A 58,430-nucleotide genomic window follows, 5' to 3' on the forward strand; every position below is an offset into this window, starting at 1 on the left:
TTCTGTGGCTTTCACTGGCATGCTAACCTTAATCATCTGATCATGGTAGTAACTGCATTGTTTTATTAACTTTTTGTACCATATAACACATTCCTGGACTACACAGCTACCATTTTTAAGTGAATGCTAAACATTCCTTTAATTCCCTGCTGTAACTTTCTGAAATTCTTCTCTTGCTCTTACATGTGGGATATCTTACTAATGATTATTCTTCCTTTACATTCAACACATTGTCCCTCTGTGGCGAACTCTATTCACCATCGTACAATATTTAGATTACTCTATCATGACATTCAGGAGACATCAATCGGTTAACACCATGGCAATTTTGCTCATAAAAAGAAGTTAAGGAGTGTTATTAGCTGTGGGAGATACAGTGGTAGCCCCAAATATTTTGTCCACTCCCCTGCATCTGTCAGACCCCTACGATTAGGAGCAGTTATGCAATAAATTCTGGCTGACTGTCCTTGGATGGAAGCGCCACAGAATACTTCCTCAGAAGCACTGCAGAGCATTCAAGTTCTTATCAACTGCTGCTACACCTGACCACGTGCAGATGAGATGGTGGACTCCCATCACCTTGACTTCCTGGGTGACCGTGTAGAGCACAGTCCCACCAGCTCTCAAGTGTGAGGCATGTGTTATGAGAAAGAAATCAACTGTTGCTGTGTTAAGCCATGCAGATTTTGTTAAGTTATATTATCATGAAAACAAAACCAGTTTTGAATAATAAAAGATCCCCCAAAAGCTGGAAGTTTTTCAGGTTCTCTTCGAAGCCACCAACAGCCTATATACTACCTGTTTGATAATATGGAAACCTTGAAGATCCTTGTATTTGAGAATTGAGATATCCTGTAGTAATGTTAACTAAGTGGTATCCCTTAGAACACTAATTCTGGAATATAATAATACATACTATATGGGAAAATTTGGTCCCCTGGGGAAATATTTGGGAAATATGGCAAACTAAATAGCCCTCTTGGAGAGTCACTAAACATATAAGCATGATATATGTTCCAAGACACGAATATTCCTTTAATCCAATTTTCTAAACATAAGAATGGAACACAGTTTTTTCCATTAAATATATGGGGTAGTAACTTACAGAATTCCAATGTGGGAAAGCCAACATAAATAAATGTTTAGTACTTCTTTTCAATAGGACTGCTAAGTGATGGAGGGATTATGTATATTTTATATAGTTCAAGAGCTCCAGATAAATGGGTGCAATATAGGGAAGATAAAGAAGACATATGTTAGCTCAAAAAAGAAGCCTCTTTACTCCTAAGAAAGTGCTTGGATGGAAATAAATGAGGACAACCCTCAACTTCAGCGGGCGGCAGTCAAGCTCCAAATGCAAATAGATTATTTGTGTGGGTCCCTAAAGTACCCGAACCTTAACTTCTCAGTCATGACAAAAATTTCCTGTTACATATAAAATTTTGAAGCAGATAAACAAAGGGAAGTACAAGAGGCACACATACACACAAACATACATGTGCGTGCACACATGTGCATATGTGAGTGCGTGTATATATATGTGTGTATATACACATATATCGTGCATATAGATAAGAACATAAAAATGATTTTTTCCCCTCTCCTTAGAGAGTTGAGTCAGCTTTGCAAACAAGGCAAGTAAAACTTAGGTCTGCCAAGATTTTTAGGAGGCCTTTGACATTTACATATTGATCTAGCCCTGCTCACATGAGAACTACCCACATATACAGAGGCGCTCTCAATTTAACCTGTCTTTTATACACAGTTCCTACCACGGCTTCTATGAAACATATGTGTAAGTTTATTTTATATCTTTGATGCAGTAGGTTTACTTTCATCCTGTGCTTTCGTTAATTAGACAACATGGCTTAAGTCTAAACTTTAATGACGTTGATATTCTACATTTTATCTTTAATGATGTCCTTGAAAATTTCTTTTAAAAGTGATATTAAAACCTCAGTTTTAATCTCTCAAACTTTCACTGGCATTGCTGTATACTGTTATGTCTTGTGCATTTAATATTCTCTTTTTAAACTATGTATGTGTATATTTATTCCTGCATGTGAAGCCCCTCCTCACTATATAAAGCAGATAGAACCTGCCTTTGGTTTACTACTTCTGTAAATGAACAAGGCACCGATTGAAAAAATAGATGTTTGTTTATGTATATATATATACACAAACACAAGCATGTGTGTTATGCATGTGCACAAATATGTGTGTGTAAATTTCCATGATTAGTTATCCCAAGGATTAAAGTGATAAGATGAATTTTACCTTATCGTTTTGCAGTGGTAACTAATGTTTTGAGGTACTTTACAGTGTATGTGTTACAGGTCTTTAGAATGAGTTTTATTTAATCTCAAAATAATTCTATTATTTGCCACATACAGAATATGTTCATTGTCATTCCTTGTTTGTTGAATTTAGATATAATTTTCTAACATAGCATTATTTAAAATTGTTATTCTGTTTATACAAATGTCTTAAAAAGAATATGGAAAGTTAGGTATTGATCAAAAACTCATTTATGTATATTTTTTTCTTTCGGGAAAGAGTATAGGCTCTTCAGTCAGTCTATCAGGGTTTTAATCCTTGTTTTGGCACATGTTAGCTGTGTGACCTCAACTAGTTGTCTAAAGAACATAGTAAGGTGGTGTGGTGGGTCAACGAGATAACCTATGTGAAACACTTATTTCAACAACTGGCAGACAGTAGCCCCCAGTACATGCTAACTCTGTTACCTTATCATCATCATAATTTATAGGTTTTGATTGCCCATACAATCTAGAATTGCAAAGCATATGACACTAAAATTCTTTTCATTTGTTAGACTGCAAAAAAAAAATGAATGAAACATTTTCGTCTACTATATAGAATCTGCATACACCTGTACATTTTAAATTTAAATCTACCATATAATGATCTTCAGCTTGAGGCTGTAGGTAGGCTCTGTAGTTATTCTCTTTGACAAGAAAGGAAATCAGGAATATGATGACTGTGTGCTGCCCAGTTCACAAAACCTATTATTATTAAAAGAGCTGTGGTCAGGACTTGGGCTGTGTGATTCCTCTTCTAGAACTCTTATTATGCATCCATTGTCTGCTTCTCACATATGTTGTAATATTTACAATTACTCAATGTACTTTACTCTTCCTCTTTTACTTCACAAGTGATAAAGTCCATGAATGTTTATTTAGAAATACTGTTCTAAAGGATTTTTTGAAAACATACAAATGCTAGAAGAAAGTCTCTCTGTTATTTTTTATATTCTTGGAGAAAACCTTTCAAAGCATGACACAATATTTAAAAGTGAAAGTTAATGGCATAAAAATTGAAATTTTCAGTAATTTAAAAATACAATAAAAATAAAGTTTAACATAGTCAAAAAAATTTTTAAGTGTCAAATGTAAGAAGAGAGGCTATTTCATTATTAGTTAATAAGGAAAGGACAAACAAACCCACTAGAAAAAAAAAAGATGAGCAAGTATATTCTCAGAAATATTTTTAAATATACATGTCAATATACTTAATAGGTTAAAACTTCACTCAATTAAATATTTACCAATAAAATAAGCACTTGTTAAAAATTTAAATTTCAGTATAAACCAGTGTGTGTGATGTATGGAAACAGGCATTTTCACACATTGCTGTGTACATGTAGGAACAGAAATTAGATAAAACTCTTCCTACCAAAAAAATAAGTACGAATTTTTGACCCAGAAATTTCACTTTCTCTGTTTACTAGTGCCCAAGCACATAAACAAAACTATACAGACATGAATTTTTAGCATCATTTTTGTAAGATCGGAGAACTAGAAGGCACCTGATATTAAAAGAGGCAAGTCGCAGAAAGTATGATTCAGTGTATGTACTAGTCCATATACATATGTATATAAGTTTAAAATCTTAAATTAATGGAGGGTATGAGGACACACCTGACATTGGTCACTTCTGAGGAATAGAACTGGTGGGTGAACGAGACTTCTCATTTTATACCCCTCTATAATTTTCAATATTTTTTACTTGTCCATATTACTTTAATGAATTTCCTAACATAAAAATTTGCCAATGATCACATAACAATTATTTATTCAACAAATACTGTATGTCAGGGTCTGTGCTAAGTCCTTCATATTACCACTCTCGATCTTTACAACAATGCTGAGAGGGAGCTATTTCCACTATGACTAAGAGAGGTAAGGTAGTTAGCAACAAGTCACACACTGTAGGAAGGGAAGAATTCCAAATCCCACTTAGGTCCATTCACTTCCATAGCAGATGCCCTTCACCTCAAAGCCCTGCCTATTTGTGTTACAAACTAGCAATATAATAACCTCTAATTTCTGGTCATTCTCACTCCTTTCAAAATATTATTGTGGTTGTGATAATCATATGTGTGTCCATTCATTCAACTGATTACCAGCTATGAGGCTGCTCTGTGCTCTGGGGATTCAGCAGTGCACTAAACAGATAAAACTGTCTCCCCTCCCATGAAGCCAACATTCTAGTAGATGCAGAGACAGGACCAAAAAATAGGTCAAATGTAGGTCTGATGAAAATATGTAATCTCCAGGAAGCAGCAGAGAAGGGAGAAAAGGGGCAGGGGCCCGATGGGAAGGGAAGCATTTTGTTGCCTCATAATCAGGTACCTGTCAAGTGTTGCACACAACTCGCCTTAGTTAGTTCTTATTGTGATGCTCTGATTTATTTTCCTCCATTTTTTGATTAAGAAAATAAGAATGAGTTGTTAGTTAACTCCTAATCCCCAGTCAATATAGCTAGGGCCTGGTAACATCTGATTCCAAACCCTAAGTGGTCTTTCAGAGAAAAAGAGTTCCGAAAGCACTGTGCCTAAGGTGACTTTAGCATGTGGACAATTTTAGCTTTCATTTTGTCTAGAGCTCTAGTGGATTTATATAAGGCGAGGTATACCCTCATAAAGAATATCCCTTCAAAATACTGCACATGCATAATCTTTTTAACGTGGAAACACCAACATACGTTAGAAATGGGTATATTTTTCTGCCTTATTGCTCAAGCAGAATATTTTGCTCGAAATATAAAAATACAGTTGCAGATTTTACATAGCTCTACATTTTCAGAGTCTTGTGTGCTAAGCTACTCAGGAACTGTTGTCTATGGGACTGAACACTTAACAGCTGCCTCTGAGAATGTAAATTTGATTCTCTGGTTTGCTCATGGGAGGGTGTGACATTTTCCTCTCCAGAAACAGAGGATTTGGATGGCATTAAGCTACTGATTAAATAGTGATCCAAGTAAGTCCAGTGTCAACTTAGGCATCTATTTTACATGTATTTTTTCTGAAATATCTTTCTCTAACAGTGTTCATATTTTAATTATAATTTAACTATCCTTTCAATACATTTAAGATATGCTGTATAAAATACCATCTGAACTCCTGTGTTAGTAGGCTATTTCTGAATTGTTACACAGGAGGGTGTGCATATTTGTGAGAATTAAGACTGAGAAGGAAATGTATCAAAGCAGTTTAACTACAAGAAAATACATATTCTTAATTAAAATATTTATTAAATTAGCCTTTATACTACCTTTTTACTAATACAACAAAGAAAAAGGTCACAGGTATAAGGGAACCATCTCCTTAAATTACCTGAAATCCCTGTAAGTTATTCTTTCTACATGAAAAGCATAAATCATAATGAGATTACACAAGCCCGTTTCTACTTTATCATAATTAAGTGATCTGACATTTGAAAAAGCCCCAATATACCTAAAGAATTTTATAACTTATTAATTGTTAAATAAGTGTGTCAGTCAAAAAACCCTGGAGAAAGAAAGCAATGCTCGAGGAAAAAGAGTGCTTTGGTACACGGGCCTCTCACTGTTGCGGCCTCTCCCGTTGCGGAGCACAGGCTCCAGACGCGCAGGCTCAGCAGCCATGGCTCACGGGCCTAGCTGCTCCGCGGCATGTGGGATCTTCCCAGACTGGGGCACGAACCCGTGTCCCCTGCATCGGCAGGCGGACTCTCAACCACTGCGCCACCAGGGAAGCCCTAAAAATGTATTTTTAATATTGAGGGTCTTTTTTATCCTCCCGAAGTGCAAGATTTGGTTAGATTTTAAAATAATGACTTTCTTTTAAACTAACTTATGATTATGCTTTTTTATATTAAAGGGTCATCATAAATAGAATTATTTAAATGTTATCTAACAGTTGTCTTTTTATCTGAAGAGATAAGAGAAATTTAATTTTTTTGGTTTTCATAGAAGGATTTTGTTGTGCTCATGAAACTTCTGTACAACTAACAGAAAATGATAGTGAAGAACTCCCAGTTAGAAAAATAGCCTATTTCCTTTTTAAAGTCTGTTTGTCACCCTTGTTGACTGACAGTCTCCAGTCATTTTCACAATTATTAGCCTCAATACCCTTTAGATTAATGCTGTATAGAAAAGTACGCTTTATTTAAATATCATGAAATGAGTTTTTCAAGCTCAATCATGCAGGAAAATGAGACTGATAATTCTCTTTAATTATTCACTTTAATTCCTCAGACCCAGTTTATCATCTGGAGTAATGACTGTGTAGTAAAACAGAGTATATTAGAGGCTACTCAGCAAGTTAGTTCCTTTTGTCTCTCTGGCATCTGATATACTTAGATAGAAAATGGCCAAAAAAAAAAAAAAAGTGCTGCAGAGGATCTCAGATATAGGTAATGGGTCCTTACCAGAACATAAAAATATACCCGGGCTTCCCTGGTGGCGCAGTCGTTGAGAGTCCGCCTGCCGATGCAGGGGACGCGGGTTCGTGCCCCGGTCCGGGAGGATCCCACATGCCGCGGAGCGGCTGGGCCCGTGAGCCATGGCCGCTGGGCCTGCGCGTCCGGAGCCTGTGCTCTGCAACGGGAGAGGCCACAGCAGTGAGAGGCCGCGTACCACACACACAAAAAATATATATACCCATAGGAGTCATATCAGTGGTGGGATGTGTGTGGGTTTTGTTTTTTTTTAATTCCTCTTGTACCAAACCAGTCACTGGGATCTGACGTCTTCATTTTTTTTCCTGAAAGCATATTTAAACTCTCACACATTATGTAATGAGGATTTCAGTGTAGGGTTTTTCTGCAGAATACCATTTGGTCCTACTAAGAATTGACTGTTCAGATGTTGGAGCATTTGACTGAAAAATCCTTCTTAGCCTTTTTAAAAGTGAATCATAATGGGTTTTTTTAATAAAAAGATTTCTATTTCCCAAATTAATAGGAGATGACACTACTATATAAACACTCTTAAGAAGTTATAGAACAACAACAGCAAGCAGGAATTGTTTTCTTGAAGTTATTAGGCTTTTTTAAAAAATTAGGTTTCTGTTGTTTTCCAAGTTAGTAATCTTCTTACCTTTTATGTTTAAAAAAATATTAAAACCTTGTCCACTAGTCTATGGCATTTTGCTTCTTGATGTTTAAAATCTTATGTTTATCTGTACATATTTATCAATATTTAAAACGAGGTACTATCCAATTTGATTACTGCAGAACTTTCATTGTCTACTTAGGCTATTTATACATAATTTCTAATTTAAATTATGAATAAAAGTCAACATTAATAAAAATTAGTATAGTGGAATTAGTTCTTATAAATGATTTGACACTCTTATGCCAACATGCTTCCTAATATGCAATTATTAACTAATTATTTTAGAGAGTTATTAGTTTAACTTTCTATCTGAATTTCACAACTTTTGGTGAAACTTTGTCTACATGGCTAAATGCACTGTCTTCTTTGGATATGTTCTTTTTAAGTGAACAAAGATACTGTAGTTGCTACTGGGAATGGTAAATTATATTAATTCCAAATAAGGATTCTAGATTTAATAATTTTGTATAAATTATATAAAATTCGGTAGCAGAATAAAAACAACCCAGAATTAATGATTTTGGCTATTTAGGAAGCTTATTACAAATATCAGTGAATTATTTTCCTGAATGATGATACCAAGTTTAGATAACAAAAATAATTCTGAAGAAATTTAAAGTTTTAATTTAATTAGTAAGTGAATTCATACATAAATGTAAATGGCATAAATTTTCTATATCTCAGTTTCTGGAATTATCAAGTTACATATTGAAAGATGTTTTCTAAAATCTTTTGCATGCACTTTTCAGTCCTTTCTTTACTATGTAGTTTTAAATTAGTACAAGAAACATTGTTTTTAATATTCGTTCAAAAAATAATCCAAAAAATTTACAAAAATTGTTATGTAGATAGTCCAGTGGTTGACTGGATTTTATGAGAGAAAAAAATACATAGAATTTTTTTTTCATTTATCAGAATCATTAAGAGACTGGAAAAATAAATCCAATACACAATCATCAGATAGCAGGTTAACCTGGGAAGAATCTCAAAATTACAATTGGAAAGGTACTTGGACAGAGTATACTGAAAACTTTGAAATTTACCTTGAAACTTATAGTTGCTACCCATATTTTTTACGAAAATATTTGGTGAAGTTTACTCAAACATATTTGAATCTTGTGGATTTTTTGGTCCTGAAGGAACTGATTCTGTAACTATTATCTGATTTAACCACAAGGTGTTTTAGTTCAAGTGGGTGTTTTAGGCTCAAGTCATAGCTGAAAATTTCAAGGAGCACTGTTCTAAGCCAGAAGCTTCCTTTTTATTTGCATTATAGTCTTAGTTCCTGTATACATAAATAACAAATCATCTCATCAGATTTTATGGTAATCTAAGTGTTTTGCAAATAATCATTCCTACTTGTATAAACTATATATATTTATTAGATTTTTAAAAAATAATACTTGGCCAGTATGCGATAATATTTTACTGTTATGATTGTTCAAAATAACACATCATAATAACATTTGAAATAAAAATAACATGTGCTATGATAGGAATCTTTATTCACTATCTCATTTAATTTGATCTGACATTTGCAATCTTATATGATGTATCCTATCTCCAGTTAGAGAAAATTGAGCCACAGAGAAATTATAATATTAAGACCCAGAATTGACCTAAATTACTTAACTTCAAAGGCCAGAATCATAACTGTTGAAAATTGTATAGTATCTTATTATTTACAGTAAAACTTGAGTTAGAAAAAAAACAGAGAATAGCATTTCTGTCTTGGATTCATGAAGAATGGCTCTAGATAATCCTATTTGAACCAACATGACACTAAGAGAATAATTTCAAACTTATAGTAATCCCTGTAAATCAAGTACTGCAAAAAGTACTCTAAAAGATAGGCTTATTTCTAGAAGAATCCTTAGTATAACAATATAACAATAAATATAGTATTTATTGTTTTAATTTTTTAAGACTGTGACCAAAACAAGTTGTAAGTTGTAATATTTGAGAGGCATAATTTAGTGAAGTGTATTACTTTATATTATAGATGTCTATAAATGTTTTTCTATTATATATTTTTAGCTCCACATATTCTGATAGGATGGAAATGCAGAAGTAAATTAGAAGGATTATGGTAACTTCAATAAGAAAAGGTGTTGGAGATCTCCTAATCTAATTATTTAAATATTTTCTACAGAGCCCTTGGGTTCTGTGGGGATGACTCAGAGCCCAAATGAGATGTGACTGGAAAGGGCAAGGGCCACAGTTCTTGCTAACTTTGACCAGAATAGCTGTTCTTTTAACTATCTTTATGTATTGAAATTGCAGGTAAAATAAGTACTAGTCTAATGACCTTTTGTTTCCACATAATGAAACACAACCAGATTTAAATGATTGATTTAACTAGCTTGAATGTGAATCTGCATATTACTCATGTCTGGGGAATCATGGCTTTGTAAACACACCTAGATATCGTGTAAAGTAAGAGTGTGAAAAGGAACTTAATTTTAAAAGTTAACTTTCATCATTCATATTCTACCTGTTGTTGCATTAATCATAACCAAAACTCTAAAACTGGGTTTTGTGGGTAGGTACTGTATTTATCAGGTGAGGAAGACTGTGTATCAAAAGAATCACAGCATGTGTCTAGTGGAAAACAGACGTGTGTGATCTGGCTTCCTATTCCAAGGAAAAGTGGAAGGAAGGTTTATGGATAGAATAGGAAATGTGAGATACTCACTCATGAGTACAAAAATGTCATACAGGTCCTGGCATTCATTTGTGGTACAAGTATGTACTCTTGTCATCTGAAACTGTTTTAAAGTTTTGTAGTTCACATCCCAGGAAATTTTACCTCTGGCCAAGCCTTTCCTTCAGGGGGGTTTCCCAGGGAACACTCTATCCACACATCTGAATAATTACAGATTCTCTGGGAAAGTTCTCTGATTTTCTGACCTATTTACTGGACATACATCTTATAGCTCAGTCTCAGTTCCTACCACCAGGTTTCCAACATAGTGGAAAGGCATAACGCTCATAAGTTCATCCTAGAAACACTCCGTAGATATGACAGCAAAAAAAGAAACAGAAAAATTCTATTTCCTCTTTCAAAGATAGCCCACATGTAGATATACTCATGAGTTCTACAAATGAGAATAATCTATGAGCTGACACAGCTAATCTCCCTATAGACTCAAGAAAGATATGCAATTAGTGGTATCTTAAAACATGCTTTCTTATTTTCTCTTCTTGACCTAAGTTCCAATAATTAGTTTTCTTTCCTGTACCTGTGATTATTCTTTGTTTTCTAAATTTAAGTACTTTAAGCAAGCAGTAAATTACTACAGATATCAATGTCTTATCTATTTTTTATGATGAAGAAATAACAATAAAAAATAAAATTTAATCTAATTAGTAGGTAAAATCGATTTTAATATGTAAAAGCTACTATTAAGAAAACCAAGCATGCAAGGCAAAAATTTTATATACTCTAAATAGCTGCATTTGAGAGAAGAGTGGGGACAAACAACACTGGTTTCCAAAGATAAACATAAGTGGAAAAGCTAAGTAAAACATACTGAGTAACCTGAACTTTTCTCTTATGTACTCAGTGCATGTCTTACATAATGTGTTTGTCCCTCTTTTGCTTCAGGTGAATAAAACTACAGTTGACCCTTGAACAAAACAGTTTTGAACTTTGTGAGTCCACTTTTACACAGAATTTTTTTCAATAAGTACTACAGTACTACCTGATCCACAATGTGTAGTTGGTTGGATCCATGGATGCAGAATCACAGATAAGGAGGACTTACTGTATAGTTAGTTATATATGGTTCTTCCACTGTGCACAGTGTCCATGCCTGTAATCCCTCTGTGTTGTTCAAGGGTCAAATGTATTTGGAATTTTGTAGTGTGAAGCATAAGGTTAAAGCACGATTATAATAGCAATACTTAATCATGCTGACAAGACACTGAAGCATAATTAATGGACTCACAGTCCCCCCTTATCCACAGCTGTTAGGGGATACCTTTTAAGACCCTCAGCATGTGCCTGAAACCATGGATAGCAGGATAGCACCAAACCCTAAGTAGTCCCCCCTTATACATGATTTTGCTTTCTACATGTTCAGTTACCCTCAGTTGGCCTTGTTTGACCATGGGTAAGTAAAACTATAGAAAGCAAAGCTGCTGATAAAGCAGGACTACACTCATGTGAAATATCTTGCCTGTTCTTACAGGAAAACGTGGAAATTTACATCAAGGTAATGAAAGTGAGTCAGGCAGTTCAAAATTTGAAAAAGGAGGTAAAGTCAATCTTTTTCTGTTGAAAATATCAGTACACATATGCAGGAATGTTAGAGTAACTCTTGTATCTTTGCTTATGCATCATCCAGACAGTGTTAGACTAAGAACTGTCTAACCATGCAATTCAACACAATAAATTATTGACACTTCTGTTTTCTGATGAGCTTGACTCAACAGCAGTGGGCTGTGTAAACTATCTCACTTCAGTTTTAAGTTCAAAGCAGACAGAGCCTAGGCAGTACCCAGGTCTGCCCATAACTTGACACCTTTGGACTCAGGGTCCTTGCAAGTCATAATAATGAGTTTTAAGGTTTAGAGAGTAAAGCACTGAAGAATATGTTGCCCCCTGGGTTTTCTAATGTACTTTCTTGGGACTCTTTGCCCTTTGGGACCCTTCCCTGTAGTCCATGGGGCTGCCTGAATAAAGGAGAATGATTCTGGGAAAGGTCAGGTAAATTCTAAACTTAGTGATGGCACAGAATCTGAAAAATGGCAGATATACACACATATATCCATTTTAGAAACAGTAGTTCTGTAAATTTTAGAACAATTTGGTACAGTCTCCCAAGACTGAACTAGGAAGAAATAGAAAACATGAACAGACCAAGCACTGAAATTGAAACTGTAATTTTAAAACTCCCAACAAACAAAAGTCCAGGACCTGATGGCTTCACAGGAAAATTCTATCAAACATTTAGAGAAGAGCTAACATCTATCCTTCTGAAACTATTCCAAAAAATTGCAGAGTAAGGAAAACTCCCAAACTCATTCTATGACGCCACCATTACCTTGATACCAAAACCAGACAAAGATACCACAAAAAAAGAAAATTACAGGCCAATATCACTGATGAACATAGATGCAAAAATCCTCAACAAAATACTAGCAATACGAATCCAACAATACATTAAACGAATTATACACCATGATCAAGTGGGATATACCCCAGGGATGCAAGGATTTTTCAATATCCACAAATCAATTGGTGTGATATACCACATCAACAAATTTAAGAATAAAAACCATATGATCATCTCAATAGATGCAGAAAAAGCTTTTGACAAAATTCAGCACTCATTTATGATAAAAACTCTCCAGAAAGGGGGCACAGAGGGAACCTACCTCAACATAATAAAGGCCATATATGACAAAGCCACAGTGAACGTCATAATGGTGAAAAGCTGAAAGCATTTCCTCTACGATCAGGAGCAAGACAAGGATGTCCACTCTTGCCACTTTTATTCAACATAGTTTTGGAAGTCCTAGCTACGGCAATCAGAAAAGAAAAAGAAATAAAATGAATCCAAATTGGAAAAGAAGTTAAACTGTCACTGTTTGCAGGTGACATGGTACTATACATAGAAAATCCTAAAGATGCTACCAGAAAACTACTAAGCTCATCAATGAATTTGGTAAAGTTGAAGGTTACGAAATTAATACACAAAAATCTGTTGCATTTCTATACATTAACAATGAAAGCTCAGAAAGAGAAATTCAAGAAATAATCCCACCTACCATCGCATCAAAAAGAATAAAATAGCTATGAATAAACCTACCTAAGGAGACAAAAGACCTGTACTCAGAAAACTATAAGGTGCTGATGAAAGAAATCAAAGATGACACAAACAGATGGAAACATATACCATGTTCCTGGATTGGATGAATCAATATTGTCAAAATGACTATACTACCCACGGCAATCTACAGATTCAGTGGAATCCCTATCAAATTATCAATGCACAAAACCAGCACAGAACCAGCACAGAACCAGCACAAAAAAAATCTTAAAATTTGTATGGAGAAACAAAAGACCCTGAATAGCCATGGCAATCTTGAGAAAGAAAAAAGGAGCTGGAGGAATCAGGCTCCCTGACTTCAGACTATACTACAAAGGTATAGTTATCAAAACAGTATGGTACTGGCACAAAAATAGAAATATAGATCAATGGAACAGGATTGAAAGTCCAGAGATAAACTCACACACCTATGCTCAATTAATCTATGGCAAAGGAGGCAAGACTGTACAATGGAGAAAAGACAGTCTCTTCAATAAATGGTGCTGGAAAACTGGACAGCTACATGTAGAAAAATAAAATTAGATCATTCTTTAACACCGTATAAAAAAAATAAGTTCAAAATGGATTAAAGACCTTAATGTGAGACTGAACACTATAAAACTCCTAGAGGAAAACACAGGCAGAACACTCTCTGACATAAATTGCAGCAATATCTTTTTCAATCCATCTCCCACAGTAATGGAGATAAGAACAAAAATAAACAAATGGTACCTAGTTAAAATCAAAAGCTTTTGCACAGCAAAGGAAACCATAAACAAAATGAATAGAACAATTTTTATTCCACCTGTCAGAATTGCAAAGGACATTGATATTGAATAATTTTTAGTGGTGCTTATACAGAAAATAAAATATCTTTCCAAAAGAGATGACTTTATCTTTGAGTTATATTTTTTTTTGTTATGTAAACAAAACTGGAATTTGACCCTGGGGATTTTCTGTCCCAACTTTTTAATGAGTTGGAACCATAGGTTTCTACAGAGATTCTCCTTTAGTTTCCTAAAGATGGGACAGGATAGTGTTAGCTAGGAGGTGGGAGATCAAGTTAGGAATTGGGGTCAGGGTTCCCACCACTGTTGTAATCATAGTCACTCTGCCTGGTCTTCCATGTAAGAAACTGAGTGAAAAACTGGTTCAGCTGCTTAAAATAAAAACTGCTTAAATTAAAAAATGCAGACCTCATCTTAGCATCTTTTTTTATACATGAGGAAATTGAGGAAAAGTGTGATTAAGGGGCTTGCCCATGGTCACCTGGCAAGAGAGTGGCAAGACTTTGGTTTAATCTCCAGTCTACCAGACTCAATTACACCAGGTTGGATCCCTGTATTCTGATAACCTACAGGTGAGAATTGGGGAATGGTCTATGACAGCGGTCCCCAACCTTTTGGCACCAGGGACCAGTTTCGTGGAAGACAATTTTTCCATGGGTCGGGGAGGGGGGATGGTTTTGGGATGATTCAAGGGCATTACATTTATTGTGCACTTTATTTCTATTATTACATTGTAATATATAATGAAATAATTATACAACTAACCATAATGCAGAATCAGTGGGAGCCCTGAGCTTGTTTTCACTTGCCACTCACTGAGATATGAGTTTTGATATGAGTCTGCAAGCAGTTGATTTATTATGGTCTCTCTGCAGTCAAACCTCTCTGCCAATGATAATCTGTATTTGCAGCCACTCCCTAGTGCTAGCATCACCACCTTAGCTACACCTCAGATCATCAGGCATTAGATTCTCATAAGGAGCACGCAATCTAGATCCCTTGCATGTGCAGTTCATGAACAGTAGGGTTCGTGCTCCTATGAGAATCTAATGCCGCCACTGATCTGACAGGAGGTGGAGCTCAGGCAGTAATGCGAGCGATAGGGAGCGGCTATAAATACAGATGAAGCTTCGCTTGCTTACCCGCCACTCACCTCTTGCTGTGAAGCCCAGTTCATAAGAGGCCATGGACCAGTACTTGTCCATGGCCTGGCGGTTGGGGACCTCTGGCCTATGAAATGGGCAGTCAGTAAAATATTACTTAATCAGCTCACCTGAATAAGATCACTTGTATATACTACAGAACACCTGGATGATAGTTTCTACTTAGCAATTACAATGATCGTTTAACAGATGATGTTTCACAAAATTTTTAAGGGGCTGTGCAATTATCCTTTGCATAGGAGATCCTACTTGAGACTATCTAGTCATTACTATCAGGTTTAAATAACTTGTTCCATTGCATTATGACAACCTTGGTCAAAGCCATAGGAGGTAGTATGTTATTTTTCACCCTCCATCCCCAAGCAATTAATAAAAATCCTATCCTACCTGCTCAGGGACATATAAAATTCCATAGGAAAAGTAAATCACTTGTTTAGGCTTCTGATTTCTCCAATATAAACATTTTGTTTACATTGGGAAATCATGTGACACTAATGACTATACAAGTTACCTCGCCACCAAGACCTCAGTGTGAATCAGTTTGTTCATCCTGATTTACAGTGGAAGTATCCTAGGTATTAGGCATAGGTAAAGGGAAATCCTAAAGGATATAAAACAAATAAACTGCCATGAAAGGAGGAACCAAGATGGCAGAGTAGAAGGACAGGCTCTCACTCCCTCCTGCGAGAACACCAGAATCATGACTAGCTTCTGGACAATCATCAATAGGAAGACACGGGAACTCACCAAAAAAGATACCCAACATCCAAAGACAAAGGAGAAGCCACAATGAGATGGTAGGAGGGGTGCAATCACAATAAAATCAAATACCTCAACTGCTAGGTGGGTGACTCACAGACTGGAGAACACTTATACCACAGAACTCCACTCACTGAAGTGAAAGTTCTGAGCCCCACGTCAGGCTCCCCAACCTGGGGGTCCAGCAACGGGAGGAGGAATTCCTAGCGAATCAGACTTTGAGGCGTACTGGGAGTTGATTGCAGGACTTTGACAGGACTGGGGGAAACAAAGACTCCACTCTTAGAGGGCACACACAAAGTAGTGTGCGCATCGGGACCCACGGTAAGGAGCAGTGACCCCAGGGGAGACTGAACCAGACCTACCTGTTAGTGTTGTAGGGTCTCCTGCAGAGGCAGGGTGTGGCTGTGGCTCACCGTGGGGACAAGGACACTGGCAGTAGAAGTTCTGGCAAGTACTCCTTGGCATGAGCCCTCCCAGAGTCTGTCATTAGAGGCAACAAAGAGCCCAGGTAGGCTACAGTGTTGGGTTGCCTCTGGCCAAGAAACCAACAGGGAAGGAACCCAGCCCCATTCATCAACAGTCAAGTGGATTAAAGTTTAACTGAGCTCTGCCCACCAGAGCAACAGTCAGCTCTACCCACCACCAGTTCCTCCAATCAGGAAACTTACACAAACCTCTTAGATAGACTCATCCACCAGAGAGCAGACAGCAGAAGCAAGAAGAACTATAATCCTGCAGCCTCTGGAACAAAAACCACATTCACAGAGACATAGACAATATGAAAAGGCAGAGGGCTATGTACCAGATGAAGGAACAAGGTAAAACCCCAGAAAAACAACAAAATGAAGTGGAGATAGTCAACCTTCCAGAAAAAGAATTCAGAATAATGATAGTGAAGATGATCCAGGACCTCAGAAAAAGAATGGAGGCAAAGATTGAGAAGATGCAAAGAATGTTTAACAACGACCTAGAAGAATTAAAGAACAAACAAACAGAGATGTAGAATACAATAACTGAAATGAAAACTATACTAGAAGGAATCAATAGCAGAATACCTGAGGCAGAAGAACGGATAAGTGACCTGGAAGACAGAATGGTGGAACTCACTGCTGCAGAACAGAATAAAGGAAAAAGCATGAAAAGAAGTGGAGACAGCCTAAGAGACCTCTGGGACAACATTAAAAGCAACAAAATTCGCATTATAGGGGTCCCAGAAGGAGAAGAGACAGAGAAAGGACCAGAGAAAATATTTGAAGAGATTACAGTCAAAAACTTCCCTAACATGGGAAAGGAAATAGCCACCCAAGTCCAGGAAGTGCAGTGAGGGCCATACAGGATAAACCCAAGTAGAAACATGCTGAGACACATAGTAATCAAATTGGCAAAAGTTAAAGACAAAGAAAAATTATTGAAAGCAGCACGGGAAAAATGACAAATAACATGCAAGGGAACTCCCATAAGGTTAACAGCTGATTTGTCAGCAGAAATGCTACAAGCCAGAAGGGAGTGACATGATACACTTAAAGTGATGAAAGGGAAGAACTACAACCAAGAGTACTCTACCCAGCAAGGATCTCATTCAGATTCGATGGAGAAACCAAAAGCTTTACAGACAAGCAAAACCTAAGAGAATTCAGCACCACAAAACCAGCTCTACAACAAACGCTAAAGAAATTTCTCTAAGTGGGAAACACAAGAGAAGAAAAGGACCTAGAAAAACAAACCCAAAACAATTAAGAAAATTGTCATAGGAACATACATATCGATAATTACCTTAAACATGAATGGATTAAATGCTCCACACAAAAGACACAGGCTTGCTGAATGGATACAAAAACAAGACACATATATATGCTGGCTACAAGAGACCCACTTCAGACCTAGGGACACATACAGGCTGAAAGTGAGGGGATGGAAAAAGATATTCCATGCAAATGGAAATCAAAAGAAAGCTGGAGTAGCTATACTCATATCAGATAAAATAGACTTTAAAATAAAGAATGTTACAAGAGACAAGGAAGGACACTACATAATGATCAAGGGATCAATCCAAGAAGAAGATATAATAATTATAAATACATACACACCCAACATAGGAGCACCTCAATACATAAGGCAACTGCTAACAGCTATAAAAGAGGAAATAGACAGTAACACAATAATAGTGGAGGACTTTAACACCTCACTTACACCAATGGACAGATCATTCAAAATGAAAATAAATAAGGAAACAGAAGCTTTAAATGACACAACAGACCAGATAGATTTAATTGATATTTATAGGACATTGCATCCAAAAACAACAGATTACACTTCCTTCTCAAGTGTGCAGAGAATGTTCTCCAGGATAGATCGCATCTTGGGTCACAAATCAAGTCTCAGTTAATTTAAGAAAATGGAAATCACATCAAGCATCTTTTCTGACCACAATGCTATGGGATTAGAAATTAAATACAGGGAAAAACACATAAAAAACACAAACAAATGGAGGCTAAACAATACGTTACTAAATAACCAAGAGGTCACTGAAGAAATCAAAGAGGAAATAAAAGAAATACTTAGAGACAAATGACAATGAAAACACGATGATTCAAAACCTATAGGATACAAAAAAGCAGTTCTAAGAGGGAAGTTTATAGCTATACAAGCCTATCTCAAGAAACAAGAAATATCTGAAATAAAAAATCTAACCTTACACCTAAAGGAACTAGAGAAAGAAGAACAAACAAAACCTAAAGTTAGCAGAAGGAAAGAAATCATAATGATCAAGCAGAAATAAATGAAATAGAAACAAAGAAAACAAGAGCAAAGATCAATAAAACTAAAAGCTGGTTCTTTGAGAAGATAAACAAAATTGATAAACCATTAGCCAGATCATCAAGAAAAAGAGGGAGAGGACTCAAATCAATAAAATTTGAAATGAAAAAGGAGAAGTTACAACAGACACCACAGAAATACAAAGCATCCTAAGAGACTACTACAAGCAACTCTATGCCAATAAAATGGACAACCTGGAAGAAATGGACAAATTTTTAGAAAGGGATAACCTTCCAAGACTGAACCAGGAAGAAATAGAAAATATGAACAGACCAATCACAAGTAATGAAATTGAAACCATGATTAAAAATCTTCCAACAAACAAAAATGCAGAATCAGATGGCTTCACAGGTGAATTCTACCAAACATTTAGAGAAGAGCTAACACCCATCCTTCTCAAACTCTTCCAAAAAATTGTGTAGGAAGGAACACTCCCAACCTCATTCTATGAGGCCACCATCACCCTGATACCAAAACCAGACAAAGATACTACAAAAAAAGAAAATTACAGACCAGTATCACTGATGAATATAGATGCAAAAATCCTCAACAAAATACTAGCAAACAGAATGCAACAACACATTAAAAGGATTATACACCATGATCAAGTGGGATTTATCCCAGGGATGCAAGAATTCTTCAATATATGCAAATCAATCAATCTGATATACCACATTAACAAATTGAAGAATGAAAACCATATGGTCATCTCAATAGATGCAGAAAAACCTTTTGACAGAATTCAACACCCATTTATGATAAAAACTCTCCAGAAAGTGGGCATAGAGGGAGCCTACCTCAACATAATAAAAGCCATATATGACAAACCCACAGCCAACATCATTCTCAGTGGTGAAAAACTGAAAGCATTTCCTCTAAGATCAGGAACAAGACAAGGATATCCACTCTCACCACTATTATTCATCATAGTCTTGGAAGTCCTAGCCACGGCAATCAGAGGAGAAAAAGAAATAAAAGGAATACAAATTGCAAAAGAAGAAGTAAGACTGTCTCTGTTTGCAGATGACATGATACTATACATAGAGAATCCTATAAATGCCACCAGAAAACTACTAGAGATAATCAATAAATTTGGTAAAGTTGCAGGATACAAAATTAATGCACAGAAATCCCTTGCAATCCTATACACTAATGATGAAAAATCTGAAAGATAAATTAAGGAAACACTCCCATTTACCATTGCAAAAAAAAGAATAAAATACCTAGGAATAAACCTACCTAGGGAGACAAAAGACCTGAAAGCAGAAAACTATAAGACACTGATGAAAGAAATTAAATATGATACCAACAAGTGGAGAGATATACCATGTTCTTGGATTGGAAGAATCAATATTGTGAAAATGACTATACTACCCAAAGCACTGTACAGATTCAATGCAATCCCTATCAAATTACCAATGGCATTTTTTATGGAACTAGAACAAATAATCTTAAAATTTGTATGGAGACACAAAAGACCCCCCATAGCCAAAGTAGTCTTGAGGGAAATAAATGGCGCTGGAGGAATCAGACTCCCTGACTTCAGACTATACTACAAAGCAACAGTAATCAAGACAATATGGTACTGGCACAAAAACAGAAACATTGATCAATGGAACAAGATAGAAAGCCCAGAGATAAACCCACGCACCTATGGTCAACTAATCTATGACAAAGGAGGCAAAGATATACAATGGAGAAAAGACAGTCTCTTCAATAAGTGGTGCTGGGAAAACTGGAGAGGTACATGTAAAAGAATGAAATTAGAACACTCCCTAACACCATACACAAAAATAAACTCAAAATGAATTAGAGACCTAAATGTAAGAGCAGACACTATAAATCTCTTAGAGAAAACATAGGAAGAACACTCTTTGACATAAATCACAGCAAGATCTTTTTGATCCACCTCCTAGAGTACTGGAAATAAAGACAAAAATAAACAAATGGGACCTAATGAAACTTCAAAGTTTTTGCACAGCAAAGTAAACCATAAACAAGATGAAAAGACAACCCTCAGAATGGCAGAAAATATTTGCAAACGAATCAACAGACAAAGGATTAATCTCCAAAATATATAAACAGGTCATGCAGCTCAATATTAAAGAAACAAACAACCCAATCCAAAAATGGGCAAAAGAACTAAATAGACATTTCTCCAAAGAAGACATACAGATGGCCAAGAAGCACATGAAAAGCTGCTCAACATTACTGATAATTAGAGAAATGCAAATCAAAACAACAATGAGGTATCACCTCACACCAGTTAGAATGGGCATCAGCAGAAAATCTACAAACAACAAATGCTGGAGAGGGTGTGGAGAAAAGGGAACCCTCTTGCACGGTTGGTGGGAATATAAATTTATACAGCCACTGTGGAGAACAGAATGGAGGTTCTTTAAAAAACTAAAAATAGATTTACCATATGATCCAGCAATCCCACTACTGGGCATATTCCAGAGAAAACCATAATTCAAAAAGACACATGCACCCCAATGCTCATTGCAGCATTGTTTACAATAGCCAGGTCATGGAAGCAACCTAAATGCCCATTGACAGATGAATGGTAAAGAAGTTGTGGTACATATATACAATGGATTATTACTCAGCCATAAAAAGGAACAAAATTGAGTCATTTGTTGAGACGTGGATGGATCTAGAGACTGTCATACAGAGTGAAGTATGTCAGAAGAAGAAAAACAAATATCGTATATTAACGCATGTATGTGGAACCTAGAAAAATGGTATAGATGAACTGGTTTTCAGGGCAGAAGTTGAGACACAGATGTAGAGAACAAACGTATGGACACCAAGGGAGGAAAGCCGCAGTGGGGTGGGGATGGTGGTGTGCTGAATTGGGCGATTGGGATTGACATGTATACACTGATGTGTATAAAATTGATGACTAATAAGAACCTGGTGTATAAAAAAAATGCCATGAAAAATGGTTATAATTTTGTTATACATTTGGGGGAAAACCTAACTTTCCTTATTTTCTTAAAGAATTAATTAATATCAAGACTTTAAAAGAATTAAATGGTTCCTCAAGTGAAGAGAAATACTAATAAAATCATCAGAGCGGTATTTCTACCACTACAAAGCTAGGGAGGGAAAAACTGAGACCATAACAAAATATAAGTTTTATTATTATAGTCATGAGGATGACAAAAATACTGTTTGTGTGTCTTTTCTGTCTATAGCCTCCATTCTGTTGGCATTTTTGTTTTCCTTTGCCAGGGGCATTTTGAAGCAGGGAATAATTTTTTATAAATACAAAGCACATTCCATTTATCAATGTCAGGTCAACCCCATTTTAAAAAATGCTGTTGCAAACAAAATATCTCAAATGAACAGGTTTTTGAACACTAGAATAGCAAATTCTTACTAACTTTGTTACAGAAGGATCTACCAATTCCACTAAGAGTTTTCTTTCGATCTTTATGAAAGGAGCATATATTATATGAAGATACCAAAGATAAGACTGACTAGGTGAAATACATACTGACACAATCTACATATTTTAACAGAATTGGCATGAGTCAGCTGTCCATGACAAAATAAACAATATTGCATTTGAATATGTTAAAAAATTCATTTGAGACTAGTAAGAAACCAATGCTGTGACAGAAACTATGTATCCTCTACCTTACATATTTTCTTCAAATCTTTTTTACCTCACAACTATCTAAAAGTCAGTTACTAAAAATTAAATTGAAAATACTCTTCTTTAAAATATTTCAATGTTTTCAACACTGTGCATAAGAAAGAATTCAGGCATGAACTCAATATTCCTGACAGTGGAATTTTCTTTTAATGGTGCTTATAATTTTGATGATATTAGAGACTATTCTAGTATTATTTTCCCAACTTACCCATGCTTTTCTGTTTTAACAGATAGCTTATAAATGATTAGAAAAAATGATTTCTTCACAGACTCATCAGATCATTTCCTATAAAATCCCTATCTTTCTATTTGTGAAAAAGGAATAGTAAAGAAAACATCTGTCACTGTACTTGCTTAGGATTTGGATGGAAAAGACATCAGTCCACCCACATTCAGTTTGCAGGAGAACTCCAGGTAGGGTGCAGACAGATGGTTGTGTTTGAGTGGAGAAGTCAGATAGAGGATAAAGATGCCCGTAAGTGTCCCAAGCTGATGGAAGGTAGGCAGGGTGTGAGAGTACAGTAAGCATATTCTCCTTAGTTAATATTTCAGTGTGTTAATCATCCATAGAAAGAAAATTTAAGAGGAGAAATTTAAAGAAATGCTCTATGTGGCAATATGTATTACTTCTACCAGTGGTAGGTAGTTCAAATTAAGAAAGGACAAAACCTAGAAAGTTTGTATATTAAAAAAAGCATCTGTTTATTTATAACTGGCAAAATGATCTGTTTCAGTTGCATGTTTACTTTGATCTTTTTCTACTGGTATTTAAGTTTCTGCTTTATGATCTCCTTCCAATGATAGAACCAGACCTCCTGGAAACCACGTTCATCAGACCTGGGAGTTTGAAAGAAGCAGGCGCTGAACCTTAGTTTTTTCCCAGAACAAGAAAAATGGGCTGCGATCGAAACTGTGGGCTCATCGCTGGTGCTGTCACTGGTGCACTCATGGCTGTGTTTGGAGGTATTCTAATGCCAGTTGGAGACATACTTATTGAGAAGACAGTTAAAAAGGTACAAGTATTATCAAGACTGTTTCTTGTCATCCTGATTCATTCTATCTTCCATCCCTTTTTGGCTTAGGGTGCCTGTTTTATATTTCATTGTAACTGGCAATTCTGTGTCTTCGAGACAAAGGTGATAATGAACAATTGAAACTCTACATGATAGAGAAATGGTCAAAGCATGATGTGTATTCTATATGAATGCACTGTCATCTTAAGTCTAAATATCCAAATTTTGATAAAAAACTATATTAGGTATGCATATTAAAAGAAATAATTGCTTTTAATTATGTCCAAGAGTATGTTGATATGCTTTTTTTGCATAAATATATACCATTTTTTATTGAAAGAAATATTCTTTAAATTTATTGGCACACAGTTGTTCACAGCAGTCTCATGATTTTTTGCATTTCTGTGGTGTTGGTTGTAACTTCTTTTTCATTTCTGATTTTATTGGTTTGGGCCATTTCTCTTTTTTTTCTGATGAGTCTGGCTAAAGGTTTATCAATTTTATTTATCTTTTCCAAGAACTAGTTTTTAGTTTTGTTGATGTTTATTTTTTGTATCTATTTCATTTATTTCTACTCTTATCTTTATGATCTCTTTCCTTCTACTAACTTTGGATTTCTTTTTGTTCTTCTTTCTCTAGTTCCTTTAGGTGTGAGGTTAGGTTGTTTAACTGAGATTTTTCTTGTTTCCTGAGGTAAACTTGTATAGCTATAAATTATCGTGTTAGAACTACTTTTGCTGCATCCCATAGGTTTTGGATCATCATGTTTTCATTTTCATTTGTCTCTAGGTAATTTTTGATTTCCTCTTTGATTTCTTCAGAGATCCATTGGCTGTTTAGAAGTACGTTATATAGCCTCCACGTGTTTTCTTTTTCCAGCTTTTTTTTCGTGTCGTTTAAGACTCCCTTTTAATAAGATTATTGCACAGTCTGCACATAATAAAAGGCACTCTGGTCTAGTGTGGTGGAGTACATATAACTGATGGGTGATGGGATACAATGAAATAAAAGGACTAAATAGGGAGAGGAGTGAAAGTTGCAAACTGTAAGATAACCAGTTGAGTTATTGAAGGAGATGTATTCCTTAGAAGAATAAAAAACAGAGGTTTTAGAAGTGATTTGATATGAACATCAGATGTATTTCAAAGGTCAGTGCTCAGAGAGATTTGATCATTACTATAGAGATTACAGATAAAACTAAGCAATAGGTTCACTTTCTAGAGAGTCTGAATGTAGAGACAAAAAGACAGAGAAACTGGCCAACAGTAGGAGTCACATCTCTGAATTATGTGTAAACCCAGTGAGCCAAGTGTCTTACCCCTACCTCAAGAGCACTTAAGCTAATGTTGTTATTTCACAAATATATACAAGTTTTAGTACTGGTCAGTTTTTGTTTACCATTGAAATCACTGCAGATTACTTGCTTCATTTAATGGACTACTACCAAATTGGGAACGTTATTACCTGCATACAAACACTATTTAAAAAAAAAAAGAAGAATTAAAGTGCTTAATTTTAACAGATGAGAAAATCATCTCATGATGTTATCTAATTTTTAAAGTATAGATTTGGTACTCTACGATACCTTTCAATTCTAAAAGATGGTCCCCAGACTCCAGCATTTGAAATGGCCTAAAATAGTCCATACAGTTTACTTCATATATATATATATATATATATATATATATATTCATATTTCTTTACTGTTTATTTCCAAGGGATTTTTTTTTTCTTTTTGCGGCACACGGGCCTCTCACCGCTGTGGCCTCTCCCGCCGCGGAGCACAGGCTCCGGACGCGCAGGCCCAGCGGCCACGGCTCACGGGCCCAGCTGCTCCGTGGCATGTGGGATCCTCCCGGACCGGGCCACGAACCCGCATCCCCTGCATCGGCAGGCGGACTCCCAACCACTGCGCCCCACCAGGGAAGCCCCAGGGATGTTTTTTAAGGACTTCATGATTTTTATGCGTTATAGCTGAAAACTATTTTTTTTTTTTTTTTACCAGTAATTTAGACTATGATTCCTGGTAGATTTGTCTGGGCCAGCAGGTTTATGCAATCTTGCTAGACAGACTAAAAGTCAATGGCATGAGCTGCCATGTATGTGGAGAGTAGAAACTACCAAAGGACTTCAGAAAAAGGACAAAGTTTTGCCACTATTTACAAAGGATAATTTGTCACCTTGACATTCTTCATATCACTTGATAAATGCTTAGTGAATACTGTATAACATAGGTAATTTAAAATAAATTTTAATTTAATTTCCCTATGATATTAACTGCAGAACACCAAGAAGCAAATTAAAGATTTCTTTCTCTCAGCCTGTACACACATGCATGTGCATAATGCATACACATATTAGAAAAATTTTTGGACGTGGAAACTGCTTGTAATTGGTCCCAAATAGAACAGATTTTGGTAGTGAGTGGAGAAGATGAAAACTATTTTCAGTATGTTTCTGCTTTTTAAGGAAGTTTTGATTTCACTGGATGGAGAATAAATATATAAATAATTAAATAGCAGAAAAGGAAGTGCTACAGGATTTTACATGTTATTGCCACATAACTGGTTTAGACAGTAATGCTAAGAGCAAAGTAGTTAAAGCAAGATGGGAAGCGAGTGAGATGAGAGTTCTCCTTCTAAGGGGTGGATAGGATTTGTATAACAGTAGCCAACGTTTATTGAATGCCTGCTATGTGCTAACACTGTTCTAAATGCTCACATTTAATAAATCCTATAACAACCCATGAGGATAAATATTTAATTACACCATGTTCTACTTATTTTGACTTTGAAAAATACTAATTTCGTAGAGTTCAACTTAATATTATTATTACCCCATTTTACAGATAAGGAAACTGAGGTACAAAAAAATTAAATAACCTGCCCAAGTTTAAATGGTTAGCACATGACCAAACTGGGGATCAAACTCATAGCATCTTGTTTCATTGTTAACCACTTCACTCTAGGCTTTGAGTAAAGAAGCCAATGGACTTGGTCAGGCTGGAAGTAGGGTAAGGAAATCAACTCATAGATTAAAATATGCTACACATGATACTGTCTCCTGTACACTATAAGAGCCTTGAGAAATGGGACAATATATTTTTGACATATGTGCTCTACATACTTCATGCATAGGAAGATATCAAGGACATTTTAATAGTTATACTGAAGTTGCCAGTCATGTGGATGAGTACTGTTTTCCTGTAACAGCAATAATCAAATGACCATGTGACTAGATAAAAACTATTACTCTTCCCAACGTCTGCTTTCAAATTAGCAAATGTAGCAAAATAGAAGTTTCAAGGTAAACAAAATGTAGCAAATGTAGAAGTTTCAAGGTAAATGTCTCAACCCAGCTGGAGACCAAGCCATGTGAGAGTCATCAGGCTGGAATCCAGTCATTACTAGGGCTGAATCAGCCAAGTGCGAGGAGCTTAAATTATATTACTTTTTCTATACACATAATTAACACCTTTGTACTTCAAATTTAGCAAAAGATTTGCAAAATAGACAGATAGTCCAAAGTCAATTTAAAATCAAGGCCTCTTAAATTCACAAAGGACATAAAAACTTTTGCTCCCTTTAAAATTAGAGGAACTGATGATAAAATAATCTTAGTAGTCAATGAGGTCTATACAATTTTCTAGTACATATAGTAGTGTTAGGATCAGAAGAAATGCATTCCTATTCTGTTTCAGTATTTTTTTCTTTGTGAACAAATCGTGGTGTTATGCAAACCACACAAAATTGTAGTAAAAGACCTGATTCTCCATTATCTACTACTAAACTGTCATACAGTATTGAATCAGACATCTGTTTTCTGTAGGACCTAATTCTACCCCTAAAAAATGGATGGAATTAGATGACCCTAACTCTAATAGCTGATAATTCAATGCATTCATTTCAACTCTTTGCGTTTCAGCTTTCCCAGTTGAAAAAATATCTCCAGATGAACAAATAAGGCAAAGTGATTCATGGCTTTTAGAAAAAAGACATGATATGCTTACAATGCCTTTTGATATTAAATGCATAACCATTAGAATGAGGAAGTTTTCTGTCCTGCCAAGTACATTCTGTCACAGTCCCTTTTCAATTCTTTAAGTACTTATAGAGTTCCTTTCATTAAGAACTGAAATAAAATATGTGCCTTGAGAGGTACATGGTAAACAATTGATATTATATTAGTCCTTAAGATTCTTTTATCACTAGTGTGAGAGTAATAATGTGTAGGTTCGTGTGTTTTCTTGAAATGGGTAAATTAACACAGATTTCAACTTCAGTATAATTTCAGCTTCAACACCCTCATAAACACCTTTACATTTAGAGCAACAGCCGTAATACTTTATCTATGTGCAATATTGTCTTAATTTTCAGCTTACTATGGAAATAAGATTTTTAGGAGCACTAAAGCATTTTTTAAGGATAATTGGTTGTAAAAAAGTAAGATCTAACATCACTTTAGCAGCTCCAATGTACCCAGTGTAAAAGGATGGCAACAGCACAGGGTTTTGTAAAGGCATTAATACCGGATGCCCTGTTCTTCTCTAAGGAATTCCCTTATTTCTCCACTAAGTAATAAGTAAAGTTTCCTGAAGATATGAAACTTAACTTGACTTCTACCAACTAAGTGCAGAGGTGACAGGAACAAAAAATAGTAAAAACACGGTGTAAAAGAGGACCAGCCTAAGGGTCAGAGACTAGGATCCTCGTCATGATTCTACTTCTAGGTATTTGCCTCGGTTACCCTTGGGCCAGACACCCGGTTTCTCAGAGCCTCAGCACGCTCTCCTAGAAAATGTACTAATGTCCAATGTCCTTTCCTGATCCATCATTCTATGAAAGCAGGTGAAGGAAACAAACAGGTCAGACTGTCCCTGTATTCATGGGTCTTGTTAGGCTCATTTTGTGTGAAATACTTTTCTCCCTCTTCCTCTAGCACTAAGGTAAGTTGGAGCTTTACACCTGGGCATTCCTCGCAAGGTGCTTACTTGGAAACACTGCCTGCTACAAAGTCACCTTTGTCTGCGCTAGCTACTAGAGCTTCAGAGGCTTGCTGCTCAGAGAGTGAAAGCCTTGGAAGGAAACCACGAGACCATCTATAATTCCCTCGTTTTACAGATACTGAAATTGACCCAAGGAATCTGGTGACTTTCTACTCAGTCCCAGCTCCTAAAGCACAGGAGCCAATTTCTAATGTTGGGCTTTCTGATTCTGTCATTGGTATTTTTTCTGTATCTGTCTTTACTACAAGGAGCATCAAAGATTTTTAATGGATTTCACAAAAGAATAATAGGACATGTCCTTTTTTCATTCTTTTATCTAAAATGTAGTAACCTAATAGTAACGAATCAGACTGTTGTAATTTTTGGAAACACGTACTAATAGATTTCTGCAGATGTACTGAGAGTTAGGAAAGCCTCATTGAGCAGGGTTTGGAAGGGGAGAAGCGAAATTTGTGTTTTTCTTAGTCTGACAAATGTTAAGTGATAATCTTCCCTGGAACTGTCCAAGATTTGAAGAAAATGAAAAAGCTTCCAATACCACTACATTTTTCTCTCAGTTTTTCTGTTTTGCCTCCTCAGTCTACCTCACTGAAGGCAGAGGAGAGGTTAATGTTTGACCTGATAAGAATTTTTTGGAAAAAGTTTAATAAAATTTGCTTAATAAATTGTGTTACGAACTGTCGCAATATTGCCAAAGGGTCACTCCAAAGCTTGCCAGTGGCTGGCCTTACAATCGACAGACATGTCTACAATATTACACACTGATTCTCTTTGTAAAAGGTTAACTAAAAGAGATTGCTATCGTAACGTGTTGAAAATATTTCTGTTCCAAGCGTGTGGCAGGCTGCAAAGGTTCTCATGAGCAATGTACTTGAGCTTATTGCTTTCGGTGACTAACTAAAGGTTTTCAGCTCCCACAAGTGCCCATATTGACTACAAGTAAATAACCCAAACTTGTTTTCTTTTTCATAGGAAGCTGTCCTTGAAGAAGGTACAATTGCTTTTAAAAATTGGGTTAAAACAGGCACAGAAGTTTACAGACAGGTTTGGATCTTTGATGTACAGAATCCAGAGGAGGTGGCAGTGAACAGCAGCAAAATTAAAGTTAAGCAAAGAGGTCCTTACACGTACAGGTGAGCGAGTCCCCATAAAAAGTGGCATTCTTTCCTTGATCATATGTGTTTCTGAAAAAGCTTCCACCTGACAACTGCCATTGTATTGAAATGTACTTATTATTTTCTTGCCATTAACATACATTGAAATATTCTGTTTCTGCCTATATAAAACCCTAATCTAAGGATTTAATGATTATAAGAAATACAGACTTTATTATGAATTTACCAGCATCAATTAACTGCTCTACATTTAAGAAGTTACAGGTGCTTTACACTTGTAGCATATATTCTCAACAACTCTAGCAGTGTGTACATGTCAATCCCGAACTCCCAATCTATCCACACTGCTATATTTAAAATAAACAAGGACCTACTGTACAGCACAGGGAACTCTGCTCAATACTATGTAATAACCTAAATGGGAAAAGAATTTGAAAAAGAATAGATATGTGTGTGCGTATATAAATATATATATATATATATATATATATATCAATCGCTTTGCTGTATACCTGAAACTAACACATTGTTAATCAGCTATGCTCCAATATAAAATAAATATTAAAAAATAATAGTAATAAATAGAATTTAAAAAACAAGTCTAAAATATACATGCTAAATAAAAAACCATCTATCAAAGTTTTAAAACCAGAGCACTTTAAAATCCTAAAATTGAAAGCGTAGGTTATATGAGTGGTTCTCCAAGGGTGGCTCCTGAACCAGCCACATCAGCATCTCCTGGGAACTAAGTAGAAATGCAAATTCTCAGGCCCCACCTTAGACCAAATGAATCAGAGACTCTTGGTTTAGACCCCAGTAATGAGTTTTACAAGTACTCTGGGGGATTGCAATACACACTCAAATTTGAGAACAACATTAAACTGATTTTATGTAATTACAAGGCTGCTAAGGATTTCTATTCAAACTATTTTCCAGGTCTTAAGGGTGTTTTTATTCATCCAGTAGTTTCATTCTTATATTTTCTCCAGTACTTAGACTGAATAAGCTATACCTTTATCTACATTCCTTAACAGCTTAACACATTCTTGAATACAATCTTAGACATTAGCACTAGGGGGAAATAATTAGCCAGAACCTTTCATTTTGTAAATTTTGAAAACTCATTCCAGGGGATATGAAATGATTTACCAAGTTCACACATACCTAGGGACTGGTAACTCTTAGATTTTTGTGTCCATTTTCTCCTATCTAAGTTATAGACTATGTGTCTTTTCTAACTATTAAAGTAAGAAAAAGAGAGACTGAGGTGCTAAAGACACTAAACTTAACCAAGGATTAGAAATACACTTATGGTGCCCATATGGGAACAGAATTAAGTCCTGCTGTATGATTTGTTATAAAAATGTGTGATTTTTCCTCAAGAATAATTACAACTAGTTATATGCCATGATCAAGTATTATCACAAAATTTCATATTTGTAATGATTTCTTCGAACTCATAGTTTTACTTTCTTATCTGTTTCAGATGGTCTATAATTATATAATTTCTTTCCTCTCCATTCATTAATATATTTCTAGATTGACAACTCACACTCAAATATAATGAAATAACAGTAGTTGGGAGGGTGATGCCTGCTGCCGCAACACAGGAGCATACCTGTGAGCGTAAGCACGCATGCCGAGCGCCTCGGTGCCTATTCTGTCCTAGTAATTATCCCCACGTCTCCTGTCTCCAGGCACATCTGTGACTATTCACAACTCTGTCAAAGACGGCTTGGTTTTCACTGTTACAAAAACAAAAATAACCCTCACCTTGGAAAATATTTTTATTTTTTCATGGTCTATAGTTCTTATGTTATTATCAAAAGCCTATGTGAGTATTATCTTGGTCCAAAAAAAAGTTGTAGCTATGATGTGTACCTATGAAAATCTAGAATTCCCACATGACCAAATAAGAATCTAAGCACGGTTGTTTAAATATTCCTATCCTGGCCTGAGAGGGCAGGGAGCGCAGCTGCGGGGTCCAAGCAGTGGGGGGCGAGCCCGGAGACCCCGGCCCTGGGAGCCTTCACACAGCCTCTGCACAGATAATGCTGTGAGCAGGTGCTGGCTGACCTGGCTGGATTTGTGCGTGATGGGCAGGGGCTGAGTGTGCCCTCGGGAAGTGTGGGTCCCACACATCCACCTGTGTGGATCCCGCAGCAGCTGGGATCCTTGGCACCACTGGTTTCTCCACGCTGTGCCAGGGACTGGAGGATGTAGCCGGCTCTCCAGAAAGCCCCAGTCGGCTGTAAGTCCAAGAAGGTCTCCTACACCTCTGGCTCCTTTCACAGCCACTTCTGAGGCTGCTGGAGAAAAATGATGTGACAGTTCCTATCAAAAAGGATACTGGGGAAAAATAACATCCGGAAAGAAAGTGGCCGTTTTTGCGAAATCGACATTCTCCAACTCCAGAAGGGCAGCCAAGATCCTAATTTACCTGAAAGCTGCCAATAATAAGAAAGGAAAGAAATTCAAACAGAGGGGCATCTTGTCTCCCGATATGATCAGTCCTCCCCTTGGAGACTTCTGCCGGACCATTCACGTGGTCAAGGATGGCCAGCTCAATGTCTTCGGAGACATTTCCTTTCTTCAGGGGAACTCTGATCTTCTACCTGGAAACCAGGAGAAAGCACGCATGGGCCAGCTCCCTGGGTGTATGGAGTTCTTCAGGGTCCGCAGCACCACCGACTCCATGTTCACAGAAACGCTCACCCTGGTGCTCAAAAACACCATCTCCCTCCCGACTCTTGGAGGATCACAAGCACTCATGTTGCCCTTATTGTCAACGATGACATTCAATTCCAAACAGGAGTCCTTTGGTCCGGGAAAGCTGCCCTGGCTTAGCTGTGAGTGGGTCATGGAAGAGAACAGTATGGTCTATCAGGGGGGCGTTTCATGGGGGCTCTGGTGGGTCCCCATCCCAGTCCTGCCACTCTGCCAGCCTCTCCAAACTGTACCTCTACTGGGCAGCCAAGAATAATGTTTGACCATCCCGCCTGGTGTGAGTTCGTCAAGGAAAAGACTAAAAACCAGAGGAGTCCCTCTCTGATCTCACTGGGTTCCCTCCTCTTCCTGCAGCTCGATCTTGGGCCTTCATTTCTGGATGCAGTGCTGAAGGTCATGGATAAAAATAAGTAACAGTACACCTCTGGCTCTTTTCCTTTGGGGTAAAAGGTTTCAAAAATCAAAACAAAACTAACCACAGTCAAAGAGAAAGATTCACTGACTATATTTGCCATTACATGATGGGTTTTCTAGAATAACGTTCCAACAAAATTTGCAAAAACAGTTAAAAAAACAAACAACTGTCCTGACAAAGAGAGGAAGAGAGTCAGAACCCATTTTTGGCGGGCATTGCTGATGTACGGCTCACATTTTTTTGCTTCCAGACAGGTCAGAAATCTGGCTTGGCCAGGATTGGCACTATCTAGCTATGAAGGGCTGTGCCAGTCACATTAAGGACCTTTACAGTACTTTGGCATTTTCTGAGCAAGGGGAAGTCAAAATTTGTTTAACACCTAATCCTTTTTTCTAGACTCCTTTCTATATTATATTGTTTGGGTTCACCATAGCAAATTCTCCACTGTTAAAATTTTTCTCTGTTTCCACATTTGAACAACTTGATGGGTTTTGGAGATTTGCTTGTAGCTCTTATATATCCCTATATATTATATTTATATCCTGAAATTTTGACTGTCAGCAACATGTTGGTAAGACACAAGCAAAGTATTACAGTAAGTTATTTTAAAGTTAAAATATATTTTTATGTGCCTTTGGCTTTTTACTGAAGAGTCTACATTTTAGAGATACTACATCAAATGTGCTCATTTGACTTTTTCCATTGGCGTTCCATTGTAAGCTGTGCATGTTTGGAAAGGTGTCTTCATATTTAGCTTTATTTTTTTTTCTTCGTCTGTTATCACACTTTTCACAGCAGCCATAAATGGATTGTAAAGTGTAAAGGCACAGGTTACTCACAGTGCTTCTGCAGAGACTGTGGGCTACACCACATGTTATTTGGAAATATTTTAGGACAGTATATGCTTGCATTACATAGGTACTTTATACAACACAATAGAGTAAATGTTAAATTAATCAGTCAATAAATAAATATACTCTAAGAGAACTCAGTATGTGTGAGAATATTTGTTAGAATTTGAGAGCTGATCAAGTTTTTTGTTTAATTTTTTATTTGTTTGGAAGGGGTTATGTTTTTACTTTTAAAGATATTAACTGGAGTATCAGAAAACATAAACATAATATTGAATCCTGTGCTAGTCCTGCTCTGATAGGTGACAGTTAATATAAATTTTATTTTTAGAGGCTTTAACCTATCTCTCTAAGGGATGAAAGGGGGTGGGTTAGATATAATTGATTTACTTGGAGAAGCAATATGGGGAGGATTGGAGAAGAGAAGTTAGATTTGCAGCTAAAGTATGTAAACAATAAACTCCTATTTATATAACAATGTTAAAGGAATTTATGATCAACTGTGAGTCATCTTTTCTCATGATGTTGACAAAACAGAGTCCTTAGTGTCTGCTTGGATGCCTTAAATGATGGGAAAACGACTGGTCACCTTTCAGAAAAAGTTAATAATTTGAGAGTCTTCCATGTGTTGAGTTGAACCTGCCTCCCCATCAATTACACCCTGAACTCAACTGAAATTGGAAGTGGAGGAGGATGTCCCTCCTTAAACAGAATGGCTGCTAATGTGAGCTTGATGAAACTTTGACAAGGTGTGACATGGGTCAAAGCATGAAATTACCTGGATAGACATCTTAATTATTATTCCAACCTACATCTCTATGAAGACCCAGTAACTCCTTCTGAATATTCTCAGATCCAACATAAGTCTTTTTTTTTTTAATTACTTTGCTTTGGCAGGAGTACACAGAAAGCAAAACCTGAGGCAGATTCCTCCCTTTGACCTTATTAATACAAATTTTACAATTTGTATGGAAACACTAAAGACCTTGAATAGCCAAAGCAATCTTGAGAAAGAAAAATGGAGCTGTAGGAATTAGGCTCCCTGACTTCAGACTATACTACAAAGTTACAGTAATCCAAACTGTATGGTACTGGCACCAAAACAGAAATATAGATCAATGGAACAGGATAGAAAGTCCATAGATAAACCCACTCACCTATGGTCACCTAATCTACGACAAAGGAGGCAAGGATATACAATGGAGAAAAGACAGTCTCTTCAATAAGTGGTGTTGGGAAAACTGGACAGCTACATGTAAGCAAATGAAATTAGAACACTCCCTAACACCATACAAAAAAATAAACTCAAAATGGATTAAAGACCTAAATATAAGGCCAGAAACTATAAAACTCTTAGAGGAAAACAGGCAGAACACTCTTTGACATAAATTGCAGCAATATCTTTTTTGATCCACCTCCTAGAATAGTGAAAATAAAAACAAAAATAAACAAATGGGACCTAATTAAACTTAAAAACTTTTTGCACAACAAAGGAAACCATAAACAAAATGAAAAGACAACCTTCAGAATGGGAAAAAAATATTTGCAAATGAAGCAAACAACAGGGATTAATCTCCAAATATATAAACAGCTCATGCAGCTCAGTTAAAAAAAAAAAACCACCAACAGCCCAATCAAAAAATGGGCAGAAGATATAAATAGACATTTCTCCAAGGAAGACATACAGATGGCTAAAACATACACGAAAAGACACTCAACATCACTAATAATTAGAGAAATGCAAATCAAAACTACAATGAGGTATTGCCTCACACCTGTCAGATTGGCCACCATCAAAAAATCTACAGACAATAAATGTTAGAGAGGGTGTGGAGAAAAGGGAACCCTCCTACACTGTTGGTGGGAATGTAAATTGGTGCAGCCACTATGGAGAACAGTACGGAGGTTCCTTAAAAAACTAAAAACAGAGCTACCATATGATCCAGCAATCCCACTCCTGGGCATATATCTGGAGAAAACCATAATTCAAAAAGATACATGCACCCCAGTGTTCACTGCAGCACTATTTACAATAGCTTGGACATGGAAGCAACCTAAATGCCCATCAACAGAGGAATGGATAAAGAAGATATGGTACAGATATACAATTGAATATTACTCACCCATAAAAAAGAATGAAATAGTGCCATTTGCAGAAACATGGATGGACCTAGAGATTGTCATACTGAGTGAAGTAAGTCAGACACAGAAACACAAATATCGTATGATATCACTTATATGTGGAATCTGTAAAAAGGGTACAAATGAACTTATCTACAAAACAGAAATAGAGTCACAGATATAGAAAACAAACTTATGGTTACCAGGGGATAAGGGGAGGGGGGAAGGGATAAATTGGGATTGACATATACACACTACTATATATAAAACAGATAACTAATAAGGACCTACTGTATAGCACAGGGAACTCTACCCAATACTCTGTAATGGCCTATACGGAAAAAGAAATAAAAAAGATTGGATATATGTATAACTAATTCACTTTGTTGTACACCTGAAACTAACACAACACTGTAAGTCAACTATGCCCCAATAAAAATTAAAAAAAAAAACACCTTTCTAAAACCTGTATATATTCTTCTTTTTTTTTCTTTTGGCTGCACCCTGCACGGCATGCAGGATCTTAGTTCTGCAACCACGGATAGAACCCATGCCCCCGGCAATGGAAGCGTGGGGTCCTAACCACTGGACCGCCAGGAAATTCCTTATACTCTAAATTTTAAACCAAAAATTCAGTGATTATGTCCTCTTTTTATAAGTACATTGTACACACAGGCCTCAGTTTAAAGGATTTTTTTTCTCTTGGTGAGTGCCATCTACTGGTATAGTATTGTAAGTACAACTAAGTAAACTAGAATTGGGTCACAATTATTTTGCTGTTATCTCAATTATTATATACACATAAATGTTCCTGAAAATTAGAGCATTTTAATTTTAAATGTTAATAATATGTAATATAAGTTTAAAATACAATTATCTAAGAGGAAATAGTAATTGACTATTAATAGACTGTCCTGGCTGCTGTTTCAGATTTTTATATTCTTTGTATGTCTACAGTACTCAGAGAAAAGTAAATAATAAAGCTTTGAAGAAATTATATTAAAAGTAAAACATATTTATATCTTTTTTGAATTCTCTTTTGAGATATTAATGTGAGGTATTAATTAATTTATTCATTCAAAATTTTTTGTTGAGAACTTACCAAGTAGCAGGCACTGTGGGAATTAAAAAAACACTCATAATACCAACCCTACAGGTATTGTACCTGATTGAAATGTGTGGCTTTTTTGGTTTGTTATGTTTTATACATTTCAGTCCCATGTTTTTTTCAATCTTTATCTTAGTTAAATAATAATAGATAACTACTGTAGCCTCAAATAATAGACATTCAAATATATGATAATGCAACGTCTACCTTATTTCATCTCAGTAAATATCTTGTACTGGCAAAAGATTTTTTTTTCCATAATATGACCTTTCACCACATTCCTAAAAAGTAGTTGGTACTTTGCCTACAGATTTTAGAGCCAGGAGCTTAGAGTTAATAAGTATACAATATATGAGGCAGAGATGGAGGGGAATTGATCTCTTAAGTGGAAATTATATTCCATTAGTTATCCTTCTCATTAAAATACTGGAAATTATGAAAGAAACAGTGCTGGCAAGGCTGTGCACTTTGAACAGTCTTTCTTATGTAAGAAGACATGCTTTTACTGTTCCCTTCCTTAAACCTCTCTGCTGTCTCCTCCTGACCCTCAGGATAAAAAGTTAAATATCTGAGTACAGGACACAACCCTTTTGTGTTTGAGATCTTGTTTATTTTAGTGGCTTTATTTCCACCACTCTCCTTACTCTAACTCTGTAAACCAACCATAGTAAAATGTTTGCAGATACATGTGTTAGCATATGGTATTTGTTTTTCTTTCTGACTTATAAAGCAGAAACTAAGACACCATTGTAAAGCAATTATACTCCGATACAGATATTTAAAAAAAAAATTTGCATATCTAAAATTATACCATGTTCTTACTCCTTAATGTTCTACATGCTACTTTCTACCCTATTTTACCTAACTAAACTTCTCCTTGTCATTCAGACCACTTATGTGGAATTGTATCTTGTCCATTATCCCCCCATAACCATCCCAAGCCTGGGTTTGTACCTGTTCTGTGTTTTCCCACAGACTCTGTGTAAACTCCTATAATAACGCGTACTCCTTCTCCCCTGCTCTGCACCTCTAAGACACCTCCCCACCCACCCCTCCCCACCTTCTCTGATTTGCTAGAAACTCAGCATTTGCTTATATATCATTTTAACCTACCTGTTTAGCCTAATTTCTGACATAGTCTGTGCACTCAAAAATTATTTGTTGCATGAATGAACGGCACTTGAGACTTAATGTTCACTTGCAACAATTATTTTGAATTTTATTTACTTTTTTTTGCAGAGTTCGTTATCTAGACAAGGAAAATATAACCCATGACTCCGAGACCCACACAGTCTCTTTCCTACAGCCCAACGGTGCCATCTTTGAACCCTCACTATCAGTTGGAACCGAGAATGACACTTTCACTGTTCTCAATCTGGCTGTAGCAGTGAGTAGACAAACAGCGAAATTACTGGTTTTGAAATACTCTAGAATCCTCTGTAATTAATCTCATGATTAGAGCTATCATTAAATATTATTTTTGTCATTTTTATGAAAATGGGTTCATTTGGCATTATCTTGAATTACGGTCATTTGGAAAGATGACAAGATCATAGAATAATCAACTGAATTGAGAAGACCACTTAAAGTGTATCATTTTAAAAAAGTAGGATTTAACTTTGAAATCTTCTTCTTGTGGCTCACACTGAGACAGAGAAAAGTAATCATTCAGAGATGAAGAAAATTACACTTTTAGTCCTGGAAAGATTTGGCAGTAATTTTAAAGAAACAGTTGAAAGTTGTTTTATCAAACTTAATTGTACTATTTATCCATTTCTTCTTAAAAATCTGATATAGCTATTGGTGTCTTAAACAGTGGGTTTTTTTTTTTGTAGGCTGTGCCCCATCTCTATCCAAGCGCATTTGTTCAAATAATAGTCAATATCTTTATCAAAAAATCAAACTCTTCTATGTTTCAAAAGAGAACTTTGAAAGAACTATTATGGGGCTATAAGGATCCATTCTTGAGCTTGATTCCATACCCGGTTCCTACTACAGTTGGTGTGTTTTACCCTGTGAGTACCAAATATGAATGTCAATATTGTTAAACTTTAATTGGATAAATATAATGGCATTGTTAATTCATAATTTTATCATTTAGTGTGTTAACCCTATTTCTGATCTGGGAATACATATTCTAAGTTTTTTAAGTCTCCATCTCACATGGGTTTAGCTTTCCTGGTTGGGAAAATTTACTTATCTGAATTTAACAATTAAATTTTTTTTAACAATTTAATTTAAAATTAAGAAACTGAACATTTAATCAAATTTCCACTCTTTGATAAATATATAACTGTCTAAAATTAGATTGTAAGCTGGCAAGGCTTTGAGCACTGTTTTTGATTTCCTGTCTAAAAAAATCAAGTTTAATGCCACATTTTTATTTATTTATGTTAAATATATTCGTCATGTCATTCTTCCTTCTCTAGACATCCTACAAATTTGTTGTACTGAATATTTAAAACTTAGCCAAAATTGCACACAATGAGACTGATACATCAGCAATGTCATGTTTTCATAGAATTAGTTGAAAAGAATTTCTATAATCTACAAAAGTTATGAAATGGCAGTTTGGAGATTAAGAAAAATGTGAACTTGGTGATGTACTTAGTTATACCTTAATGTTTCAAGTTATAAATAGGATAATCTGACTAGTGAATTGAAATTTTGACCATGATTTCACTTGGCACTGTATGTGACATTAGTTATATTCTCCAGTTCACTGTTGTTATTTTACTGTAGATGGTTTTTTAGGATTGCAAGGTTATATATCAATTAAGAAGGCATTAAGGGATAAAAAATTCAGTTACTAGTATTTAACTAAATACTCTGAATTCTTTCGTTGGCTAATTCTGTTTTTAATTCTGTGTACCTAATCTTTAGTAACCACTTATTAGAAATAATAACGTTGAGAAAACTTCTAGAAATCTGTCACAGTTCTCATAGGTTTTGTTCACTATCCCGTCACCTCAATATAATAGGAGGAGTGATCAAAATGGCCTTTCTGGCTTAATTACGGCAAAGAGTGATAGAGTTGGATCACATCAGCTTCTTATATTTGTTTTCTTCCTTTGCTCAGCATCTAGCACTTATTTCTAGGTACCTTTCATATTCTGTCTTTTTAAAATGTTAAAGACCAATAATTTTAAAACTTTATTGCATATATATTTCAAATTACATAAAATAATTATAAACAGTGTTTGAGAAATGCAAAAGTGAGTTAATTACATATTTTATAACTTGGAAAATATGGCTTGTTCTACAAGTAATTTTTTCTTGTATGCATCTTTTCAGTACAATACTGCAGATGGAGTTTATAAAGTTTTCAATGGAAAAGATGACATAAGCAAAGTTGCCATAATTGACACATATAAAGGCAAAAAGTAAGTATCCAGGCAAAGTGTGTATGTGTATGTGTGTGTGTGTGTCACTAGGATACTCTAAGGCAGGTAAGAAACTTATTTAACAACTGGTAATGCACAGGCACCAACCTATGGAACAGACCTGCCTGTATCTCAGCTCTAGAAACTCCTGCTCTGCCAGATGTTAACCCTTTAGTTGTGATGACTAGTCACACTAGTGCATAGGTGCTGAGTATCAGCCCCACTTGAGGGTTGACATTTATGCACAGGGTCTCTTACATAAAGAAATCTAAAGGGACTACTTCCATCTCTGCTGCATAACAGGCACTATCAAGCACCCGTACAATTACATAACCACAAATGAAAAGGAAGAAAATCAACTCTGTGTCTAGCAGGTTGAAAAGTATATATTACTGGGTGTTTTTTTTTTTTTTTTTTTACTGAGCATGGAATATAAAAATTGCTCATTCCAGTAACGTGACTAAATGTGCCATAAGGTGGAAGCTCAATGTATCCATGCCAATGCTTTCATGACCTTCCCTTTCAACATTTTCTTGAAATAATTTTCTATATTGATAACTCAGCTTTTTTAAACCTTTATCAATGAAAAAATGGAATGAGTATTTCAAGTTCTAAAATTGACATATTAAACTTGAAGACAAAGAGCACGCCTCCTGTGAAATAGTAGTAAAATGAGATATGTTCACATAGCCATGATTTCCTATTTTTCCCTAGCTCCTACCTGTTTATCTGGAGTATACCAAATTCATCATATGTCTAAAATAGGAAGAACCCCAATAAATATCAAGGGAGAAAGTCTTTCCTCCTTAAAGTTAAAATGAGTTTTAGATCAGTGATTTCCTGACAAAGAATAAAGTAATCAAAATCAAGAGATGAAATATTTTAAGTAACTCTTGCCTCACACTGAGTTCCTATCTAAAAATTGCTTAAAACAGTTAAACGCTCACTCGTGTAGTCCTTTTTCTTCCACAGAGTCCACAGTCACATATTTTTTATAGAAAAGTCTAATGGAGGAAAACAAACACTTCTAAATGCTCACTTCAGGGGAATCACATCTCTGTATTGAGGAAAATGAGCATTTCCTCTATTTCAATATTACAGATAGGTTTTAAGGAGAGTTTAAGATTATGACAAGGTTAATTTAACTGATCATGGCAAGACTGAGCATGATTAATCACTTATTCTGTTTAAAAAAGAAGCAATAGCTTGCCTTGACATCTTACTGGATGGTATGTTAGGAGTGTGAAAAACCCATTTTCCATCACCAAAAAGTGGCTGAGTGTGCAGAGAAACTATCACTACTGTTGTCTTTATTGCTTCCATATATATATATATATATATATATATATCTTTTGTAGATGCCAGCGCATAAATTTATAAACTCTGTCCTACTTAAATGCCAGTTATTGCAAGAGTTAAAAGAGAAGGAAAAGTATAAATTACCTATGTTTCCAATCTCGATTGATCCAACATCTGCTTCTCTTTCTTTCCTCCTCCACACTCCCCTCTTCTCCCTCATACTGAGTCTACATCAGTTATCCATTTAGTATCTTCCTCCTATTCAGTTTGAATGCAACATACTATGAAATAATCCCACTGGGAAAAAAAACTTTCCCCTAAAAGATCTAAGTGTCTGATAAATGTTTCTCAATTTTCTTTTCTGCAGAACTGTTTCTGTTCCATGTTGTTTCTAACAACATTTGGCAGTTTTTATTTTATAATCTGATCACTTAATGGTTTCAGGCACTTCATTTAACTCAACAAAATGGAAACTTCAAACAAAACATGGATCAAATGATTTAGAACATTTCTTAAACTTAGCCTGTCACATCTAGTCTAATCAATATTTATTATTTTAGCAGAAGTACTGAATCATAATAGACAAAGTGATGTGAGAAAGGTGCCCTTGAAATAAGAATATCATTTTCTATTTTTTTTATTCCTAAGGCATCTCTCCTATTGGCCAAGTTATTGTGACATGATTAATGGTACAGGTAAGGGCATATGTTTGTTGTTGTTGTTGTTGTTGTTTTGTGTGTGGCACGCGGGCCTCTCACTGTTGTGGCCTCTCCCGTTGCGGAGCACAGGGTCCGGACGCGCAGGCTCAGCGGCCATGGCTCACGGGAGCAGCCGCTCCGTGGCATGTGGGATCTTCCCGGACCGGGGCACGAACCCGTGTCCCCTGCATGGGCAGGTGGACTCTCAACCACTGCGCCACCAGGGAAGCCCAAGGGCATATGTTTTGTGGTAATAATCACAATGAAACCAACTCCTTTCTCCCACAAATCCACCTCCATACCTACAATGTTCTGGGTGTTGAGTATATGCGTTTGCCTATCTTTGTATCCCTGCAACATAATTCAGAGTCTCTGTTCTTATGTAGGTTTAGTAAATGTCTGTCTAATGTGATGGAATTTCTCAAGATTAACCATCGAGGATGAGCCTTTACTGCATTTCTGGGGAAACGTTTGCTTTGTACAAACTTAACGAACTCCTTCCTGACCACAGAAGTAAAGGGTTAGAAAACCTTAGAGTAGTGGTTACTGTTCACATCTTTTGTAAATACTATAAAGATAATAATTTAAAATTAAAGGAATTAAAATATCAGGATAATTACAAAAGGTAAGACATGCCTCCAAAGATTTCAGGCTGAGTTAGAATCAGTGAACTTGTAAGCAGAGCCACCTATTTTGAAGAAGATGGTCAGAAAGAGAGAGAAAAGAACAACAACAGCAACAAAAACAAGTTTACATGTGTACTAACCATGAAAAATGTATGCAAAAATGAACATCCTGAATTAGAGTTAGGAAGAAAGAAAGTACTATGTACTTAGATTTAAGCGTGGTTAGATCCAGCTTACTATTCTTCTTGAAGTAAAGCAAAGTATATATATGCCTATGAGTTTAAGAATTAAGATTGTAAAAAGCAATGGGAATTGAATACCAGGAGGTGAGCTCTCAGCTGCTAAAAAGCAGAAGCAGACCATAATGCTTACAAAGCTAGTTAGGCAATACTTCATAGGAAAGCAATATAATGAAAGTGAAAACTGTTAAATACAAAGTTATGTAAAAGGTAGGGAATAAAAAGCAAACATGGGGAATGTTTACTTTTCCAAAGGTATTACTGAGTTTTGCATGTTGATTTAATTTTTTAATACTCTCTTGAAGAAAAAACAGCAAAACCACAGTTGAGTTTGCTTTGTAGTGCTTTGAGTCATGGAATTGGGTGAAGAAATTCCTTTCTAAGTAGTTCATTTCTGCCAATAAATTGTCAAGTGTCCCAATACCACTAACTCTAGTAATTTCATAACGATAAACTTCATACTGTATCCTTAGATACAGAGAGAAATATATTGTGCTTCTCCTAAATAGTAAAGGAGTCTTTATGGGTTTAAGAAAAAAAAATTAAACAGTTTTGTCCAAAACTGAGAAGAAAGAAGTTTTAAAAATGAGGTAGAGGATTTATTAATGACAATAACATAACTACATGAGTATCAGGCATGAAGTTAAAAGTATCTAAGAAGAAAATAGATGTAAAACAAACTAGGAACAGAGGTAGACTGAACAGGCCAGAGGACTCTGATGGCATCCCTGTGAGAGAGATTTTTGGTTATGGCACTAGGGAAAAGAGACTAATGAAATGGAAAAGGTTCCAAGGAGTTTTAACCATGATTTAGATGTACTTCCTCTATCTTCTTCAACAAACTTAAAGAGACAGAAAAGGAAAACACTGATTTACATTTGAATGCATTTAAAAAAGAGCCCTGCTAATATCAGCTATCTTATGATCATGACCCATGGTAATTGCTGGTGTCATTAATACATAATCTTCGATGATATTTCAAATGATTTTTTAAAGCTTTTCAATGTATTCTTTTCTTTTACGGCTAAGGTGTTGGGAAGACAGTTGTAGGCAACGCCCATTCAGGGACCTGTTTGGGGAGTTTAAGCTAATCTTTAATATCTCATTCTCTCAATGCTGATTCACTGTGATCATCTGTTGTATTTCACTTATCACAAGAGTATAAGTGAAATGTAATAAGATCACAAGGTTAGTGCAGTTATAAGAAAAAGAGTGTGGTATTCATAACTGAAGGATGGGTCTTACTGTTTTGAACAAACACATTCAGTAGTGGCTCATTTTGGTAATATTGATTTGTGGAGCAAATGGAGGAATTACCTAACTATTTCTTCTTATATCCAGTGTGTGCATGGATCATAACCATAGCAGAGATTCAATAAACTCAACAAATGCCCTTTTTAGTTTGATGTGTATATTTTTCCAACCATTTTCAGGAAATTCTATTTAGTGAGAGAACTTCAATAAATGATTTAAAAAATATTAATCAGCCATTAGGGCAGATGAATGAATCACTATTAAAAGTAAGAAGACCATTTACCAAACAGGAGTTCTAAATGAACCTCATGGTAAGAAAAGTGCTACTCTATAGATAGGGTGGGGATTTCAAAAACAAACACAATCACAGTTTTAACAACATGTGGTTTTGCCATTGTTTTTTTAAACTTTCATTTATTTTTAAGGAGTAGGAAAATTTAATATGAATGGATACCAGTGAATGTGTATAGTATATAGACTTGTTGAATACAGTAGCTACTAGCCATGTGTCACAATTAAGCACTTGAAATGTGGCTAGTAAAAATTGAAATAGGCTGTAAGTACACACTGGATCTTGAGATTTGTTAGTTTTTATATTGGTTACATGTTAAAATGATATTTTGGATATGGTGGGTTAGATAAAATATACCTGATACTTATTTTATTTTTAAAATGTGGCTACTGGAGAATTTTAATGTTATATATACAGTTTGTATTCTATTTCTCTTAACTATGCTGGAATTAAGATTTCTAGATTTTTCTAGGACACATATTTCACCTAATCCCTTGCCACTTGCTTGATTTTTAAACAGATGGAGCCTCATTTCCACCTTTCATTGAGAAGACCCGGGTATTGCAATTCTTTTCCTCTGACATTTGCAGGTAAGACAAAGAAACTGATATGTTCCTATATATCAGAATTCTTTCTCCAAGTGAAAAAACACAGGCATAGAAGATCATACTTGATAATCATATTATTTGAGAAAAATAAAATACATTTAGGTAAGTTTTTCTTGCCGTATTAAGAATAAATACAATATGGAATTCATAATATGTTTATTAAGTCTTTAAAAAATTGAAGGTTGCAGAAGGATACTTTGCATAACGAAAATCATTTTCTCCTTCTTCATTTCTAAGCAAGAACATTTCTTTTCTCTTACTAAACTAGTAAAACAGTGAGGCGTGGCTCCACCTGAGCAACCTCATTCTCAATGTGCTCACAGAGTCCTCACAGACGTCAATGGACAGACGACAGAATATCAATAAGGCAACAGAGATCCTAAACGACACAATAGAACAGTTAGACTTAATTGATATTGTCAAAACATTACACCCAAAATAACCAGACTACACATTGTTTTCAAGTGTACATGGAATATTCTCTAAGGTAGACCACATACTAGGACACAAAATAAGCCTCAACAAATTTAAGAGGTTAGAAATTATTTCAGGCATCTTTTCTGACCACAATGGCATGAAACTAGAAATCAACCACAGAAAGAGAAATGAGAAAGTAATGATTACATGGAGACTAAACAACATGCTACTAAAAATACAATGGGTCAACAATGAAATCAAAGAGGAAATTAAAAATACCTTGAGACAAACAACTATGAAAATACAACCATACAAAATCTATGGGACACAGCAAACGCAGTCATAAGAGGGAAGTTTACAGCAATATAGGTCTTCCTCAGAAAACAAGAGAAATCTCAAACTAACTTACCACCTAAAAGGATTAGAAAAAGAAGAAGAAAGAAAGCCTAAAATGCACAGAAGGAAGGAAATAATAAAGATCAGAGAGGAAATAAATACAATAGCTATTAAAAAAATAATAGAAAAAAAAATCAAGAGCTGGTGTTTTGAATGGATAAACAAAAGTAACAAAATTCTGCCCAAGCTCACCAAGAAGAAAAAAGAGAGGACTCAGATAAACAAAATAAGAAAGGTACAAGGAGAAATAACAACTGACACCACAGAAACACAAAAAATCATAAGAGAACACTGTGAACAATTAAATGCCAACAAATTGGACAACTGAGAAGAAATGGACAAGTTTCTAGAAGTATACAGCCCACCAAAACTGAATCAAGAAGAAATAGATAATTTGAACAGACTGATCACTAGAAGTAAAATAGAATTGGTAATAAAACAAACAACCAAACAAAAAACCTCCCTGCAAACAAAAGTCTAGGACTGAATGGCTTCACTAGGGAATTCTGCTAAACATACAAAGAAAAACTTATACCGATCCTTCTCAAACTCTTCCAAACATTGAAGAGGAGGGAACACTCACAAAGTTATTCTATAAAGTCACCTCCATCCTGATAACAAAACCAGACAAAGGCATTACCAAGAAAGAAATTACAGGCCAATATCTTTAATGAATATAGATGAAAAAATCCTCAACAATATATTAGCAAACTGAATCCAACAATATATAAGAAGAATCATACACTATGATCAATTGGATTCATTCTGGAGCCACAAGGATAGTTCAACATAGGCAAACAATCAATGAGATACACCACATCAGCAAAAGAAAAGATAAAATGTCACAATAGATATGATTATCTCAATAGATACAGAAATATCATTAGATAAAATTCAACATCAATTCATGATAAAAATTCTCACCAAAGTGGATATACAGGGAACATATCTCAGCATAATAAAAGCTATTTATTAGAAACCCACAGCCAACATAATACTCAAAAATGAGAAGCTGAAAGCCTTCCTGTTAAATTCTGGAACAAGACAAGCATGCCCACTGTCACCACTTACATTCAACACAGTATTGGAAGTCCCCATCACAGCAATCAGACAAGAAAAAGAATCAAAGGTATCCAAATTGGAAGGGAAGAGGTAAAACTCTCATTATACGTAGATCACATGATACTCTATATAGAAAAGGCCTAAAGACTCCACACAAAAGCAAGGTAGCAGGATACGAGATTAACATACAGAAATCTGTTGCATTTCTTTACACTAACAATGAAATATGAGAACAAGAAAGTAAAAAACCAATCTCTTTCAAAATCACATCCAAAAAATGCTTAGGAATAAACCTGACCTAGGAGGTGAAAGACCTACACTGAGAACTATAAAACATTGATAAAGGAAACTGAAGATGATTCAAATAAATGACTATATCTCATGCACTTGGCTTGGAAGAATTAATGCAGTAAGTCCCCTACATTCGAACGAGTTCCATTCCAAGAGTATATTCGTAAGTCCAATTTGTTTGTAAGTCCAACAAAGTTAGCCAAGGTACCCAACTAACACAATTGGCTATACAGGACTGTACTGTAATAGGTTTATAATACTTTTCACAGAAATAACACATAAAAAACAAACAAACACAAAAAATAAAGAAAACATTTTCAATCTTACAGTACAGTACAGTAGCACCAGCTACATACCACCGCCACTTTTACTCTTACTTTTGGACATCCTGGGCTTGAAATACAGATACTGCACTACTGTACTCTATACAGTAGTGTACAGTAAAGTACACAAAAGCACAACCACTTGTGGAGGATGCACACACGTGACAATGTATGCCAGACAGGTGAACTAACTTATGTGATTGGACATATGAACGCATGTTCGCATCTTTGAAAGTTCACAACTTGAAGGTTTGCATGTAGGGGACTTATTGTATTGTAAAAATGGCCACACTACCCAAAGCAGTCTACAGACTTAATGTGATCCCTAACAAATTACCCATGACATTTTTCACAGAAATAGAACAAATAATCATCAAATTTATATGGAAACACAAAAGACCCAGAATTGCCAAAGCAATTGTGAGGAAAAAGAACAAAGCTGGAGGCGTAACCCTTCCAGACTTCAGAAAGCTACAGTAATCAAAACAGTGTGGTATTGGCAGAAAAACAGACATATGGATCAATGGAACAGCACAGAGAGTCCAGAAAGAAGCCCACATATCTACGGACAATTCACCCTCAACAAAGGAGACAAGAATATACAACGGAGTAAAGAGTCTCTTCAGCAAGTGGTATTGAGAAAGCTGGAGAGGTGCATGTAAATCAACGAAGTTAGTACACACCCACACAACATACACAAAAATAAACACAAAATGGCTAAAAGACCTAAATATAAGACACAACACCATAAAACTGCTAGAAGAGGACCTAGGCAAAACATTCTCTGACATAAATCGTAGCAGTGGTTTCTAAGGTCAGTCTCCCAGGACAATAGAAATAAAAACAAAAATAAACAGATGGGACCTAATCAAACTTATAAGCTTCTACACAGCAAAGGAAAACATAAACAAACTGTAAAGAGAACATAAAGACTGGGAGAAATTATTCACAAACAATGTGACCCAAAAGGGCTTAATTTCCAAGATATACACACAGCTCATACAGTTCAGTGTCAAAACAAACAAACAAACAACCCAATCAAAAAATGGGCAAAAGACCTAAATAGACATTTCTCCAGAGAAGACATACAGATGGAGAACAGCCACTTGAAAAGATGCTCAAAACTGCGAATTATTAGAGAAATGCAAATCAAAACTGCAGTGAGGTATCACCTCACACCCGCCAGAATGACCATCGTCAAAACGTCTAAAAATAATAAATGCTGGAGAGGGTGTGGAGAAAAGGGAACCCTCCTACACTGTTGGTGAGAATGTAAATTGGTGCAGCAATTATGGAAAACAGAATGGAGGGTCCTTAAAATATAAAACTACGGTTACCAGCAATCTCACTCCTGGACATATATCTGGAAAAGACAAAAACTCTAATTAAAAAATATATATGCACCCCAATGTTCATAGCAGCACTATTTACAATAGCCAAGATATGGAAGCAATCTAAATGTCCATCAACAGATGAATGGATAAAGAAGATCTGGTATATATACACAATGGAATATTACTCAGCCATAAAAAACTGAAATAATGACATTTACAGCAACACAGATGAATCTACTGATTATCATAGTAAGTGAAGTAAGTCAGACAGAGAAAGACAAATAGTGTATGATATCACTTATAGGTGGAATCTAAAAAAATTGTATGAACAAACTTATTTACAAAACAGATTCATAGACACAGAAAACAAACCTACAGTTACCGAAGGGGAAAGTGGGAGAGAGAGAAACTAGGAGTTTGGGATTAACATATACACACACTACTATATAAACAAGGTCCTAGTTTATAGCACAGGGGACTATATTCAATATCTTGTAATAAGCTATAATGAAAAAGAATCTGAAAAAGAATATATATGCATATATTTGAATCATTTTGCTGTACACCAGAAACTAACAGAACACTGTAAATCGACTATACTTCAATTTTAAAAAATGTCCAAGATGGTGATACCACAGTCACAGAACTATGTTCATGTGCTCTGCTGACACTACAGCATCTTTTCAAATTGATGGGGTCCAGTAGCTATCACACAAGCACTGGCACCCACACTGGTATGCTTGCATCCTAGCTCTGTTTCTAGACACTGTGTGGTGTGGGCAAGTATTTAATATCTCTGAATATTTTCCTTATCTATAAAATTGAAGAGAGTAGCATTTCTTCATACAGAATTATCTGGCCATTAGAAATATTATGTATTGAGTTCCAGTACGTTGCTGAGGTTATGGTGGACACTTGGTAAATGATGGCGCATAGGAGACATGTATCAAAACCCACATGCACACACCCTAGGAAGTGAGCAGCCCTTCTCTCCAGGATTAAGTTGTGGAAGATTGAAATTTTATTTTCTTTCATTTAAACTGGGCACAAATAGAGGACTTGAGGAAGTCATATATTTACTCTATAAAGGAAACTAACTCTGAGAAATGTCCTCAGTATAAATACTCCACGGTAGTTCACAAGCAAAAACTATTCTCAGAAGCTTTTGAAAACAAAGGTAAGAAGAGCTCATACTCAGGTACTGAGTTCTGGTGTGTCTTAAAATATCACAAGAACATTTTTCCTAAGACTTAAGCAAGAATTCTAACAAGATTATATCCAGTTTTTCTAATTTAAAAATAAGAAAAACAGAATCTCCATAATGAAGTTCAGTTTTCCAGGATGAAGGTCTTTCTTATCTGTGTTTAGATCATTCTATGCTGTGTTTGGAGCTGAAATTAATCTGAAAGGAATCCCTGTGTATAGATTTATCCTTCCATCCTTGGCTTTTGCATCTCCACTTCAAAATCCAGACAACCACTGTTTCTGCACAGAAAAAATTATCTCCAAAAATTGTACCTTATATGGTGTGCTAGATATTGGCAAATGCAAAGACGGTGAGTAAAAGGTCTTGATGTCACAATCCATGGCATAATATGCATTTTTCTTTAAAATGTAAATTTCACCTAGGTTTCCTTTCCACCAGAAATTTAAAGTGAGAAAGTAAAAAGGGCAGAAAGTAAAGGTGATGATAAGATATTTTTGTTCTGATTTTTGTACTGCTTTCAAGCTCCCAGTTGTTTCAGTGTTGCAAAGCTTAGTTATTATTAGGTAAAACCCTACTGATATTTCCCTGTGCTACTTTGGAAAATGTCTCTTTAGGTCCTTTGCTCACTTTTTAATTGGGTTATTTACGTTCTTGAGTTGTGTGAATTCCTTGCATATTTTAGATTTTAATCACTTATGGGATATGTGTTTTGCAAATATTTTCTCCCATTCCATAGGTAGGTTTTTCATTTTTTGATGGCTTTCTTTGTTGTGCAGAATCCCTGTGCTCCTTTTAGATTTAGGGTAAAATGAAAATAATTCTCAGAATACTCTGAGCATCCCAACTTACCCATCTGACGTTTTTCTAACTTTTTCTACCCTAGAAAATGGTAAATAAAAATAAATATATTTCAGGATGTCTCTGAAAGAAGAATTGACTCAAACACGAAATTTGGAGTCTATCTTATTTTGCTCACCTTTTTCATATTGGAGTGGGTGAGAATAAAGAAAGAAAAGCCTCTTAAATTCTCAGTCCACAGACATATTACTCCCTAAAACATGAAGGTATGTGGTTGTAAATTTGTGTTCAGCAGCTAAGCTTTACATATTGAAAATAAACACCTAAGGGATAAACGACAGACATCAACTGAATGGTTAGTAGGATGATGCAGAAGCTTATATTTTATTTTTGCTCAAAAGTGATTAGATGTAATAATTTTCCCTCACCCTCATTCCCCATTTAGTATTCAAAGCCAACTTTGCATTTCTTTTAACTTAAAAATCTATTTTCAAGGAAATCTTTTTAGTGCTACGCGTAATGAGGAAAAAGATTTATCCCAATTGTCTCTTAAAACTTGTTTTCAGGAAAACCTGTGTACATTTCACTTCCTCATTTTCTACATGCAAGTCCTGAAATTGCAGAACCTGTTGAAGGCTTAAGTCCAAATGAAGAGGAACATAGCACGTACTTAGATGTTGAACCTGTAAGCAAATACATTATTGATCTGATTGGTTTAGCATTTTTTTAAATGAAAGAAAAATTAAGTTCCTGCCTTTCTGTCAATCACATTTATTGATGATATTTACTGCATCACAATCTTGACAAATTACTTAAAATTTTTTATTGAAGTATAGTTGATTTACAATGTTGTGTTAATTTCAGGTGTACAGCAAAGTGATTTAGTTATATTTATATGTATTTTTTTCAGATTTTTTTTCCCTTATAGGTTATTACAAAATACTGAGTATAGTTCCCTGTGCTACATAGTAGGTCTTTGTTGGTTATCTATTTTATATAGAGTAATGTGTATATAATTACCTACTTTTATTTCAAGGAAAATCTCATTGGTTTCTTCCTGTTGTTGCTTATGAAATGTCGAGGTAATTCTATTTTAGTTTTTTCAGCATATGGAACTTTATAATCCTTTTTAATTGTTTGTAGGTCAGGGATAGTAATGATGGGTATGATTCTAATTGGCTTAAAACAATTTGGTATAAATTACAATTTTACTGTCATTTTATACTTAACTGTAAGTATTGCTTATATGAAGGGACACTGTAGATCATGAGGGATTAAAAGATTTTATGGGTATATGCGCATTTGAGGCAAGATCTATTATACTTAGCGTCAGGAAAAATCTATTAAATTTCCTATAGTGTAACAGTTTCAACTTTTAATTTATTTTAATATTCTCCTCTTCAAAAGTTAAACGTGCCAGACATGGCACGTTTGTGCCAGACATGCCAGAATTTTAGTAGTCACATTTAATTTTAACTAATGATAGAAGTATTATAATTATACTGATGACACATGGGTTCTGACTGAATATATATTTGACCGTATATAATTTGGGATTTAAATTGACTATATGAGTTCTAAGTTTCACTGCTGTTGTTGTTGATTCCCCAAAACCAATTCAGATAAATATCACCTTGACAGTAGGTTGGGCAAAGAAATTGTGTGTGTGTGCATATATACATGTGTGTATAGGTCTGTATACACACCTGCATATACACATAAAATGTAATTATGAAGAGTTATGTACATAATATTTAATATGTCTAATTAATTATTTAATAAATTTCACAAGTTTCAAGTACTACAGTTTTCCCTTAGGTTCTATATAACAGTAAAAATAAGTTTTAGATATTATAAATGAATTATTTAAAGGAAGTTGGTAATTATTTTAGTTTGTTCTCTTTTTAGATAACTGGATTCACTTTACAATTTGCAAAACGCCTGCAGATCAATGTACTGGTTAAGCCAGGAAAAAGCATTGGGTGAGTCTCTTGAACAGGTTCATTATGATTTTTAGTATTTTCTTGCCAGAAAGTGAGTATATGTATGAAATTAAGTGGAAATAATATAAAATTTCAACTTTTCTTTGACTTAATATCATGAAATAATTACTGTTTATAACTTTCATCTGTAATTTAGAATTATATCTAGTGTGTATTGAAATTGTATTTACACATATTCTGGAATTAGTGTATGATGGCGTTTCTCATTTTGCTAGCTGTCCAAATATTTCCAGGACAATTGTTTCTAAAATTCAATTTTAGTTTCCTGGGTATAAATTGTCAAAAGGGAAAATACATGCTTAGAAAAAGTCAATCTAATTAGAAATATGTATTAGAAAGATTTATAAGAGTGAAAGATGTCTGATAAACAGCCATAGTAATATTTAAATGATTCATTACAAGGAACAAAAATCAAGGAACTTAGCAAGTTTAAGAGCAACTAATTTCTGAACATTTATTTACACTAGTAATTACTAACATTTCTGTTATATATGGGTATTATATTAGTATATATTGTTATAATTATTTTCAATGTTTATTACAGAGCATTAAAGGGTCTGAAGCAGAATTATATGGTGCCTGTTCTTTGGCTTAATGAGGTTAGTATTCTTATCTCTTAGTCACCAAAAACTGTAAACTTCCTTGTATATAGGAACAGCTTTTAGTGTTTGAAAATTGAATACATATGTATAGAATTTGAAGTTGTATGTGTTTCCATTACCTATATAGGTGAATTTATATATTATTAATTATATAATTAATTATTCTGAGAGAACGAAGCCACACAGAAATATCAGGTTTATGTTAGTTTTCAGTGTTTTTATTTCAGAAGGATGAAGTACTTCCTATAATTTTACATTATTTTCATAATACAACTAGTAAACACTTTTTCTTGTCATAGTGCTTGTGTTAGGAAAGAGTCATACATACACGTAACTCCAAGTAACTCAATGTGAATACTGTAGTGCTAATAAAAGCAAACCAAACTTATAAAGACCAGCTAAGAGTAGGTGTCTGCAGTCTATCCGAGTGCCTAACAAGATATTTTTAGTACAAATCACAGAATTGATTAGCCACAGAATGAGGAAATGCACTACAGAAGTCTTCAGAGGAAAGAAACTGTTGGCCTTTCCAATTTCCCTCTGTCACTAGGAAACATCCTTTGGAAAACTGGAAAATATTTCAGTAAGACCTTTGTATAGATCAATGAAGTCAGTGTATTGGAGAGGGCTACATAACATGTTTCAAAGGAAGATTATATTTCTCTCTCTAAATATTCTACCTTGGCATTTACTGCCTTCTTTGACATGAAAAGGGAATTACACTGTCTTTTCTTATAGATAAAGATGACTAACATCTATGCAGTGTTTCGAAAAAAGAGTGATACATAAATGGAGAATTTTGAGTAATTTGCTCCACTAATCAACTGAAATAATGCTAATTGTTAACTTGATTACAGACTGGCACAATCGGTGATGAGAAGGCAGAAATGTTCAGAAATCAAGTGACTGGAAAAATAGAACTCCTTGGCCTGGTAGAAATGATCTTAATCAGTGTTGGTGCGGTGATGTTTACTGCTTTTATGATTTCATACTGTGCATGCAGATTGAAGAGTGTAGAATAAGTAAGTATATAACAAAATATATATATGGCTTCAGTAATGTTAGTTTATATATTACTGTTTCCATTTTATCAAACAGGAGTTATAAATTAGGCTGCAAGTATTTCTGGACATGTCTGGCCAACTATCATTGTTAATACATCCTTGAAGTTTTGAGATACTAAATGTAAATTAAACATAAATGAAACCTGAATGAGTAATAAGGCCTACTAATATCAAGCAGATCACTATATTTCATCTTTATTATTGGAGGAATGGGCTAAAATATGAAATTGTCACCTTTCAAAGTTAGAATGTTGCACAAAAGCTATATATGTACTAACTTTTCTTTTCCTAATTATTTCTAGCTAGTTAATTATTTTAAAATTACAAATAATTAATTTAATAGATCAATGACCAGGAAAGTTTATGTAAAACTGAAAATGGTAGCTATTTGGGGAAATTAGAATTTACAAGGGAAAAGAAAATAAAGAGGAAAATTAAATAAGCTAGAAATTAATGAGAAATGAAAACTCAATCAATGATAGAACTAAAATTAGGTAAAAATATGCTATTTTTAAATGAAGATAGCATATTAATATAGAAACAGGATTGTTGCATATAGTCATGCTGTCCAAAATCACAGTGTGCACTCTAGATGTTTAGTGTGGAAGCCCTGATGAATTATTACAATTCAGGAGCTAGAACTGAATACAACAATACAAGAAAACAGAAGACAAAAATGTTCACACAGTAAAACCAAATTACTCAGAGTTTACAGGAAAATCAGCTAAATGTAGACAGATTTGAGTTTTGACAAAACTGTAGAGGTGTTTCAGGCCTCTGTGTTTTAGGTATTACTGCACAAGCCCCCTTGTACATAGAGGGATGAATGCCTGACCCTATCTTCCCTAAGCCTTTCTTTACTAATCATACTTGGCATAGGTATGGCCTGTGGGGGGTAGGGGGGAATTTGTCACTTACCCATAGTTTCTGTCCCCCCTCCCTTCCCAGGAACCTCAAAAAATAAACACAATCAAAATAAAAGCAATATACTTGGTATGAAAAAATCACAACTTCAAAACAAAAGTCTTCTTGTTCTACTTCCAATCAGCCTGTTGACTGTAACCTGTCATGTAGAAATTCTGGAACTGCCACTGATAATTACTGAGCTTTTATTATGTGCCAAAATCATGCTAAATATTTTACATGATTTATCACAACTAATCCGTAATAATATTTCATGAGTTTCCAATAATCAGGGATTCATTAGCATCCATTCTATCTTATGGAGTCATCCCAGAAAGTTATAAATTTAAACTGTGCAAAATTGTCCATTTTCACAGTGTGAATCAGTCAAACTGAAGATGAAGAAAAATGAAGTGGAATTTTTGGACAATATTTTTTTGGATATGAAATTGAGAGCTTGAGACTAGGAAGGCAACTCCATTTTTTGTTCTGATTATTTCTGTCACTATTCACTCAAAAGAGGACTGAATAATTCTGCCTACAATCCATTTGAATAGGTATTCAAAACGCTAACCTAATATATTCACATTATAACACATAAAGGAAATATTGCATCACCTTTAAGACCTGTCATTAGTCCAGTAACAAATAAGTTATGATTAAACAAAGTAATTCATATGAACACATACAATAGACAAAAAGATCATCCACTGATAAGCCAAATTACAACAAAAACTTCTTCTAGTGGGAAAATATGCTTTTCAAAATGAAGTATGAGTCATAAATTTTTTCTGTATAGTTCTCTACTGAAATTACATGAACAATTTCATCAGTGCTTAATGAGCCCTGAATGCCAATTATCTTGGGTCTGTACATGGCTCTATTAAGGTGAAAGACTGAAAACTTTCTAGAGTGCCTTTGTCAACAAGTATATTGGTTTGGCTTAACATCTGACTGTTACAGGGAAAAGCTACTGCTCTTTACACAACGATACGTCTTTTTTCTTTACAAATAGAGAAGAACACTGTTCTCTGTAGATTACTTGATTTACTAGATTTAGAAGAATTACAGATATAGATTTCCTTAAAGAAGCTTCAGTTTTGAATATTATAATAATTATGCCTTTGGGAAGATTTATAAACAATTGAAAAATAAAGAGATGGATGTACAAGAGGGAGTAAAGCAAAGGTGGAGCTAAGGTGTGATTTTGCTCAATGGATCACAAAGAGAATAAGCCAATAGTCCTTTCGAAAGTAGTAGTATATACACCGCTAAATGGAGGATGGTCTGAAGGGACAGCAAAGAGTGGAAATGTTCATCCAGAGCAGATTTAACGAGCTACCCCTCCTTATCTGGCCACACGCAGCTCTTGAGAGCTGGGAAGCAGCCTTCCATGTATCCTGGAATGGGAAAATAATTGTCTTATCCATGAAGTTCATCAGAGAATTTTTTCTGCAGCTTGAGAAATTGGGCTAATTACTAGAAAACATGACATCTGCAGTAATTAGAATTTGAATATTACCTGTTTTATTTTTCCACGAGTTTTTGATAAGTACTTACCTTTCTTCTGCTTTCCAGGAAGCAAATGAGTCTTTACATTTATGCACCAGCTACATCAGGATCTTTCTTAATATCGACCTACAAAATAAAGATTTAATATGCTTTATGTTTGCAAAACACACCTTATCTTATAGTTGAAGAACTGGTGGCACTTTTTTTTTTTTTTGTACTGAGAAGCAGCACATTTCTAAAGGATTATTAAGATGTCATTAAAATCCATACTTTGAATAAAACAGCACCTTTTAAAATTCAACATGTTCACAATGGAATGGATTTCAGTTTCTACAGATGTGGCTTCAGCATTATCCAGTTATTTTTATTTGGTACTGATTCACTGATTGGTTCCAGTTTGCTAAATTCAGCAGATGGGTGGATGTTCTAAACAAATCCTGGACCCTGAACTCTTGTCTTCCTCATCAAAGGGAAAACATCACTACCCTCATCAGTGCCCCTGCAATACAAAGACCCCAGGACTGTCAGGACATTGCATTTCATGAGTATCAACTATTTTGAAAGACATTTAAGAATGGAAACTAAATGACTGGCCTATGAACCATTTATTAAACATTATTTAATTTTCTTTCTCTATTAAATCCTTCACACAGCATGAGCAAGCCTTATCACCACGCTCTTTATAACAATATGGCTCACATTTTTGTCAGTGATAATGCAAATGCACATGTTTAGGGACTTTGTCATTTTCCACATTCTGCAGCTCTTCTGGAAATCTGAGTAGATTTTGATCTTTTCACTCAGTTGCATATAACTTATGCTTGGCAACTTCAGAATGCTGTGCTAGTATTAAGAGATGTAAATGATAATAAAGAAATTATTGTGTGGGAGATTACAAAGAGTAGAATGTCCATTCATAGTTATTTGTTGTAATAATTCTTGCTTTCATAGTCGCCTCAGAAAGACTGGTTTCAAACATTAAAAAATGTTGCTCCTTAAATTCCTGTGCTTTTGTCCAGTTCCTGTTGTGTCACAAAACATTTACTCTGGTTTTCTGACCGATGAATTCTATCTGAATTTTTATTTCTTTATGCATCTATATTTCCTCATGAAACATTTCTGAATTCAATCTTGACCACTTTTTCCTTTGCTAATTTTTTGAGCCAGTTGGGGGAAAAGGAAATAAAAAGATACTTGGTCATGCTTTAGAGTTACAGTATTTAAATTCTAGACTATGAAGTATATTTCCTTTTTATTAGAAGACATATTGTTAGGTAACCCTGCTTTCTTTAGCAGGGGTTCACTTATGGCAGAGAGCACTAGGCCCCCTAAAAAGGCCCCCCATAGAAAGAGAAG

The 58,430-nt window shown here is 35.2% G+C and overlaps 1 protein-coding gene and 1 pseudogene across 2 annotated transcripts; both read left to right on the forward strand.

Annotated features, from left to right (window-relative positions):
• Positions 1-1,708: 1,708 nt before the first annotated feature.
• Positions 1,709-58,074, forward strand: LOC132430956 (platelet glycoprotein 4-like). 2 transcript variants are annotated; one of them, XM_060020331.1, is made up of 14 exons: positions 1,709-1,795; positions 23,213-23,421; positions 29,399-29,559; positions 38,003-38,150; positions 38,599-38,778; positions 40,058-40,146; positions 42,094-42,140; positions 45,075-45,144; positions 50,354-50,541; positions 51,557-51,675; positions 52,899-52,972; positions 53,538-53,592; positions 54,453-54,617; positions 57,141-58,074. In XM_060020331.1, the coding sequence occupies exons 2-13, from the start codon at positions 23,302-23,304 to the stop codon at positions 54,615-54,617; spliced, it is 1,416 nt and encodes a 471-aa protein (XP_059876314.1). In that variant the 5' UTR covers positions 1,709-1,795; positions 23,213-23,301; the 3' UTR covers positions 57,141-58,074. The 2 variants fall into 2 exon arrangements, with proteins under 2 accessions (XP_059876314.1, XP_059876315.1); XM_060020332.1 differs by lacking the exon at positions 57,141-58,074 and adding an exon at positions 55,940-57,132.
• On the forward strand, positions 31,865-35,062 carry LOC132431342 (cdc42 effector protein 3-like; annotated as a pseudogene).
• Positions 58,075-58,430: the final 356 nt, after the last annotated feature.

Source organism: Delphinus delphis, chromosome 9 (assembly GCF_949987515.2).
Source record: "Delphinus delphis chromosome 9, mDelDel1.2, whole genome shotgun sequence".
Lineage (NCBI taxonomy): Eukaryota > Metazoa > Chordata > Mammalia > Artiodactyla > Delphinidae > Delphinus > Delphinus delphis.

Coding starts and splice junctions, on each gene's coding strand:
- LOC132430956 (XM_060020331.1), top strand. CDS start 23,302: ATGGGCTGCGATCGAAACTGTGGGCTCATCGCTGGTGCTGTCACTGGT. Junction 23,422..29,398: donor TTGAGAAGACAGTTAAAAAG/GTACAAGTATTA, acceptor TCTTTTTCATAG/GAAGCTGTCCTTGAAGAAGG. Junction 52,973..53,537: donor AAGCCAGGAAAAAGCATTGG/GTGAGTCTCTTG, acceptor TGTTTATTACAG/AGCATTAAAGGGTCTGAAGC.